At 31.7% G+C, this 61,522-nt stretch overlaps 3 protein-coding genes across 8 annotated transcripts; 2 read left to right on the forward strand and 1 right to left on the reverse strand.

Annotated features, from left to right (window-relative positions):
• The first annotated feature begins 20,561 nt into the window (after positions 1–20,561).
• Positions 20,562–25,138, forward strand: LOC136220343 (uncharacterized). 6 transcript variants are annotated; one of them, XM_066008151.1, is made up of 6 exons: positions 20,568–20,695; positions 21,318–21,438; positions 21,614–21,760; positions 22,228–22,336; positions 22,429–22,577; positions 24,912–25,138. In XM_066008151.1, the coding sequence occupies exons 3-6, from the start codon at positions 21,653–21,655 to the stop codon at positions 24,921–24,923; spliced, it is 378 nt and encodes a 125-aa protein (XP_065864223.1). In that variant the 5' UTR covers positions 20,568–20,695; positions 21,318–21,438; positions 21,614–21,652; the 3' UTR covers positions 24,924–25,138. The 6 variants fall into 6 exon arrangements, 1 of the variants encoding a protein (XP_065864223.1); XR_010684494.1 differs by lacking the exon at positions 24,912–25,138 and adding an exon at positions 20,776–21,061 and having other exon boundaries at positions 20,590–20,695; positions 22,429–23,032; XR_010684495.1 differs by lacking the exon at positions 24,912–25,138 and adding an exon at positions 20,782–21,061 and having other exon boundaries at positions 20,634–20,695; positions 22,429–23,032.
• Positions 25,139–32,356: 7,218 nt separating this feature from the next.
• On the forward strand, positions 32,357–33,011 carry LOC136217646 (calvin cycle protein CP12-2, chloroplastic-like). Its single transcript, XM_066004260.1, has one exon. The coding sequence runs from the start codon at positions 32,436–32,438 to the stop codon at positions 32,814–32,816; it is 381 nt and encodes a 126-aa protein (XP_065860332.1). The 5' UTR covers positions 32,357–32,435; the 3' UTR covers positions 32,817–33,011.
• A 6,679-nt stretch (positions 33,012–39,690) lies between these two features.
• Positions 39,691–40,871, reverse strand: LOC136217647 (bZIP transcription factor 53). Its single transcript, XM_066004261.1, has one exon. It carries the CDS (start codon positions 40,310–40,312, stop codon positions 39,881–39,883), a length of 432 nt encoding a protein of 143 aa, XP_065860333.1. The 5' UTR covers positions 40,313–40,871; the 3' UTR covers positions 39,691–39,880.
• Between the last annotated feature and the right edge of the window lie 20,651 nt (positions 40,872–61,522).

Raw genomic sequence — 61,522 nt, forward strand, 5'->3', positions numbered from 1 at the left:
TTAAGTAGTTAACAACTATGGATGCTAAAAGGGGAAGTTTAGAAAGCCATGGATATAGAGAGAAAGAAAGCTTTTATTGCTCAAAGCAAGTTATATCTCATACATCATATGTCTTCTCCTTATATAGGTAGAAGATCAAAGGTGAAATTACCAAAAAGGAGATATTTACCTTGAATGAAATAGATGCAGGAAGAACCACCGTCGTTTGGTGAAGGATCACCAGCGCGATCTAGAGTAGAGGAAAGAAAAGAGGGAGATCGCAAGAGAAGTGTGGAGAGGAGTGAAAGGAAAAATGAACTAGGGCTTTTTTGTCTTTTTCTTCTTCTTGTTTTTAACTTCTAGGGTTAAGGTGCAAAAATACAGGAGCAATTTTACCCCTAACGTCTAAAATGGTGCAATTTTACCCATAACGTTTGTAGCAAAGAGCAATTTTACCCCTAATGTTGATATATTGGATCAATTTCAGAAATAATTCATCAAAATGTCTTCTTGGTCATGAATCTTATCATCTACACGTCACATGTGCGTCATTTTATCAGTAACAAATCATAAACATATGTTGGGGTGTGAAAAAAATAAAAAAAAATATACTGTCTTTTGTACGAATTAGATAAAAAAATCAAAAAATTCACCGAATTTATAAATATTAATCTCCAATTCTATTATTAAATTACAAAAGATATGAAATCCTTTTTTTTAGAATGAATTGATATACAATTGATGTAAACTAATGAACAAAAATATCTGTGTTTTATAATAGTGTCTGAAACTGACCCAAATTTCCAACGTTAGGGGTAAAATTGCTCTTGGCTACAAACGTTAGGGGCAAAATTGCACCATTTTAGACGTTAGGGGTAAAATTGCTCCTGACCCAAAACGTTAGGGGTATTTTTGCACCTTAACCCTAACTTCTAACTTTTAGTTTTTAGTTTTAAAGGAATTTTATGGGACAGACACGTGGTTTTCTAGAAAAGGACAATGTAAAGTGGGCGGCAATTTTGCCGCCCAGTTTCTACAACTCTCAACGAGTTACAGGGGCGGTATTTTTTCAGTATTTAGCGACTGAAATTTAGTTGGTCGCTAATGCCCTGTTTTCTTGTAGTGATAATAAATTATTGTTTGCCACCAAATAAATTACCCGTAGCATTAGTAAAAAAAATACCGTGGCAAGATACGTGGCACAAGTATATGTTTGCCACGGAATAAACTTAACTGTGGCATAAATACATCAAGTGATCAAAAGTTTATGGTGGAATCCATTTTTCCCGTGGCTAACTAAAAATATGCCACGAATTTTATATTCTCGTGGCATGATTCGTGGCACAAGTGCTCATTTGTTGTAGTGCGAGGTCAATCTAGAGGAAGAAATCAGTGTTACCGTATTTCTTGACAATTGATCCTTAGTTAATAGACGTCAAAAAAGGGGTCGGAGTTCTGACGAACCCTTTCCGATGCTAAAGTGAGTGATATTATGGAATATCGAGCTAACACAATTATAGAAATAGAATTCTGATGACTAAAACTGAGATACCTAGGATCTTGGAATGCCTCTGCTATTTATAAGTAATTTGAGATGCATTTGGACACGTGGTAGCTCATGATAGGCCCTGGGACCCTATCTTTACGTTGGAATCTAGTGCGCTGATTGGTCCACGTGTCTCTAAACACTCCTCAGAAGACAACCTTCAGCCATATTAGGATGCCCAAAGCTTTGACTTTGGTAAAGCTTTGATCAAGACTAAACATCACCATTATCTTGAATAGGCCGAGGCCTATCTGCGGTATTCGGGTCATGATAAGTCTTTCTAATAAAAGCCCAAATGACTTAATACCATATATGTCCCCTTAGTGAAATTATGAAACCCCTTTTGGTTTTCCCTAAATGACACGCGAAGTATTCTTTCTGCACAAATGACGTCATCATCATTATTACAACGCCGTCATATTTAAAGACTCGTAATAATGACTGGCGTATTTGCTTATATTCCCAAGATATAAGTTTGGGCTTCTTATCCTTTTGATTATAAATCATTCCCACTCTCCGAGAGACCGTCTTCTCCGATTTCCTGCCATACCTACTTTTCCTACAACCTGTAAGTTTCTAGGTCTTTTTTCTTGATTTTAATTGTTTTTTCTTTTGAAATGGCTTCCTTATCTAAGCATGGAACCAAGAAGGTTCGTAGATCCCTTCACTGTAGTACCGAGACCCTTCCTAAACCAGTAGAAACTTCCAACGAATCAACTGAATCTCTAGAAAATCCTCTTAGGAATAACGATACTGAAATGACTGTAATTCCAGAAAACTCAGATGAAAACTCCACCAACAAGGAAATAGCCAAACCTAGGAAGATTAATCCAAAGGTTTTCGACCATCCCTCCATAATTTCTGAATATCGTCTGAAACTTCTTCCAGAAATTGTTGGACTTCTTTCTTAGTATCTAATTTTTCTTTAAAATTTTCGATTCTAGTTACGATATGATCTTGTAGTTGTAATCCTTCACTATCTATTATATATCCTAAATATTCTATTTTATTTTTAAAGATTTCTGATTTCTTTTCAGATAAAAGGATTCCATGTTGTCGTACTGTTTTTATAAATGCATCTAGGTGCTGTAAATGGTCTGCTATATTATTGCTATAGATTAATATATCATCGACATAAACTACACAGAAGTCATTTAATTTTCTAAATATCGTATCCATTCGTCGTTGAAATATCTGGGGTGCATTTTTCAAACCAAAAGGTAACACAATCCATTCATAATGTCCTTGTGGTGCACTAAATGCTGTTAAAGGTCTTGATTCTTTAGTAAGCTTAATTTGCCAAAAGCCACTTTTACAATCAAATTTACTAAACCACTTTTTTCCTGATAATCTATTAATTAAATTTCTCTTATAAGGTAAAAAATATCCATCAAAAATCGTTTTCTTATTTAGTTCTCGATAATCTATTACCATTCTTGCTTTGCCTCTCTTTTGTTCGCTATGTTTTCTTACTAAGAATGCCGGGCTACTATGAGGGCTTTTACTTTCTTGAATTAATTTTAAGTCTAATAATTCTTTTATTTGTATTTCAAATTCCTTTTGATCATCAGGACTATATCTTATTGGTCTAGTGCGAACAACATCATTAGGGTTTATGAGTTCTATCTTAGCATATATCTTTTCTTTTTTCCACAACGTTATAGGGTTTTCTCCAAAGTTGATCTTTAAATGGTCTAAATATTTTTGTTTTAAAAGTTCTAAATTAGTATCTCTGTTTGTTTTGATATTATGTATTGTGAGTGGATATAAAGGTAGGACGCGCTTAAGGATAATCCATTTATTACAAGGAGTTAAAAGACTTATGGTTTCAGGTTTGATTAGCTGGACTTTAAAGAAATCAAGAAAATTATTTCCTAATAATATATGTTGTTTCATATTATTTTCTTGATAAATTATGGGTAATCGAAAGATTGTCTTGTTAAGTATTAATCTCATATTTTCGGCTATAATATCTAATTCTTTCATTTGTTCATTAAATCCTGTAACTCTGACCTTATGTCCTTTAGATCTTTTCCATTTATGGGGAACTAGTACATCTTGCTTCGCTAAACATATATCAGCTCCACTATCTATAAATATGCGGCGTTTTATAATCTTATTAGGTTTATATTCTACCGGTGCTTCTACATATATGGCTACCATTAGTTATTAGTTTCACTATCTTCATATTCTATTGGTTCTAATTCTTCTGAGTTCTCACCTTCTGTTTCAGTAATATAAAATTCATCTTCTTTATGCCATTTATCATCGCTGGCTCTTATTTGTTCTAGACTCATTATAAATTCTGTTGTTCCTATATATTTGACACCTTTTTGTTTTAATTTAGGGCATTTATTAGCATAATGTCCTTTCTCATTACAATTCCAACATTTACATTCTGTAAGTTTAGTATTTTTATCCCTTAGTGGTCTTTCTCGTCTTTTCCTAAATTTTCGTTTATATCTAAATCTGTTCCGATTTTCGGGATTATTTTTATATCGTCTAAATCGTTTTCGTCGAAATCGTCCATTATCATACTTGTTAGTATAAGACTTCTTATATGTCCGATTATGTCTATAAGTGCGATTAGGAGTATATCGTCTATATTTTCTCCTAATTTTATCATCACAACCAAAAACTAACCGTTTTTCCGTGAATCCACATATTTCTCGTAACCCGAGTTTCTTATCCTTTTTAACCTTTTGTTGAACTCTATATTCTTCACATTTTCGCATAAGATAAGCTCGTAGTACTCTAATTCTTTCTCCTAATGTATTTTCTTTTGGTTCTAATTGAGTATATTCTTTTGAAACTTCTACGTTGTATGGGTTTGGTAAGTGGTCATAATATAGTTGTTGGTATATCAATTCTTCTTGTGGTAAAAACCTAGCTTCATAAAAGAACTTAGTAAAACTGATAGTATATTCTGGTAATTTACTAATTTTACAACATTTCATGTTATTCAAATTCATTATTATTTCAGCTTTTCTTTCAGCAAATACTGTTTCTCTAGCCACTAACCATCTTTCTCCTAAAAATTCTCTTTTTAATACCATATCGAATAATAATAACATTGATTTCCAATCATGAGCACAAGCTTCTATTTGTGGTCTTAACTGATGAGTTATAGATTCCATCCAAAATCCTACTTTTCCTATCATTGTTTTAGAGATTAGGTCATACATATAATCTAAATTTTCAGTGTGAGATGAATTCATTAAGGCTATGTACATTCCTAAATTCCAATCATTTATTCGTCTACTTATTTCTTGTTCATCATAGACATTATCTAAATCTAAAAAATATCCATTTGGATTTAATCCTTGAGACATAGATCCTATAAATTCTTTAAAGTCTCCTTGTTGGCCTATAGGTATATGTTGTGGAATCGTAGGTACTCTTTTAGTTACTACGTCTAAATTGGGGTCTATCATTTCTTCTTCTGGATAATTACCGGCATCTTCGTTTACTATATTTTCTGATCCTATATCTGATTCTTCATACCTAGTGTATTTGTTGTTGTATTCGTTGTTTTCTATATCACTTTCTGGTTCTTCTTCTATTATTGCATTAATGTTCTTCATTTGTTCTAATGCTTTCATTATTTGATGATTTTCTTCTATTAATTTTGTTTCATCTTTATTTTCTTCTTCTATATACCCAATGATTTTTAGTTTATTTTCACTTTGAATATCTGAACTATCTGAACTATCACTACTACTGTTACTGATGTGAATAGTTTTCCCTTTTACTTCTTTAACCATTGTTCTTAAGACTCTTACTTCTTCCTTTAATTCTTTTAATTCATCTGTAATGTGGATTAGCTCTGTTTTTGTTTGTTTTAATTCTAGCTTTGTTTCTTTTAATTCTTTTTTAGTATTTTTAAATTTGTGTTTATATTTTTTATATTTTTCGACCCATTCTGTACTCGAATTTATGACTAATTTTATGTTTTCTTTTTGTAGGTCTTTGATTTCTTTATGTTGTTTTTCGATTTTTAGTTGAAGGTATTCGGCTTCGGTGCTTACGTCTACATTGGATGGTTTAGCATCATTGTCTTTGAGTTTGCTGTTTTTTAGCGGTTCATATTTGTATTTTTCCTTTTCAATAATTTCTTGGGCGTGATTTTTAAGAAATGTTATTACACCATGTTCTTGTTCGGCCATTAGATTAGAATTGTCCTTTTTTGTGTAAATCGGTTAACAGATCTAAGGTTTTATTTACGGTTGTAGGGATTTTAGGTTTTATTTCACTTATATCCATCATTATTGGGTCCTTGCTTCGTCTCCAAGCATCTATGGGTACTATTTCTGGAGTTTGAGTTTGTGTTATAGTAATGTTTAGATTTTCTCCTGAGGTAATGCTACAGCTTTCTTCTATGGGTCTTTTTCTTTTGTCTATATTAGCTACTAACATGTTTAATTTTTCCAAAATTATCTTAAACGTTGGTATTTCCGATGTATTCCACAGTTTTGTTAATTCATGTGTTATCATTTCTTGGATTTGAATATGGTTTTCTTGTATTAAACTAAGAGTATTCTTTAATTGTTCTTTTGCTACAATCTCTATCCATATTTGGTCCAATTTTTGGTTAGGATCACTCATCTTTGTAGATTCTTTTTATCCATCCGTCTTCAAGTTTGATCCATTCTTTCTTAGGTGGTTCTAATAAAGAGTTTAATTGTTTGATTTCACATTCTAGTCTCTGTTGTTTAGATTCAATTTCTAAATATTTTATTTGAGATTCTATGATTGTCTCTGCCATAATAGTTTTTATTATTTGTAATTTTTTCTCTTTTTTATCAAGTTGTTGTCGTATGTTCATATTTTATTTATATACCGTATTTTGTTTTGGTCCTCTATCGTAATTCCTTCATTATTTATCTTATATTTTATTTTATTTAAAAATTCGTATCCTAATAATAGTGCATATGTACTATCATATTCTGTTACTCCTACAATTATCTCATATTCTAGATCTTGAATTTTAAATCTAATTCTTATGCTTTTAGTTATGATTATTTCTCTTGTACTATTTGGACAGTTATAAGTTTGTGGTTCGATTAGTTCACATTTATTCTCATTTATTTGGCTAATATGTACTAAACTTTTGGTTCCTGTATTAATTTCAGCTATACAGTCAGTTGCTCGTAGCTCATTAAATAATATTACTTTTATTCGTAACTTATCTTCATAATATGTATGTAATAAATCTAATGTTCTCGGTTGTCTTATTATGTCTTTCTTAAAACTTAACCTTCCTCCTTCTATCCTAGGTAATAATTTCTGGATTGGTTGTAGTTTTCTAGAATTAAAATCTATACATATTTCATCTGGTATTGTTATGATGGAATTTTCCTTATGTTCTAGTGGTTCTAATATTTCCTGATATAATTTTGGTACTAATATATCCCTATCATTTTGTTTTCTGATATGATGATTACCTGTAAGGGCATATATCATTTTTGTTTCTATACTAATTACTTTACTTCCTGGGGGCATTCTTATTCCTTCTAATTTATAATAGAGTGTTAAAGCTAGATCTTTATGTTTATCTTCTAATGAGATACTAAAATCTGGTTGAATTGTGAATTTAAGTTTCTGATAAATTAAGTTTCCTCTTACTACTGCTATTAAGGCATCTTGGATATTATCTAATATTCTATCATCTAATACATATATTTGAATAGGAGTATCGATATTTTTCTGAAAATATGCTTTTATAGTGAATTCTATTCCTCCAAAGTAAATATTCCTATATTTCTTTGCTTCTTTATGTGATAATTTGGATAATTCTCTTTTTATTACGTCATTTGTTATTAAATTTATCCTTGCTCTACCATTTATAGTAGTTGTATCTATAATATTCTCATGCTTCTGAACAATATATCGTATATTTTTATTTCTCTCAAACCATTTTGTTTTAAATATCTTATTTACAGATAGCTCTTCAGTTTCATCTTGTATTTTCTGATAAATATCTGGTTTAAAACTTAAAGTTTGAGTTATACCACCTTCATAAGTATCCATTTGATAGTAGATATTAGTATTTTCTGTATGGGTTTGTTCTGTTATTTCTTTATTCTCTTCCATTGATTAAAGCTTGAATATGTCTGTAACTTTCAGTAATTATTTGTTTTTGAATTTCTATTGTCTCTTCTTGCTCTCTATGTTTTTCTTCTAATCGTTTTACTTCATCTTCTAAGTCAAAAACTCTTTTTTGTAATTTTATCTTTTCAATACGCTTAGCATCTAAAGCACCTTGTGCTACTTCTAATTGTCTATCTTTTAATTCCATAATTTGTAATGCTCTTCTACAACTTATAATATGTTGATTGATATCCTGATTATAAATTAATGGTTTTTCAGCAATAATCCTAAGACTTTCAACTGGTATATCCATTATCTAGTGTGTATAATTCTGAAAAATCACGATTGTGAAATTAATTAGGCATTTAATCATTTCTACTTTTCTTATTAACATTATATGCCTATTTAGATCACTAGTTCCTATATTAAGGAGATGTTGGTAATATTCTAATAATATAATTAATTTGCCTAATAGAATAGAAATTTCTAAACTATTGCTTAAATCTAATTCAATTATGCCGCTTGTAATTTTATCAACTGCTTTCCTATGAATATTAAGGCATAATATCATGAAAAATGGATACAAATTTTTGACTGCTACTTAGTATCGGTAATAGGTCCGAAAAGGTATCGAAAAATATCAAATTTAGATTCCTATTTCTCAATGATATCCCACGATCAAGATCAGCACCAAAGAAGACCAGAAAGAGGGTCTGGAGGCCCGTAGGCTCCTCTGGTTCTCAGAACGAACACCAACTGGTTGAGGGGGCTGCTTTGACCATACAACGATTTCTTAAGTTTATAGACTTTTCCAGACTCCCCCTGAGCAACAAACCCGGGTGGTTGCTCCAAATAAACCTCTTCCCCAGGAAGCCAGGGAAATCCCAATTCATTGGGCCTTTCGATACAATCAAATAGAAAACCCCCCAGTTCAAATCCGGGTGTCGCCTCATCAACAAAAGACGCAAAATACCTTATTCCCTGTTTGCTGATATAATTTTCGAATTTGCCCCCAACAGAAGCGATTCGTTGAAACAGAACTTTCTCGCTATTCCTTTCTTTTTGGGAAGAAAGCGAAATGAATTGCATTTTGTACCGGAGAAACCAATGTATGAACAAGGATTAATTTTACTTCCCCACCTAGCTACTGACCTGTAAAAAGTGGGCCTAATCCTTGGGGATGTGGTAATACATCTAAGACGGGAGAGAGAAAAAAGATGCAGGGTCCTTTGTCTGCTTGGCTAGTCAAACATGGACTAGTTCATAGATCTTACCTACCAGAAAGACTAATCCAATCCATAATGATGTACCGGAAAATACAACATTTTTGTTACTCGACCACCCATCAGGAGAAGAAAAAACAACGGGTACTGTTGGATACAAATCACGAGAATGTATATTCTTCCTCATTATTTTCGTATCCGTAATAGTGCGAAAAGAAGGCCCGACTCCAGCAACGGGCTCGATGTGGTAGCATCGTCCTTTATAACGATCAAGACTGGTAAGCCCGTCGGTCCACACAGTTGTCCATGTACCAGTAGAAGATTCAGCAGCTACCGCAGCTCCAGCTTCCTCAGGCGGTGCAAACATACTGGTATATGAAGATGACATAGTGATTTCAAAAAGTTCTAACTATTTGTGAGATCCTTTGAAAGCTCTGATACCATTGATACTAATTTAGAACTTTTAAAACAAAAATATTTAGACCATTTAAAGATCAACTTTGGAGAAAACCCTATAACGTTGTGGGAAAAAGAAAAGATATATGCTAAGATAGAACTCATAAACCCTAATGATGTTGTTCGCACTAGACCAATAAGATATAGTCCTGATGATCAAAAGGAATTTGAAATACAAATAAAAGAATTATTAGACTTAAAATTAATTCAAGAAAGTAAAAGCCCTCATAGTAGCCCGACATTCTTAGTAAGAAAACATAGCGAACAAAAGAGAGACAAAGCAAGAATGGTAATAGATTATCGAGAACTAAATAAGAAAACGATTTTTGATGGATATTTTTTACCTTATAAGAGAAATTTAATTAATAGATTATCAGGAAAAAAGTGGTTTAGTAAATTTGATTGTAAAAGTGGCTTTTGGCAAATTAAGCTTACTAAAGAATCAAGACCTTTAACAGCATTTAGTGCACCACAAGGACATTATGAATGGATTGTGTTACCTTTTGGTTTGAAAAATGCACCCCAGATATTTCAACGACGAATGGATACGATATTTAGAAAATTAAATGACTTCTGTGTAGTTTATGTCGATGATATATTAATCTATAGCAATAATATAGCAGACCATTTACAGCACCTAGATGCATTTATAAAAACAGTACGACAACATGGAATCCTTTTATCTGAAAAGAAATCAGAAATCTTTAAAAATAAAATAGAATATTTAGGATATATAATAGATAGTGAAGGATTACAACTACAAGATCATATCGTAACTAGAATCGAAAATTTTAAAGAAAAATTAGATACTAAGAAAGAAGTCCAACAATTTCTAGGAATAATAAATTATGCATCAGATTATATAAAAGACTTACCAAAATTACGACAACCCTTGCAAGAGCTAATTAAGAAACATAAAGTATTTGAATGGACGACAACTCACACTGATACTATAAGAAAAATAAAAGAAGCAGTAAAAGTTCTCCCAAAATTAAGACTACCTAAAGATAATGATCAATTAGAATTATATACAGATGCTAGTGATATCGGGTGGGGAGCAGTACTCATCGCATATAGAAAAGAAGATATAGACAAAGAAACTCCTTTAATATGTGGCTATAGATCAGGAACTTGGAAACCCTCAGAGAAAAATTATCATATCAATGAAAAAGAATTACTAGCTGTTAAAAATGGAATTAAAGGATTTAGGTATCATTTGTTACCCATAGAATTTATCATAAGAACAGATAATACACAAGTAGGAGCATTTATCAGAAATAAAATAGATCCCCTACCAGAATTGAACAAAAGAAGGCATTGGCAAAGTTTTTTCAATTGCTATAATTTTGTTGTTAAACCTATCTCTGGAAAACGAAATATCTTAGCTGATTTTTTGAGCAGGAATGGAGATAATGATCCAGCGAATATCAGAAATCAGAAATCAGAACCGCCAGATGCTGGCAATGATCAGAAATCATGAGAACTTTCTGGACAACCTTGAGGAAGAACTCAAGAAACTCCAGTCTCAGAACAATCAGAATATACGAACCATGACTCCTAGATCATCTTATGAGTTGTTAGGAGATCTTCATAAGAAGCCAATTGAGCTGCCAACTTCATCTAGTGGACTCTCAGGAGCCACCACCTTGAACCATTCTAAGCTGATTAATCAGAACTCATCAGAAATCACAACCTCCCAGGTTATACAATTCCCTCCAGAAATGACAGAAGCATATAAGAATATCATGAAATTTTTTACATATAAGAAGAGTCAAACCGTATATAGAACCATTAAGATGACCAAATACCCTAGGTATATATGCTCAGAAGACTGCAGTCCAGATGTTGTTCAGAAACTATTTCGATATGGATTTCTGGACAAAGTCATGACTGATGAGAGCCTTAATAGTGTTTCAAAACTCCCATCTATCATACCCAGATCCATTGACGAACTTGGATTAAGATTTGGAAGAGGAATATTTTGTGTTCAAATTTTTGATGCTGCTATGGACTTAGAAGGGAAACCGATAATAATTGCTCAGATTTTTAAGACTGGTAGAAACACTAAGATTGATGTAGATAATTCCGACCATCAATGGGACATTCCATGCAAATTAGAAAATTTTAAATCTTGGTTAGGAGAAAAACGAGCACATGGAATCCATACGATCAAATGTAGACTCGAAGACTATATTAGAAATAAAAAGGTGGCTATAATAGCCAGATCGAATCATGGAGAAGTTGAAGAAATGATAACTATCAACTATTTAATGGAAATGGGTGATGAAACGAGTCAACAAATTTTGATAGAAATGCATACGAAATTGATGGATAAGAAATATAAACATAGTTCAGATACATTAGCCCATTATGAATCTATATATGGCCCAAGAAAATCATGTTTAATTAGAATTGAGCCCATAAGACCTGAGCCCATGAATATTGACTCCATAAGGCCCAAAGAAGAAGCCCATCCAAGAAAAGAGGAGGATCCATTTATTTAGAAAATGAGATAAAAATGGATAAGAAAAATAAGAAATATAAGAACGAGGTGTCAATACCTAAAGAAAAGGTGGCAATAAGATCAACACGTGGCAAGACATGAAGATATGAAGAGACATGTGTCCAAAGAAGAAGCATGAGGTGGAAACATTAGAGATTAGTGGCAAGATGTAAAGCTTGAGGTGGAAGAGCAAAATAAGAAGCATTCGACACGTGTAACCTAAAAGTTTGTACTTTTAACTTTTGTGATGATGTAATCTCCTTTTTGGTAATTTCACCTTTGATCTTCTACCTATATAAGGAGAAGACATATGATGTATGAGATAGAACTTGCTTTGAGCAATAAAAGCTTTCTTTCTCTCTATATCCATGGCTTTCTAAACTTCCCCTTTTAGCATCCATAGTTGTTAACTACTTAAGTTTAACTTCCGTATAGCATATTAGTTTAAAAAGATCCAGAGTTATAAAGCAACAATAGTTAGCCTTCAGACGAATCCAAGAGGTGTGTAGAGATGCTGGAACACAGCCATAACCCATGATGATGATGAGAGGGTGTCAGGCAGAGTTCAGAAGTCTCCACTGAGGATTGCTTTGAAAGGTATACTAGAGTTCCTCTATAACTCTTGTTCTAATTAAATTAATTTGTTATCATTAGTTACACTTAAAGGTTTAATATATTATGGATGTTAAATTTCATTTAACAATGTTTACTTCAGCAGTCGTTTGTCTTCCTACCCTTTTTAGGGTCATAAGAGCGATCCTGCACACATTATACACATCAGAAAAAACGGTCCACATAAAATGGTATCAGAGCTTTCAAAGGATCTCACAAATAGTTAGAACTTTTTGAAATCACTATGTCATCTTCATATACCAGTATGTTTGCATCACAGCTTAATATTCATAGGAAAGCAGTTGATAAAATTACAAGCGGCATAATTGAATTAGATTTAAGCAATAGTTTAGAAATTTCTATTCTATTAGGCAAATTAATTATATTATTAGAATATTACCAACATCTCCTTAATATAGGAACTAGTGATCTAAATAGGCATATAATGTTAATAAGAAAAGTAGAAATGATTAAATGCCTAATTAATTTCACAATCGTGATTTTTCAGAATTATACACACTAGATAATGGATATACCAGTTGAAAGTCTTAGGATTATTGCTGAAAAACCATTAATTTATAATCAGGATATCAATCAACATATTATAAGTTGTAGAAGAGCATTACAAATTATGGAATTAAAAGATAGACAATTAGAAGTAGCACAAGGTGCTTTAGATGCTAAGCGTGTTGAAAAGATAAAATTACAAAAAAGAGTTTTTGACTTAGAAGATGAAGTAAAACGATTAGAAGAAAAACATAGAGAGCAAGAAGAGACAATAGAAATTCAAAAACAAATAATTACTGAAAGTTACAGACATATTCAAGCTTTAATCAATGGAAGAGAATAAAGAAATAACAGAACAAACCCATACAGAAAATACTAATATCTACTATCAAATGGATACTTATGAAGGTGGTATAACTCAAACTTTAAGTTTTAAACCAGATATTTATCAGAAAATACAAGATGAAACTGAAGAGCTATCTGTAAATAAGATATTTAAAACAAAATGGTTTGAGAGAAATAAAAATATACGATATATTGTTCAGAAGCATGAGAATATTATAGATACAACTACTATAAATGGTAGAGCAAGGATAAATTTAATAACAAATGACGTAATAAAAAGAGAATTATCCAAATTATCACATAAAGAAGCAAAGAAATATAGGAATATTTACTTTGGAGGAATAGAATTCACTATAAAAGCATATTTTCAGAAAAATATCGATACTCCTATTCAAATATATGTATTAGATGATAGAATATTAGATAATATCCAAGATGCCTTAATAGCAGTAGTAAGAGGAAACTTAATTTATCAGAAACTTAAATTCACAATTCAACCAGATTTTAGTATCTCATTAGAAGATAAACATAAAGATCTAGCTTTAACACTCTATTATAAATTAGAAGGAATAAGAATGCCCCCAGGAAGTAAAGTAATTAGTATAGAAACAAAAATGATATATGCCCTTACAGGTAATCATCATATCAGAAAACAAAATGATAGGGATATATTAGTACCAAAATTATATCAGGAAATATTAGAACCACTAGAACATAAGGAAAATTCCATCATAACAATACCAGATGAAATATGTATAGATTTTAATTCTAGAAAACTACAACCAATCCAGAAATTATTACCTAGGATAGAAGGAGGAAGGTTAAGTTTTAAGAAAGACATAATAAGACAACCGAGAACATTAGATTTATTACATACATATTATGAAGATAAGTTACGAATAAAAGTAATATTATTTAATGAGCTACGAGCAACTGACTGTATAGCTGAAATTAATACAGGAACCAAAAGTTTAGTACATATTAGCCAAATAAATGAGAATAAATGTGAACTAATCGAACCACAAACTTATAACTGTCCAAGTAGTACAAGAGAAATAATCATAACTAAAAGCATAAGAATTAGATTTAAAATTCAAGATCTAGAATATGAGATAATTGTAGGAGTAACAGAATATGATAGTACATATGCACTATTATTAGGATACGAATTTTTAAATAAAATAAAATATAAGATAAATAATGAAGGAATTACGATAGAGGACCAAAACAAAATACGGTATATAAATAAAATATGAACATACGACAACAACTTGATAAAAAAGAGAAAAAATTACAAATAATAAAAACTATTATGGCAGAGACAATCATAGAATCTCAAATAAAATATTTAGAAATTGAATCTAAACAACAGAGACTAGAATGTGAAATCAAACAATTAAACTCTTTATTAGAACCACCTAAGAAAGAATGGATCAAACTTGAAGACGGATGGATAAAAAGAATCTACAAAGATGAGTGATCCTAACCAAAAATTGGACCAAATATGGATAGAGATTGTAGCAAAAGAACAATTAAAGAATACTCTTAGTTTAATACAAGAAAACCATATTCAAATCCAAGAAATGATAACACATGAATTAACAAAACTGTGGAATACATCGGAAATACCAACGTTTAAGATAATTTTGGAAAAATTAAACATGTTAGTAGCTAATATAGACAAAAGAAAAAGACCCATAGAAGAAAGCTGTAGCATTACCTCAGGAGAAAATCTAAACATTACTATAACACAAACTCAAACTCCAGAAATAGTACCCATAGATGCTTGGAGACGAAGCAAGGACCCAATAATGATGGATATAAGTGAAATAAAACCTAAAATCCCTACAACCGTAAATAAAACCTTAGATCTGTTAACCGATTTACACAAAAAAGGACAATTCTAATCTAATGGCCGAACAAGAACATGGTGTAATAACATTTCTTAAAAATCACGCCCAAGAAATTATTGAAAAGGAAAAATACAAATATGAACCGCTAAAAAACAGCAAACTCAAAGACAATGATGCTAAACCATCCAATGTAGACGTAAGCACCGAAGCCGAATACCTTCAACTAAAAATCGAAAAACAACATAAAGAAATCAAAGACCTACAAAAAGAAAACATAAAATTAGTCATAAATTCGAGTACAGAATGGGTCGAAAAATATAAAAAATATAAACACAAATTTAAAAATACTAAAAAAGAATTAAAAGAAACAAAGCTAGAATTAAAACAAACAAAAACAGAGCTAATCCACATTACAGATGAATTAAAAGAATTAAAGGAAGAAGTAAGAGTCTTAAGAACAATGGTTAAAGAAGTAAAAGGGAAAACTATTCACATCAGTAACAGTAGTAGTGATAGTTCAGATAGTTCAGATATTCAAAGTGAAAATAAACTAAAAATCATTGGGTATATAGAAGAAGAAAATAAAGATGAAACAAAATTAATAGAAGAAAATCATCAAATAATGAAAGCATTAGAACAAATGAAGAACATTAATGCAATAATAGAAGAAGAACCAGAAAGTGATATAGAAAACAACGAATACAACAACAAATACACTAGGTATGAAGAATCAGATATAGGATCAGAAAATATAGTAAACGAAGATGCCGGTAATTATCCAGAAGAAGAAATGATAGACCCCAATTTAGACGTAGTAACTAAAAGAGTACCTACGATTCCACAACATATACCTATAGGCCAACAAGGAGACTTTAAAGAATTTATAGGATCTATGTCTCAAGGATTAAATCCAAATGGATATTTTTTAGATTTAGATAATGTCTATGATGAACAAGAAATAAGTAGACGAATAAATGATTGGAATTTAGGAATGTACATAGCCTTAATGAATTCATCTCACACTGAAAATTTAGATTATATGTATGACCTAATCTCTAAAACAATGATAGGAAAAGTAGGATTTTGGATGGAATCTATAACTCATCAGTTAAGACCACAAATAGAAGCTTGTGCTCATGATTGGAAATCAATGTTATTATTATTCGATATGGTATTAAAAAGAGAATTTTTAGGAGAAAGATGGTTAGTGGCTAGAGAAACAGTATTTGCTGAAAGAAAAGCTGAAATAATAATGAATTTGAATAACATGAAATGTTGTAAAATTAGTAAATTACCAGAATATACTATCAGTTTTACTAAGTTCTTTTATGAAGCTAGGTTTTTACCACAAGAAGAATTGATATACCAACAACTATATTATGACCACTTACCAAACCCATACAACGTAGAAGTTTCAAAAGAATATACTCAATTAGAACCAAAAGAAAATACATTAGGAGAAAGAATTAGAGTACTACGAGCTTATCTTATGCGAAAATGTGAAGAATATAGAGTTCAACAAAAGGTTAAAAAGGATAAGAAACTCGGGTTACGAGAAATATGTGGATTCACGGAAAAACGGTTAGTTTTTGGTTGTGATGATAAAATTAGGAGAAAATATAGACGATATACTCCTAATCGCACTTATAGACATAATCGGACATATAAGAAGTCTTATACTAACAAGTATGATAATGGACGATTTCGACGAAAACGATTTAGACGATATAAAAATAATCCCGAAAATCGGAACAGATTTAGATATAAACGAAAATTTAGGAAAAGACGAGAAAGACCACTAAGGGATAAAAATACTAAACTTACAGAATGTAAATGTTGGAATTGTAATGAGAAAGGACATTATGCTAATAAATGCCCTAAATTAAAACAAAAAGGTGCCAAATATATAGGAACAACAGAATTTATAATGAGTCTAGAACAAATAAGAGCCAGCGATGATAAATGGCATAAAGAAGATGAATTTTATATTACTGAAACAGAAGGTGAGAACTCAGAAGAATTAGAACCAATAGAATATGAAGATAGTGAAACTAATAACTAATGGTAGCCATATATGTAGAAGCACCGGTAGAATATAAACCTAATAAGATTATAAAACGCCGCATATTTATAGATAGTGGAGCTGATATATGTTTAGCGAAGCAAGATGTACTAGTTCCCCATAAATGGAAAAGATCTAAAGGACATAAGGTCAGAGTTACAGGATTTAATGAACAAATGAAAGAATTAGATATTATAGCCGAAAATATGAGATTAATACTTAACAAGACAATCTTTCGATTACCCATAATTTATCAAGAAAATAATATGAAACAACATATATTATTAGGAAATAATTTTCTTGATTTCTTTAAAGTCCAGCTAATCAAACCTGAAACCATAAGTCTTTTAACTCCTTGTAATAAATGGATTATCCTTAAGCGCGTCCTACCTTTATATCCACTCACAATACATAATATCAAAACAAACAGAGATACTAATTTAGAACTTTTAAAACAAAAATATTTAGACCATTTAAAGATCAACTTTGGAGAAAACCCTATAACGTTGTGGGAAAAAGAAAAGATATATGCTAAGATAGAACTCATAAACCCTAATGATGTTGTTCGCACTAGACCAATAAGATATAGTCCTGATGATCAAAAGGAATTTGAAATACAAATAAAAGAATTATTAGACTTAAAATTAATTCAAGAAAGTAAAAGCCCTCATAGTAGCCCGGCATTCTTAGTAAGAAAACATAGCGAACAAAAGAGAGGCAAAGCAAGAATGGTAATAGATTATCGAGAACTAAATAAGAAAACGATTTTTGATGGATATTTTTTACCTTATAAGAGAAATTTAATTAATAGATTATCAGGAAAAAAGTGGTTTAGTAAATTTGATTGTAAAAGTGGCTTTTGGCAAATTAAGCTTACTAAAGAATCAAGACCTTTAACAGCATTTAGTGCACCACAAGGACATTATGAATGGATTGTGTTACCTTTTGGTTTGAAAAATGCACCCCAGATATTTCAACGACGAATGGATACGATATTTAGAAAATTAAATGACTTCTGTGTAGTTTATGTCGATGATATATTAATCTATAGCAATAATATAGCAGACCATTTACAGCACCTAGATGCATTTATAAAAACAGTACGACAACATGGAATCCTTTTATCTGAAAAGAAATCAGAAATCTTTAAAAATAAAATAGAATATTTAGGATATATAATAGATAGTGAAGGATTACAACTACAAGATCATATCGTAACTAGAATCGAAAATTTTAAAGAAAAATTAGATACTAAGAAAGAAGTCCAACAATTTCTGGAAGAAGTTTCAGACGATATTCAGAAATTATGGAGGGATGGTCGAAAACCTTTGGATTAATCTTCCTAGGTTTGGCTATTTCCTTGTTGGTGGAGTTTTCATCTGAGTTTTCTGGAATTACAGTCATTTCAGTATCGTTATTCCTAAGAGGATTTTCTAGAGATTTAGTTGATTCGTTGGAAGTTTCTACTGGTTTAGGAAGGGTCTCGGTACTACAGTGAAGGGATCTACGAACCTTCTTGGTTCCATGCTTAGATAAGGAAGCCATTTCAAAAGAAAAAACAATTAAAATCAAGAAAAAAGACCTAGAAACTTACAGGTTGTAGGAAAAGTAGGTATGGCAGGAAATCGGAGAAGACGGTCTCTCGGAGAGTGGGAATGATTTATAAGATCAAAAGGATAAGAAGCCCAAACTTATATCTTGGGAATATAAGCAAATACGCCAGTCATTATTACGAGTCTTTAAATATGACGGCGTTGTAATAATGATGATGACGTCATTTGTGCAGAAAGAATACTTCGCGTGTCATTTAGGGAAAACCAAAAGGGGTTTCATAATTTCACTAAGGGGACATATATGGTATTAAGTCATTTGGGCTTTTATTAGAAAGACTTATCATGACCCGAATACCGCAGATAGGCCTCGGCCTATTCAAGATAATGGTGATGTTTAGTCTTGATCAAAGCTTTACCAAAGTCAAAGCTTTGGGCATCCTAATATGGCTGAAGGTTGTCTTCTGAGGAGTGTTTAGAGACACGTGGACCAATCAGCGCACTAGATTCCAACGTAAAGATAGGGTCCCAGGGCCTATCATGAGCTACCACGTGTCCAAATGCATCTCAAATTACTTATAAATAGCAGAGGCATTCCAAGATCCTAGGTATCTCAGTTTTAGTCATCAGAATTCTATTTCTATAATTGTGTTAGCTCGATATTCCATAATATCACTCACTTTAGCATCGGAAAGGGTTCGTCAGAACTCCGACCCCTTTTTTGACGTCTATTAACTAAGGATCAATTGTCAAGAAATACGGTAACACTGATTTCTTCCTCTAGATTGACCTCGCACTACAACAAATGAGCACTTGTGCCACGAATCATGCCACGAGAATATAAAATTCGTGGCATATTTTTAGTTAGCCACGGGAAAAATGGATTCCACCATAAACTTTTGATCACTTGATGTATTTATGCCACAGTTAAGTTTATTCCGTGACAAACATATACTTGTGCCACGTATCTTGCCACGGTATTTTTTTTACTAATGCTACGGGTAATTTATTTGGTGGCAAACAATAATTTATTATCACTACAAGAAAACAGGGCATTAGCGACCAACTAAATTTCAGTCGCTAAATACTGAAAAAATACCGCCCCTGTAACTCGTTGAGAGTTGTAGAAACTGGGCGGCAAAATTGCCGCCCACTTTACATTGTCCTTTTCTAGAAAACCACGTGTCTGTCCCATAAAATTCCTTTAAAACTAAAAACTAAAAGTTAGAAGTTAGGGTTAAGGTGCAAAAATACCCCTAACGTTTTGGGTCAGGAGCAATTTTACCCCTAACGTCTAAAATGGTGCAATTTTGCCCCTAACGTTTGTAGCCAAGAGCAATTTTACCCCTAACGTTGGTAATTTGGGTCAGTTTCAGACACTATTATAAAACACAGATATTTTTGTTCATTAGTTTACATCAATTGTATATCAATTCATTCTAAAAAAAGGATTTCATATCTTTTGTAATTTAATAATAGAATTGGAGATTAATATTTATAAATTCGGTGAATTTTTTGATTTTTTTATCTAATTCGTACAAAAGACAGTATATTTTTTTTTATTTTTTTCACACCCCAACATATGTTTATGATTTGTTACTGATAAAATGACGCACATGTGACGTGTAGATGATAAGATTCATGACCAAGAAGACATTTTGATGAATTATTTCTGAAATTGATCCAATATATCAACATTAGGGGTAAAATTGCTCTTTGCTACAAACGTTATGGGTAAAATTGCACCATTTTAGACGTTAGGGGTAAAATTGCTCCTGTATTTTTGCACCTTAACCCTAGAAGTTAAAAACAAGAAGAAGAAAAAGACAAAAAAGCCCTAGTTCATTTTTCCTTTCACTCCTCTCCACACTTCTCTTGCGATCTCCCTCTTTTCTTTCCTCTACTCTAGATCGCGCTGGTGATCCTTCACCAAACGACGGTGGTTCTTCCTGCATCTATTTCATTCAAGGTAAATATCTCTTCCTTTTCTCTATTACCTTTCGCTCCATTTGCTTTACCTAAAAGTCTCGATCTCTCCTTCGTCATCAGTTTTAGTGAGTGAAAGTAGTTTCTAGAGGGAAGGACAGAAAGAGAGAGGAAGAGAGGGAGAGTGTTGTTATTGTTAGGGTTTTGCGTGGACTTTTCAGGCTTGTATTGATGGACGAGAGTCTTCTTTACGATATTATACTGCGACTGGTGGAGTCCAAGAATGGTAGGACGACGAAGCAGGTACACCTACAAGAGACGGAAATCCGTCAGCTTTGTCTCGCATCCAAGGAGGTTTTTCTCAGTCAGCCTAACCTTCTCGAGCTTGAAGCTCCTATAAAGATTTGTGGTAATAGTTGTAATTAGTTGCTAAGAAACTCGATTTGGTTTACTCTATGTTCTCTAGGTGCCCGATTGCGATCAATTATTTTCCTATTTTAGAAGTCTTGGTTTGATTGTGATTGTATTGGCCTCGCTAGAGTCTAGGCTTTGGTTTGATGAGTTTCATAATGAAGTTACATGCATGGTAGCTTATGTGAAGATGGTTGAGCCCTCATCTTCTTCTAACTTTTTTTAATGGCCCTAATTTTTTATTAATTGCCCAGAACTGCAGATAACCCACCCAATACTCCAAATTGCAACTATGAACAATTAAATAAAGAAAATTAAGGGAGAGAGGAAGATGGATGATAGAACGAAGACGCCACTGCTGGTTCTGCTGGCCAGGTAAGTTTCTTGCTGCCTCATTCTTTTCTTTCTAGCAGTTCGAAATCGCCAATTAAATTTTTTACTGTTGATTTTGTTATCCTGGGTTTTGGTTTTCTTCTTATATGTGTAATGGGTTTTGAATTTGAACTAAGATTGTCCAGATCTATCAGTTTACTAACTTTATGGCTTATAGGTCCAATGAGGTGGAGCTAATGTTGTTGCTCATGGCTACATGATGGGTGATAAGCTTGGTGTTGAGATTATTGGCACTTTTATTCTCGTTTACACATTTTTTCCTGCTACTAATGCTAATAGATATGCTAAAGACTCTCATGTCCATGTAAGTATACTTTCTTGGCTTTTTTCAAAACTTAGTTCCTTACAGAAAAGGTTGCTCTTTTTGCTCTCAAATGAACAATAGTTAGATGTTGAAATTCTGAAAACAAAAGGCATGATTGTTAAAAATGTAAATGATAAATCACATTCAGCAGTAGCTTCTTTGCTTCAAAAATTAATAATTTGTGTCATTTTTTAGTTGCTGTAACAGTTTAAGCAATGAGTTTCCCGAGTTTTGATTAAACTTACATGTCATTTAATTAGATTTGGGAAGGGTCTGATTTTCACTTAATTGGTTCTTGGACATGCTAAACACGTATAATTTTATATTAGAAAGATGTGTATTATGGTTCTTGCTGAATATTATTTCATATGCCCATTCTGATTTACATAGCCTTTTTACTTATAACATGATAATTTACTAGATCAATTCAATCTTGGATGTTTTAATTAAGGATTTGAATTTTCAAGCTTGGTAGTCAGAGTAGAGCACGACAAATAGAGCAAGGCGAACAATGTGAGGTTCCAGTGACGCTGGTGAGCCTTCACCAAATGGCGATAATGGTTCCAGTGAATGCAGGTAAATATCTCTTCATTCTCTCTTTTCAAGATGGTTGAGCCCTTATATTCTTCAAACCTTTGTTTAATTGTCCTAATTGGCCAAAAGTGCAGGTAGCACACCAAATACCCCAAATTACAACTCCCAACAATTAAATAAAAAATTTGAGGGAGAGAGGACGGAAGAAACAAAATGTAAAGCTATTGTTTATGCTGAAAAACACAATCATACTCCATCAGATATCCACTCTCCTCTAGAAGAGGTGAGTTGGTTTCAATATATAACAAGACTACTACATTGTATCTCTGCTATTTTCTTTGAGTCATGTTTTTAGAAGAAGATCGTAATGGAGCATGATCTTGTAGTTTTTTATTGATACTGTCAATTTAAAGTTCATGTTTAGGTTTGGACATGGAAATGTCTTACACATAGTTGCAATATGAATACTATACTAAATGAATGTTTAGGTTTATGTGGACTTGTCTTAGGGACTGCCGGCGTTAGCTTTATTTTATTTTATCTTTTCAAAAGAAAAATGAATTAAATCATCTCTTTGACAGATGGTAAACCCTCAATTTCTTGATTAGGTGATATAGTATATTAATTCTTGAAGTGGTACATGTATGAACATGTGTACAAATAGAAACACCCATTGACTTTATTGACATAACTGATATTTGAGGTGATCAATACCAGCAAGAGTAGTTGAAGCCCTTAAACTCCACTATGACATAATGGGTACTGAATCAAGATACATAGGTGCTACTTTCCCCAAACAAAATGTTATTTTACTACATCTCACCATCCTTTTTTTTTTTTTTTCAACTAACTTCTATTTTTAATTAATTTTCTTATTACTGCTAACTAAAACTTTTAGGGCTCGTTTGGTTCGCGGAATAGAGGGGGAATAGAATAGCCTATTCCTAAAGAATAGCTATTCCCACCTTTGGTTGATTTTTTTTATGGAATAGCTATTTCATGGAATCCCTATTCCTTGATTTCATGGAATAGCTATTCTTCAATTTAGGTTAGGAATAGCCTATTCCTAATATTATATTTTTATAATTTACAAAATTATCCTCCATTAAATTCTCAATCTTCTCTCTAATCACTTTCCCAAATCTTATAAATTTTGGTCAATCCATAATTTATATCATATAAAACGTGAAAAATGGAAAAATGACGAAAACGTTAAAAAATGTAAAAATACGAAAAATGTGAAAATGTTACAGACACGAGAATATGCAAAAAAAAAATACGCGAAAAACATGAAAACGTGAACAAATGCGAAAAACACGAAGACGTAAAAAAAAGCAAACACACGAAAAACATAAAATAGGAATAGCGCGAAAAAGTGACAAAACACGAAATATTAAAAAACGTGAAAAATAAAAACACGAAAATGCGAAAAAATACGAAAAATGCTAAAACACAAAAAACGTGACAATATGTGAAAAATATGAAAATGCGAAAAACGCAAACAAAACACAAAAACGTTAAAAACAAAAAATATGAAAAAATACGAAAAACATGAAAAAACGTGAATAACACGAAAAAGTAACAAAATACGAAAAATACAAAAACACGAAAAAAAACAAAAAGGGGAAAAACCGAAAAACTAGAACGTGAAAAATCGAAAAAATGCAAAATAAAACACAATAACATGACAAAACGTGAAAAATAAGAAAACGTGAACAAACGGAAAAAAACAAGAAAACTTGAGAAACACGGAAAAACATAAAAAAAACGTTACAAACGCATTTTTCGTGTTTTTAACACTTTTTCATGTTTTCGTGTTTTTCGATTTTTTCACGTTTTTCATTTTTTTTCACATTTTCGTGTTTTCCACTTTTTTCATGTTTTTTTGTTTTTTACGGTTTGCACATTTTTTTGTGTTTTTTCATATTTTGCGTGTGTGTTTTTTTTTGTGTTAACACGTTTATATGTTTTCGCATTTTCACCCTTTTCCACTTTTATCTCATTTTTTTCTTTTGTTTTTGTTTTTTTACCTCTCTTTTTTCGTGTTTTTAAAATTTTTCCGTTTTCATGTTCTTATTGTTTTTTCGTTTTTAATGTATTTTTCGTGTTTTTTTCTGTCTTTCGTATTTCCCATTTTTCTATTTTTTATATATTTTTTAAAATAATATATATTAAATATTTGAACAATTTATAGTAAAAAATTAAAATTTTAAAATAAATAAGAAATTACATTTGAGGATAATATTGTCTTTTTAATAAAAAAACTATCTATTCCATTCTACCTTATTCCATCAACCAAACATAGGAATAGTAATTCCTAAGAATTTCTATTCCATTCTTTGCTATTCTATTCCTTTGGAATAACCATTCTATTCCATTCCATTCTATTCCGCGAACCAAACGGCACCTTAAGGATTTAAGAGTTTCAATAATAATATCTAACCTTTTAATTTATTTGGAATTAAAATATACTCTAATCTAGTGTAATATATGTGTTTAAATTTAACTAGTCAGCCTGTAAATGATTTGGTGGCATCTGCAAAAAGTTATTGAATTGCGTTCGTAATATTAATGTATATAAATATTGTCTTAACTTTGATTGTTGATTTTGTAACAGTTGGTGAATTAAGCCATTTGGTTTCTTCAACTACGAGTGGGGTAACTCCAATCTTTGGAAGCTTGCTGCGAATCTCATTTTTTCTTATGATTTCTTCTATTATTATTTGTATGGTACTGATGGGGAAAAAATTTATATTGGATACTTTTGATAGATTTCTTTTCTTGTTGGGATTTTTATTGGATGGATGATAGCTAGAAAGATTCATGTTTAATTAATAAATATTATTTTTGAGAAGATTGGTTGAAATGTGATTCTTTGTTCACTTTCATATTGATTTTAATGAGCTTCATCCATTCAGAAGATCATATAATAATAATAATAATAAATTAAAAATAAATTACCATGATGATGCTCGTGGCTAGGAAATCTTTACAGCCACAACAAATCTATTTTTGCCACAATTATGCTTGTGGCTAAACAAAATTTCTAGCTACAGGTTCTATTTTGCCATGGTTATGCTCGTGGCTAAACAAGATTTCTAGCCATAATTATTTTACTTTTGCCACGGTTTTGCTCGTGGCTATGTCGGGTTGATTGCCACAGGTTTCTAGCCAAAATGACGTGATTAGCCACGGACGTTCCCGTGGCATAAGAACTCATTTATGCCACGACCATTATTTTTCCGTGGCAACTAGTTAGCCACGATCACTTGTGCCACGGAAGAATTTCTGTGGCTATGTAGTGTAGCCACGGAAATTTTAAACTTGTGCCACGATTTTAACCGTGGCACAAGTGCCCATTTGTTGTAGTGTCGTGAGTTATTTCATTGAGAATCCAAAGATACGTCTCTCCCATTTGGAAAATTTCCGATGGTATGGTATCTGGTAGAACAAGCAACATAATCTTGCTTGTTTGAGCATTCATTAGCCCTTTTTTATTTTTTGAGTACCTCTCTCACATCCCCAATTTCTATTGCATGTTTAGTTCTGAGCATGTTCATTGATTCCTTGACGGATCACATATTATAGATAACTTGTTTGGTGATTTCATCCCTAAACTTCCTTTGTTCGGGTCTAACCCCGTCTAAACATGCTTTCATACATTGGTCTAATTCCATAGTAACCTACAAAAGTCCAATTAACTTTTCGTTTGCATCCACAAGGGTTTTCGATCCTTGGGGGTTTGATGTTGAAGGGATCAAGACGTTGTTTAGCTGAGTCATGATCATGTTCGCTCCATCCATGCTCATCGCACCAATTTGATGTGGAATATACTAAGATGAGCTTTTTTGGAGCCTTCTAGTGCAGATAGAAAAATAATTTAGGAGGGACCGAGGACCGACAATTCCATTGTGATGCTTAAGTTAGCAAAGTCAAAGGAGAAAAATAAAAAGTATGTAGTGAGATTATGCAAAGAAAATATTACATTTTCTCACATTGCTTATCTTATTATTTTGTAGAGTGACATTACTGCCATATATGAGTTGGATTCCACGTGTCAGCTACTTAATGGAAGAGGTCTACTATCAATTAGAAACGACTCCACCAGTTATAACCATTATCCGCAATTCAAGGGGCAAGACTAATTTTGCATGTGCGCAACCCAACAGTCTTCCTTGACTGGTCCTTATGATACTGATGGTTATTGCTTTGAGAGAGATTATCATTAGACCATTTGTACTCTTGAATAGATATGACTCATTTAAAGATCATGAAGTTATTTTTGAAAAAAAAAATACTATAAAATCGATTCTAGTTGGAATGTGCTTTCCCTCATTGTATAAAAAACAATTTAAAAATAATTTACTATAGTAGCTTCTCTATCATGATCAATGAAATGAAATTGAAGAGGTGGATTGGAATTTCTTTGATATACTTTCCATGAAAAAAATATATAGTATTCAATGCATTCTCATGAACAACAAACAATCATGGTCTAATACATTACCGGCTCCTTGAACTTATCCAAAATAGTAGATTGGCTTCCTAAACTTTACAAGTGTCTCATTAGCTCCCTAAACTTGCTTATTTCGTATCACCAGCTCCCTAAACTTGTCCATCAAAGTAGATTAGCTCCCTGAACTTTGCAAGTGTCTCACCAACTCCCTAAACTTGCTTATTTCGTATCACCAGCTCCCTAAACTTGTCTATCAAAGTAGATTAGCTCCCTGAACTTTGCAAGTGTCTCACCAACTCTCTAAACTTGCTTATTCTGTAATAACTAAATACAAAAACTTATTAAACCTAAATTCTAAAAATACGTCTTCATGTATTCGAGATGTAATTTTTCGTTTCTCTTACCTTTCAACTTATTATAAGAGTTAGTTTTTGCGGGTTTGAGAGATTGAATTGATAAGGATCGAAAGTTAGTATTATGGTTTTTGTATTTAATTGTTACAGAATAAGCAAGTCTGAGGAGTTGGTGAGACACTTGCAAAGTTTATGCAACTAATCTACTTTTATGGACAAGTTTAAAAAATTGGTGATACGAAATAAATAAGTTTAATAAACTGGTAAGATATTTGTAAAGTTCAGAGAGTCAATCTACTATTTTGGACAAGTTCAGAGAGATCTTCAACTATTAGGCCACCAATCATAAACCAAAATCATGCACGCGTACGTATCCTCCGAGAAATGAACACCGAACGGCGAAATCTTCATTCAAGTCGTATCGGCCTTTGTCCCACTTATGTCCATCAGCCCAATCTGATACTAATCACACAATTAGCCATCAAACAAGGCCCAAATCCAACATCTATCTATCTATCTATACTATATCTAATAGCGGAAGCAGAGAGAAATAAGGAGAAGTGTTTTAGAGGCATTTTGATGAGTTGTCAACGTAGTAAAAAATCAAGATTAAAAAGATTTAATTAATAAAAAAATAACAGATTTATATTTATAATAAATTAAATAATTATTAGCCCATTAATTAAAATAATAAAACAAAGTAAGAGTTACGGGAAGATGAAAAAACACAAAGCAAAGGAAATCCAAAAGTCACAAATAAACTTCTATATAAAGCATAATAGATAGTATTCCGCTATTATATTTCTGAAGGTAATTATTCGTTTTTTTTTCATATGTTGTATTTATTTTGTCCTCAATTGTGTTGTTGTTTTATTTTTATTAAACAATAGTTGTTATAATTTCATCTTTCAGATCCATTTCTGCTGTTACCCAGGTTCTATACCTCTCGCTACCTTATCCATGTTTTTCTTTTTTATTTGTCTTTTTTTTCCAAACTCATATCGCCAATTGAAGAAATCCGATAGAAATAGAAGATGCATGGACAACTAAAATCGAGAAATACAAAAGTGTCAAAAATTACAAGAAATTCTTACGTTTCTCAAGGTAATTATTCGATTTTTTCATATGTTGTAGTTATTTTTGTTCGCAATTGTGTTATTGTTTTATTTTTATTAAATAATAGTTGTTATAGTTTCATCTTTCAGAGATGAAATTCCATTCTGTCGTTACCCAGGTTCCATACCTCTCGCTACCTTATCCATGTTTTCTTTTTTATTTGTCTTTTTTTTTCAAAATGACTAAAATAAAGATTTTATATATTTGCATTCTTTTTTAGTATGGCCTTGTTTGGGAATTAGCTGTTAGCAGTTAGCTGTTAGCTGTTTATATTAGCTGATTTGACTAGCTGTTTGGTAAAAATTAGCTGATTGATAATAGCGGTTTGTGCAAAAAGACGAATAAGGGCATTAATTTTGGCGCATGAGAAGAGGGAGTCTATCTATTAGGGTTAAAGAAGTCCATTAATTTTAATATTCCAAAACGCTAATTGAAAAAGCTTCTTTTAAGAGCTTTTTCTAAATTAGCGTTATCATCACAAAACTCTCCCCCAAACCTCTCTCCACCAAACACTCCAATCAGCGGTTTCAGTGGTCAAACCTCTAAAATTGGTCAAAACCGCTCTTTTTATCCCAAAACGCTCTTTACCAAACAGGGCCTATATGTTGCTAGGTGTTATCGTTTCGATTGTTAACTCTAACTAAATTTAGATTTTTGACTTTATGTAAACTCAATTTTTAGCTTTAATTGAAGTTAGATTAATTTTTCTAATCGAAACCTATTGATATTTTTTAGTTTGAGTTTATCTAACTGATGTGGATTGTATTTTTTATTTTTATGTATTTTGGTACAAATAGATATAAAATTTCACACAATAGTTGTTCATTGAAGTTTAAGACATATTGAATAAAATATTGAAGAGGTATTGAAATATTATACTTATGAGGAAGTTTATTTCAATTATAAATTATGTTATATTATTATTATTATTATCAAGAAGTTATTTTTTTCGAGTTCTCTAGACAAAGAGATTGTAAGCGTCTAATGCATTTGATAAGATGTTTTTTTTTTTGACAACCAAATAAGCATATATTAAGAATCAAGAAGAAGCATATTACAAATAAAATCAGGGGGTACAGAAAACCACTCGCCCCGATGTAAAGGTAAAATACTACTTCTAGCTAACAAATGAGCAACAGAGTTTTCAGAACGACAGACAAAACGAATAGAGCAATTAGAAAACTCGTTCAAAGAAAAATGACAATCATTGGCTAAGTCATTAAAAGGAGATGAAACCTCTAACGGGTGGGCCATAGACTGTACCACGATCAAAGAATCTGATTCAATGATTACATCCTTCCATCCGCAGTCTTTGATCCAACTAAGAGCTTCACGGACCGATAGCGCTTCATTGAACGATGCATCTTGATAATTCTGCAAGGATCCATTTTTAGCCGCAACAAAACGGCCCAACTCATCCCGAACAATACAACCAAACCCAGCCACATTCTCGTCTGCAAATGACACACCATCCACATTCAATTTTAGGAAGCCAATTGGAGGACGTTGCCACACCGTCAGGCTTGGCACAGCCGGACTGCCTGAAGGAGAAACCGAGGCCTGCGCTTTCTTCCAGACCTGTAGAAATGAGCCGGCCGAATGGTACAGGATCGAAGCTTGTGAATCCTTCCGATTCCACACAATGTCATTTCTATAACCCCAAATAATCCACCATAAAACCGCTACAAGCTCAACAAGCTCCACCGGTTTAGAGAAGATCCAACCCCAATAATCAAAAATGTTTTGAAATTGGGTTCCCACATCCCCAATAGGCGAAATAGTCCAAATAGCTCGAGCCATAGTAAGATGTTTATTCTTGAAGAATTTGGATTATGCTAGATACAAAGTCAAAATGAAGGTAAACAAAAAATAAATTTTGATGCTCAAAATCCTAAAAATATACATTAATTATGGGATATTGAGATAATTGATTTTGCAATATTATCTTATATAGTTTCTAAATACTATATTATGGTTTGTACAAAATTGTTAGTATTTCAAGAGTTTTTAACATATGAAAATGAAACATGGTCATAGGACAAGTTGTTGAAAAATATTAATTAAAAAAATATTATTATTTGAATCTCTTCAAATTCTCAAATATTGAGCATAATGATTCTAATTAATAGAATTAATTTCACATATTAATTATAAAACGTTTTTTTACTGAGTAGACTTAATACTTCATTAAGAAAAAATAAAATTTTAATTAATAGGCAAAAAATATTTCCACTCTCCTCTTTATATGCTTATATCTTGACATTCTCTTTTATTTTCAAAAACAAAAAACGAGAGGAAGATAGTTCTCTCATAATTATCTTTTTTGTCCATTCATTTTTGTTTTCTATTCTTTTATTTGCTTTTCTTGCTTACAAAATTCAAGAATATATAATTATTAGAAAATATTAATGGAATAAAATAAGTGATATCTGCGAGCGTGACTTATATTCTATATAGTAAAAGAATGAAGAACAAATTGATTGAATATCTTGATGAGATATTACGAGATGAAAATATGAGAAATCATCACCTTAAGCTGATTCAATTGGATATATTGGGTTATTGTAGCAGAATGAATAATTGAATTCGAATATTTGGTGATCATGAAATTCCATCAAGCTAGATGATTATCATCAAGATGAATTTGTGACTAATTCTTATGACTTTCATTTTTTTTATATGTAACATATTGAATTGATAAAGTTTCTTCATGTGCAACATTAGAAAAGTATTGATCGTAATAGTTTGTAGCATAATATATTGATGTTGCTTCAACTTTAACATAGATTGTAATTTTTTTGTAGCGTAGATATAATATTTAATTTTAATTGTATTAATTCAATTTTTGTTTAACATATATTGTAATTCTTTTGTATCGTAAATATAATATTTAATTTTAATTATAGTTTAATTCAATTTTTGGTTTTTTATTATATTCTAATATATTTCTTAATTTTTTTATTATTGTTTCATAAAATTCCAAAATATGAAAATGTATTAAAATTATTAAAAAGTACAAAACATTGAATTAAAAAAAATTAATCATTTATTTTGTGTGTAATCTGGGGATTTGCACAGCATTGTTAGCAGAACTTTGGGGTATATATTATGGGATGGAAATGGCTTGGAAATTGGGTTGGAAGAAAGTTGTTGTTGAATCAGACTCTAATTTAGCGGTCAAGATGATTAATGAGGAGGCTCCAAGCGTACACAGGTACTACTGGTTGGTTGAAGAGTGTCGGAAGAAGTCAGGACACGATTGGGATGTTAGAGTTGTTCATACTCTTCGTGAAGGGAATAGAGCAGCGGATTTTTTGGCAAATTTCACAGGATCTTTGTGATTAGGGCATCACGAGTGTGACGAGCCCCCTGCAGGCCTTAGAGACATCATTCTTTCGGACTCTTCGGGTTCTTGTGTTGTTAGGAGAGCTCGGGGCCCCTCCTGAGTCTTGCTGCTTTGTTTCTCGGGGTCCTGTATCCTTCCTTCTATTCAAAAAAAAAATTTATTTTCAAAATTAATTTAATTTGAATTATCAATAAAAAAATATATATTAATTTCAAATATACATAATATAAAAAAATTCATAGCATGATATAAAATTACTTAAAAGTAAATATATCAATTTATTTATTTATCTAAATTATATAAAAGTTTCGTATCCCGTGCATCGTACGGGTTTTCGACTAGTTTTATTAACTTCTCAATTCATCACCACGATATTCACCATATAATTAATAGAAATCAGCATAATTTTCGCAATCAAGGATCCTAATTTCTAAGGTAGACGCTTCCTGCCTGTGGCTCTAAAATTTTCCACGAAAATCTTCCCATTAATATTTTTTATCTCATAAACACATGCTCAGATAGGAGTTATAAATATTATGAATTTTATTTACAGATATTTTCCTGGCTAAGATACTTGGAGCCTCAAAATCATCGAAGTTATCCTCTCTTTTTTTTCATTGCGACACATATTTGAAAAGAAAACCACTTTTGTAGTTTTGTAGGTGATTTTTTTTATAAAAAATCAGAACTAACTATGACGTGGAAGCATTTGATTGGTTCAAACACGATAAGAAATAAACGTTCAAGAATCATTCCAACCCTCCATAACATAGCTCACCTAAGCATTATCATATCATATTACCCTTGCTGGACCATATCACTATATCACAAAGAGCAAGGAACCCAAAAATCTAAAAACCAGACACAACAATGGCTTCACTAACAACTATTAACCTTTCAACCCCAAGACTCTTAGCCAAGGCTACAGATGCACCAAAGGCTCAACCCATCTTCAATTTAAACCACCCATGGAGAAGGACTAGCCGGTTCGGGTCCGGGCGTATGCAGGTGCAGCCAATAAGAGCTGCCCCGGAGAGCATATCGGATAAGGTGGCGGAAAGCATCAAAGGCGCGGAGGAGACTTGCGCTGATGATCCGGCGAGCGGAGAATGTGTGGCGGCTTGGGATGAAGTGGAAGAGCTGAGTGCAGCTGCTAGTCATGCTCGGGACAAGAAAAAGGATTCGGACCCTTTGGAGACTTATTGCAAGGATAACCCTGAGACAGATGAGTGCCGTACTTATGATAATTAATTGAATTGAAATTATAGGTTTATGTTGTGTTTTAATTAGTTAATCAAGTTTCAGATGTTTACTTGATATCATGTGAAATATACGTTAATTAATTATTGGATTTGGAGTTGGAGTTGGAGTTGGAGTTGGATTTGGATTGTATCATGAATTTTATCTTGTTCTTATCATCAGATATACACCATGGAAGATTACATATGATTGAATCTCGTTTTGGCTATTTTAGACTGCATAAGATTTGGTTTATTATTATTAAATTTAATTAAATAGTTGGAGGTTTTATTTATATAATCCTCTGGTCATTTTCATCTTGTCAGTAACTAACCAAATGAATTTGGCCAGTCATCGATTAAATCTAAGCTCATTAAAATCTTGTAATGGAGATTAGAAGCATCGTAAAGTTTAGATTCACATCTCCTAGATCTCACGGTAACTGACCAAGTGAAAACCACCGATAGACCTTCTTTCAATTAAAATTTACTTCAAAATCTTTTGAACTATTTAATTATTTAAACTAATCTTCTTACTTAATAAAAGAAAATAGTTTACCCTTTAGTGAACGAAGCACACAAGGCAAGAATAGGCAAATTATTAGAAGCAATCGGTTCTCTAGTTAAATGGAACATATTTTGACAAGTGTAATATGGATCCATATATATTATAAGAGGTCCACCATTTTAATTTTTCTGTGGGATTACAATATACGTGTCCAAATGTGAATTAAGGGTCTCCGATTTACATAGAAAACGAGTGTTTAATATAAGAATTCGTGTGAGAGTGAATCTCCTGTGGAGGTAGAGAATTTCTCCCTCGTTGACATCCCTACTCAATATACTCAAAACAAATGGAAATATTGTTGCCCCATATATTTGTGTTTATCTTTTGCTGGGCCGATTCTGACCATTTATAGGCACTAGATGAAACAAGAAATAACGAGCTCTTTAAAAAAATCCACAAAAAATGTTGTTTATCCAAAATCAATATGCTGTTTTTTTATTGTAATTTCACTAATTCTTCTTTGCGGAATCTCTTTTTCTTTTCTCATTTCAAAATAAATATTTTTTAGACAATTTCAATGTCTCCTTAACAAATCTAATACTCAAGTAATATAAAAAAAACAAAACAAAACAATTACGCCTGGAAATTTTCAACTCTAGACACCTACAAAATCAATTAGAATTTATAAGAACTTTACATACTCAATTATAATTTACTCAATCTCTACTAGTTTTTTTTTTTTTTTTTTTTTTTAAGAATCTCTACTAGTTAATAACAGAGAATTAGAAAGCCAATTATCAAGTTAACAAAAATTATTATATTGAAATACAATACAAAAATTGATTATTCTAGTTTCACATGTATATACTCACGCTAATACTTAATAGATTTTCTAATCATTTTCAATATAAATTCTCATCTTTCTTATTCTTATTTGTGTGTCAACAACATATTACTATTGTTGTTGTTTTGGAGTGATTACTTAATTAGGCTACAAATCCTATTAATCAATCTCATCATTCTAGATCTCCGCAAACATTATGTGTACCAAACTTGTCATCTCCATACATCATACTTATTTGGTATAACTGTTATATACTGAGTTACTGTATGTCGAAAACTTGTAAAAGGAATAATCAAGTTTGATTTGATATAAGAAAGACAATGAATTTAATCACAGGTATCATGATATCCATCACTATGCATTACTCACTGGACACAGGTCATAGCTTATTTCATCTAGTGTTTTTTTTCGATTTTTGATGTATGACCTGCATTGAAAAACAATAAATAATATGCTTGTGTTCTCTTCCTTGTCAAACTACTACAAAAATATAGTGCTAGATTAATCGAGAACAGAAAAATACCAAAAACCCTTTAGCTTGTCTGATAGGCTTGAGTTTGTCCCATGATGATACTGCATTAGTAATTTTTAGTATATGTCAGTAATTATAAAGAAAAAAAAAGTAATTATTTATTACAAGATGAATTTGTAAAAGGACGGGACATATTACCTCATTTGTTGCATTGTAACACCAATGTTTCAATTCAGCTTTAACATACTCACTGTTACTAAGGGTTTGTTTGGATGAGGGTGATTTAAGGTAAGGTAAGGTAAAGTAAAGTAGGTGAGGTTTATAAAATAACTTGTTGTGTTTGGATAGGAGGTAAGGTAGGTGATGATTTAATGACATAATTGTGTTTGGTTTAAAGGTAAAGTAAGGTAAAGTTATGTACAAAATTACTCTTATATCCTTACTTTTAAATATAACTTTTATTTCTTCATAAACTAAATAAATTTTAACCAAATTAATTAAATTATTATTATAGGTAAATTTTATTAAATATGGGAATATATTTACTTGTTAACAATCAAAATTTCAAAGCAGAAATAAAATAATCCTATACTAGCATAATATAGGTAGTCAAAATGTAATAGTCTTAAAGTCCGACTGTAATATATTTAAGTGATAATAAAAAAATGTATTGTATCTTCAACTAGTACTTGAGTTGCTCTAATAACCGGAGGTGCTTCTTCAATAGCCTTCATCGCATCCTCTCGTTCCTTTACTATTAATGCATTTGCATCATCTATCTTCTTTCCTTCTAAAGCTTCTGGAGCAAGAAGCCTAAATCCGTTTGTGAATTCAAAGAAAGGTTTGCAAGTAGGGTATGCCAATACAACTGATATTGATGTTCTCTAATATGGCAAGCTTGTTTGGTTTTACACATTTGATATAGTGACGTTGAGTTGAATTTAAAGTTTCCATTAGTAGTTGTAGCTGCATCATTTATTATAACCGATCAATTTCAGATATGGAACTAGAAAAAGTTAATGACGATGTTCATAAAATTGCATTAGTTGTTATTTTGGTGAGAGAAAAACTATTAGCATTCGCAAATATGACAGAAGTAACATTACTTTCAAATGGGAGCTAATGGAAGAGAACTTCGAAGATTTGCTCATCTCCTTTGGAAGTTGAGGGAAAAGGTCTTGCTACAAATGGAAATTTGAAAGCACCCAACAAATCATGGTATTCCCGAAACATGCTAAAAAACAAAGATAAAGGAAGAATTTACTTGCAGCATATATGAGTAAACACAAAACTTCTTATAAGTTCAATTAGTAGAAAAAAAAAAACTATCTATAAGAACCAAGATTTTAAGACGGGAAATAAAATAAAATAGATGTTATATGTGAATAGATGTAAATAATCATTATGTGTAAATTTATTAGCTTTATTTATTTAAATTTTTTTATCTCGTGTATAAATACGTATAAAAAAACTATTTATATGACGCAAGATTTTAAGACGGGAAATAAAATAAAAAAGTTGTTACATATGAACAGATGTAAATAATCAATAGGTGTAAATTTATTAGCTTTTATGAGCTTTATTTATTTAACTTTTTTATCTCGTGTATAAATACATATAGAAAACTATTTATACGATACAAGATTTTAAGACGGGAAATAAAATAAAAGAGTTGTTACATGTGATCGATGTGAATTGTGAATAGTCAATAGTCATAATCAATAGTCAATAGGGGTAAATAGGGGTAAATTTATTAGATTTTATTAGATTTGATTTCTTAACTTTTTCTATCTCGAGTATATCTAATCATTAATGATCAGAACCCTTTGGAATTTTAAGTTTCTTTTATTTCATACTATCGTTAGTTTTAGAAGTCGATAGACACACTCAACCTAATTTCACACTCTGAAAATACTATAATTCTTTGATACTTCCGCATTTTTACCATACAAGCCAAACAAATTCTTTTTTCTTTTGTGACAATATAACTCTTTCGATTCCTATGAAAAACAACAAACTTAAATGAGATTTAACCAAATTACTCAGTGAATTTTATTTATTTTTACGGTATAACCATTAAATTTCAAAACGTAATATAGAAATTGAATGTAAAACTCATTAAACTTGACTTTTTTTTTAACATTAAGGTCGTCAAACTTTAATTAACGTCTCAAAATGACTATTAACAACCTATAATGAAATTTTTCAACAATTAAAATTGTTTAGAATCACATTTGAATCACATTTTTTATTTTCTATAATCAGTTTTCTCTCTCTAAAAATTTACTTTCTTCTTTCTCCTAACCAAACAACACTAAATAACCTCAAAATGAAAAAATTGAAGAATTAAAGTTTTTTAAAATATCATACATTCTAAGAATTTTCTATTTTGATGTTGGCAACAATCTTTAAGACATTAAGGGAGTGTTTGGATCACTAAAAATATACCTTGGAATGGGAATGAAAATAATTGGTTCCCTTTTATAATGTTTGATTCACTAAAGTTGGATTAGGAATGGGAATCTAATTCCCCAAACTATGGGAATCATGATTCCCATCTCTAACCTCATTAATCAAATTTCATTCCTCTTTATTTATTAAATTTAACAAAAAGAAAAATAGATAAAACCGTAAAACCCACCCACTATCTCAAAAACAATCCACTTACAATATTATAATCCATGATTAGTTATATATATATAAAATAATAAAAAAAATAGTAAATAATATATTATATTGTATTTTAGTAAATTATATTTATCAAAATTATTATTAGTCTAATTAATTTAATAAATAAATATTACATTCCGATTACGGATTAAACCAAATAGAATTGTTAAATTATGATTCTGATTCCCTATCATTCCGATTCTGATTCCAATTCCGATTCCAAAGTTTAAACTAAACATCCCCTAATTGAAGTTTGGTAACCGTAATGTTTGACTGGCTTTTATATTACTTTTAAAATTTAATAACAATCAGAATTCTCAATTATCATCTCGAAGTCAAAGGTGGGAAAAATCAAAATAGTGCGATTTACAACATATGTAGATTCTATCGATTGCATAAATCAAATAACCTGGAAACTTCCTCAGGATTTTATGATATGGGAAAGGAAAACATATATTAACTTTGCCAACCAAGAAACTTTTAGTCCAGCATGTACAATTTTTCTTTTCTTTTTCTGTACTTATCCAAACCTGTGGAACTTTCTTCAAATTATCATCACACACAGGGTCAAACTTGAAAATTGAAAATTGAAAATTGAAACCTATCCAATCCAATTAACCATTGAAAAACTTCACAACTAGATTAGATAATTCTTTTTCTTACCCCTTTCTTTTAATTTAACCAATTTGAGTCTAGCAGTGGAGTGGAGGTGTTCTTTCTTTTATAAGTAATTAAATAAAATAATGCTAAAAAATTACTCTTTCTCTCCTTAAATAACTAGTACAAACTTATAGGGTGTTTGGTAGTTATTTTTCATGTTCATATTTGCATTTTCAATTTAAAAAGAAAAGTTTTAAGTGTTTAGCCCCGTGTCTTTTACACCTGAAAAACAGTCTTTTACAAAAGCAAAAAACCTCTGCTTTTTTGAAAAGAAAAACAGTTTTTTCTAACAGCAAATCATTCATAAAACAAATAGACCCTTAAAAAAATACCTATTGCTAAAAATTGATTTTCTTTTTAAAATAGCTACTATAATTTTTTATATTTTAGATACAGTTTAGACTTAGAGTGGAAAGGTAAAATTAAAGCTACTTTCATTCTTGAAACGACTAGAAATTCTAAAATCCGTTATAAAAATTCTAGAATTCTCCTTTCGAAACCAACTAGAAATTCTAAGGTTTAATAAATCATCTCATGAACTTGTTCAAAAAAATTTGATTAGTCCCCTGAACTTTCAAAGTGTCCCGATAACTCTCTCAACTTGCATAAAATGTTCAGTTAACCCCCTAAACTTGCGTAAAATGTAATCAATTGGTCACTCAGTCGCAAAAAAGTAAATTAAACGCGGAAGATGTATTCCACGCATCTTAGAATGTTATTACATAATTAAAAAATGGATTAAAAAATGAAGTTATTACTTACTCAACTATAAAATTTGTCTTCTCTAATATTAGAGCTAGAACCACATACCCCGATTTTGGTTTTACTTTTTTTTTAAGACTCGTGCAATACATTTTCCGCATTTAACTTACTTTTTTGCAACCGAGTGATCAGTTGATTACATGTTATACAATTCAGAGAGCTACCGAACATTTTATACAAGCTGAGGGGACTATCAGAACACTTAAAAAATTCAGAGAGCCAACTAAGGTTTTGGATAAATTCAAGGCCAAATGATGTATTAAGCCAAATTCTAAAATCGTTCTAAAAATTCTAGAATGAATAGAATTTCTCTTGCCTTAGTGATGATAAGGGCTCAGCATGACACATGAGTTATATATATATATATATATATAATTTACCGTTTCCGACCAAAGAAGATTCTTATATAATATAACGAATCGAGTTCTGTCACCGATAATGGATGGAATTCAAGGCTATTCATTAATAATTTAAAATGCTTATTTTGTTTACGTCAATTTTATTAGTTTTGCTAAAATTGAATGATGATTGTTGCAGTTTACCTTTGCCCATATTAAACACACCACCAACCGGGTTACTAACAATTTTACAATCTCCCATTTGAATTCTTGTTGACATGGTTCTCCGTTGAGGCTGAAAAGGGTTTTCTATTTGATGAAGTTGGAATATATAATTTATGTTTTATCCAGGAAAAAAAAAAGTACCTTTTTTGTATTAATCTTTTAATTGAACACATTAGACATGTGGTCATTTATTTTATTTTGTCATTCAAATTGAAGTCTTGCCACCACAATGGAACCTGTTCTGATCAAAACCACAGCAATCCATAAAATTTTATTCCTACTTGCAAAGTTGCAATAAAAAACGATTCTCAACTTATATCAATAATCTGGTGTTGTCCTAATACGGTTATTTTGCAAACAATATACAAAAATCAAGCATACACATTATAAACAGCATAAGGAACATGATAACAAACAAGCTCAAATCCATTTCCAGAATGCATATGAGAGAAACATAATCCCTGATAATATCAGCTAATATTCAAACACATTAACGAATCTAATAAATTAAAAACACTATAGCACATACAGCAGCAAACACATTTGTAGTTATCAAGACTCAAAACCACAACCAACCTCACAAACATCTAATGCAATTTCAATACTCAAACATATCTGCAGATGCCATGATAGGCTGCACTGGGCAAGGAAGTTGCCATGGCCGCAACAAAGGATCAGGTATCTCCGGAATCTCCATCGTCAGTCCACTAACTTCCTCAACGATCTGCAGCACAGAGTTCAACGAACGAAGCCTCTCCGTCAATTCCATCGCCTGAGCCCTTAAAACGTTATTCGCAGACTCCACCTGTGCATAATGTTCGCTACTGATGTTAATGTTCTGTATCAATTTACCATTCTCATTCTGCAATTGACTTGCTTCATTAACCAGATCCTCCATCTGTTTCTGCTTCCGCATCCTTGACCGTCTAGCTGATTCCCGATTCGAGATCATCCTTTTCCTTTTCCTCGCGTCCACATTAGCATAGCGGGGATCGGAATCGGATCCAGAGCTCACTGTCTGCCTTTGCATTGCTTAGTCTTTCAAAAGGTTTATCAGAAGGGATTTCGATACTATCTATGAATTTCAGTCAAATTTAGGCTAAATATTTAAATAGTTAGATTAGGGGTAATAGAGATCGAAATTTACAAGACCGGATCAACAAAGATATAATTCATGAAAACACGTAGAACCAGTAGAGAAACACAACCGAGAAGGAATGAAGAATTCGAACCCGACGCATGAGGATTGCGTAATTCATAGAAAATCTAAAACCATTGGTATCTTTTTTGCTCTGCTCCTCAAAATCAAAGAGGAATTAGACGATTTAAGATTAGAGAAAAAAAAGAAGATCGCAAACCCTAGATCTGGATAAATATCAAGCTATGCACGCAATAACGAATGAAAATTATATGAAGCAAGCAGATCGAGATTGGAGACAGAAATATGAGAGGAAAGGGGAATAGAGCACTTAGCTGAGGACAACGAGGAGACGAAACGCGAAAGAAACGCGGTGAGAAAGAAAAAGCTCAGAAACGCTTTAAGAATTAGGGCGAAACGAAAGAAGGTTAAAGAGGTTGGGGAAAGGAGGTTTTATAAGGAAAAGATGAGCTGGAACGATAAATAAAATGTTGTTTAAATTGATTTTTAATTGGCAAATTGTTGTGAATTAGTGGTGTCGGTGTACATTTGCTGGCGTCCAGAATGACGCTATAGCCTATATAGGCTTTAAAGTCACTCCAAATATTATTTTTAAGGTAAATTACAGTTATAGTCCCTTTATTTTGATCTTACCCACTTCAATAGTATTAAGGAAAAATTTAAAAAAAAAATGCTTGTGATTTTTTCAATTTATAGACACAAAAAGAAAAATTTTAAAAAAGATCTTGTAAAAACAAAGTATTTTAAATTAAATTATTAAGTTTTTATTATAATTAAATATATTTTTATTTTAAAAAAATTATATTTACGTCATTGATAAAAATAGTTTCGTAAAATATAACTTTCTAAATTGAAACCATAAATCTATTATGGACATTTTATATTTTTTACATATTTGAGACTTCATGAAATAAATTGATATTTAAGTTTATTTTATGCAGTTGCAATTTAATTTCAGGGTTTGTCTTCTATGAATATATAATATAATTTTTTAAAAATAAAAGATATTCTTAATTGTCATCGGAACTTAAATATGTAATTTATAATATACATTGTTTTGTAAAAAAATATATCATATATTTCTACTTATAAACTTTTAAAGCATGTGTCTATATTTGTAAATAGGATAAATCACGTGCAGTTTTTTGTATTTTCCCCTAGTATTAATAGGTAAGCCTCTATTTTAGAGTTGACGTATAATGACTAGTGGAGAATTTCCGATTAACTTCCGTCTCTGTAGGGGCGTCGTTGGGTTCGACGGGGTGAAGCTCCGATGCCAAAGTCAGTAAGGAAGAACAAGAGAGCAAACTGAATTGACAAATGGTAAGTGAATGTGTACCTTGATAGCCTGAGACATAGGCTATATATAGTCATGAAGTTGTAACTTTCAGTAACTAGAAAGTCTGCATTAATGTTCCATTAATGGCGGTTACTAGTTACCTTTAAGTTGGCGGTTAACTAATTGATAGCTCATTAATGGTCTTTATTGCCGGATCGGCCCAGCCGTTCTAATGGCGGATTGAGTATTTATGGAGATTCGCCTCACAGGTTCGCCCGCGGGTCTCTTTTGGTGAGCCATTGGTGATCCGCCCGCCGGATCTCTTTGTTTCAATGCGCCGTGGTATTCCCGTATCAGGTGACCAACACGTGGCGTTCTTAGGCGAATTTCTCTTTTGATCCTTGGAATAATATCACAATGTTATCAACGTAGATGATATTCTAAATAACTTTAAAATTTAAAATTTTTGTTGTTTAGTTCGGAGAGATAAATTAAATATTTATGTCCCGTTTATTTGTCGGAAAATATTGTGCAGAAAAATTTCTAATTTTTTGATGTTTTTTGTTTAGGAAAATAAATCAATGAAAAACTTAAGAAGAAAGTGATGAAAATATTTTACCTTTTTTAAAAGAAAGCATTTTTCTAAGGTTTTTCAACTCTATTTCATTCATTCTTATCATAAAATAACAGTTACCACCACCTTTTTTTTTGTGTGTGTTGTAGTTATATATCGAAAAATATTTTATTTTTCAACACAAAATTTTTTTTTATCTAATATTTTCTGATAAATAGATGAGACCTTAGAAAAAAAACTATAAAAATAAAAAACGTAAACTTTAATTCTTAAGATATTCCATTTTGAGGATTAAAAAAAAAATATTCCATTTTGATTATAAAAAGTGTTAATATTTTAATTATTAATGAAATCACTAATATATGTATAAATATGAATTGAGAGTAAATCAGAGTGCTTAATATAACAACACTATTTTAAGATAGTTTATTGCTATGACTATTTTTAATTTAGTAAATGTGAACTTTAGGAACTTGACATCCAATTTTGAAACTATAAAGTAAATAATACAAAAATCGGGGGTTGGTGCATATAATTTACCTATTATTTTTATAACCAACTTCAAAGAATATACCCCAAGGATTCTTGTACCCGGTGTAAGAAAAACATCTATAAATCATAACTTATACTTCGTGAAAATAGGGAAAAATTAGATAAATAGTCCTTTGTATGCCTTCTTATAACTAACTAGTTTTTCATCCATGCTTTTTTTTTCATCAATATTATGTAGATTCTTCATAAATTCAGAAATTAAAATTTAATAAATATATAAATATTACTGTAATCATTTGATAATTTATTATGCAGTAAAATATTAATGAATAACTCTTTAAAAACTACATTTTATATACGGTTACATAGTTTTCCATTTACTTTAATTGCTAAAAGAATTGAGGCTTACACAGGTTGAATCGTGGTCATCCGAGATCAAACTGTTGCATTACTTAGATAAAATGGTATGTTTTAATATGAAAAAAAAATTGTAATAAAAATAATATTTTAATCTATATAAATCATGTTATATTTCTTTGAATTCAACAATCTCAATATAATCACCGTCATGCGATCTTAATATAATCATCGTGATGCAAACTTTGAAAGTGAAAAAAGCATTTGATAGTTGTACAAAAACTTAAAATATAATTTATAAAAGAACAATTCATAATTTTTGAACTCAAAATTTAATAGTTAATATTAGTAATATAATTACAATTTACCATTGAACTTAGAGATGGTAATAGGTACTCTACCCGCGAGTGTCTGACACTATCCGATCTTAATGAGATTATTCGTACCCTGTATAAAAGAGTATGAGACAGATATGGATCAAAAAGTTTACCCGTAAAGGGTATAGGACATATATGAGAATTCTCATCGGATACCTGATACCCACCATATATTTGTACTTTCATCCATTGACTTTAAGTCAATTTATATTTATTGGTTAAGATTGATTTAAAAATTTTGAATTTGGAAATTTTTTTAAATTTATAGATAAATTATGTATGGATGCTTAAATTTATAATATTTTTTAGAGTTAATTTCAAATAAAACCCCATGATTTCACGTTTTTTACAAATGGGTACCTGTGGTCTGTAAAAAGTTATAAACAATATAAAACTGATTATGTAATTCTGTTTTTAAATAGGAAAAGGATCAGTCGAAGGTAATTATAACAAAAGAAAAATGAGTTTTCCTATTTCATGCTAAAAAAAGCAGAGACCACAAAATTGGTGAAATTAACACCAACTCCACCACCTGCATTCTCTGAATTCTCCTTCAAGAAGGTGCAACCCCCATTCTAGATCCATTTGATGCCTTTAAGAGTTGAGTGCTTATGTAGTGCTTCTGCATGTAGTATTACAAACACACATTAAGTTTACTTAGGATATTATATGCAATTCATAAATAAGGACTTGTGAGGCTTTTCTACGGACACTTTCTTTGCAAAGAACTTCTCAAATTCATCAATAAAATACATAAGAAATAGCTAACAAAATTGATCTTCAATCCATTTGACACCAGAAAACCTAAAAATTCATCTAAACTCAAGCAAGATTATCAAAATTTGAGGATTAAAGAAACAAATAAACCATATCAGTAGAAAATAAGCATTTTGAGTTACCCATTACTAATGAAATCGGGTGTCAAACATAATTACTACAAATTAAATATCTCAATGAAGTAGAGAAGAAAAGTAGAAAAACTTGCAGCATTATATTTGTAAAATGAAGACTTAGTGCACCTAATTAAATACTTATACATCCATCTTCATTAAGTATCAAGCAAGTATTTGAACTGAGCATTTAATGCACCATTATATTTCCAATTTTAATGCACCTGATTAAATACTTAATACTTATACATATCAAGCATATAAATGTTTCCTAAACCTAAGTGTTAGGTCCCATTATAAAAAAAACTTCCATTTTAGCAATTTCATTGTGCAAAAATGACTATAGAAATGTTGAAATGTAAGGTTCATTATCTAAAACTTTCATTTTACCAATTTTAAATTCAAAGTTAAAAACAAATAGATTGTCACTCACCTAATGAACAGATAGAAGGCCAGAATCTCGCGCACCTGATGAACAGATCCAATCACACTTCCAATAACTGCATATTTCAATTGACTAGCTTTTTCCATCAATTCTTCTGAATAACACTTAAAAACGGGCCTAGTGGTACTGCAGAATGAAATTAAAGAGAGCTAGAAAAAAACTTAAGAATACGATTGAAACAGGTTAAATTGAAAGATAATTCTCAAACTCATTGTGAGACATTGTGAGATAATTCTAGACCATACTGTTGAAACACCTTTCCACATAATTTTGATTTGACAAAATTATTTAAGTATAATTAAAAACATATTCTAAACACACTAAGTTTAAATGCTTTGATTTATTCTACTAATGAGTGTGTTCAATGTTGAGTTAAATTGTTTATAAGACACAAGATTAAAAGGCCCAAGCCCAATACGGAAGTAAAAGCCCAAGTCAAACAGTTTAAGGCAACTCGGCCCGCGTATGTCAAAACGCTGTCGTTATGTACAAAACGCAGCTCAGCGGAAGAAGGATCTAGAAGACCTTCGTGGAACAACTTCGGGACGAAGCTGCTGAGTTGATTCGACAAACAGTACAACACAGCAGCTGGCTAAGAACAACTTCCAGACAAAGTGTTTCCACTTTGGGTAAAGTTCAGAAGACACAGTATGCTGTCCAGTTGACCTTACCATAAATGGAGAGACATTCTACCGAGCTGACCAAAAGCTGACCGATGACAGAAGATACTCAAATCTGATTGGTCGAGAGCTCTAAGCAAGTCAGGATGACAACGACAGGAAGCCGTTTCCCTCCAACGGTTATTTCGAAATTCGAAATGACCGATGCCTCAGACGTCTCTATAAATAGTGCCATCAGTTGCTTCATTCTACACAGAACTTGATCAAGCCATTACGCTGACCAAATCGCTACGCAAAGTTCTGCAAGAAAAAGCAAAGCAATCTTACACTAAATTTCATATCTTTTGTGTAAAAGTCTATAGTGATTATTCAATCATCTAAAGTGTCTTAGCAATCATTGTTTAGGACAAACACTTATCATTTCTAGAGATTAGAAAGGAGAGGCTGAGTACTCGGTTATAGTACTCAGCGAGAGATTAGGATTGAGTAGAGGTATAGAGGAAGGTACTCTTGTTATACTCAGTTGCTAAGATTGTAAAAGGTTTGATGCTCTACCGTTAAAGAGCTCAGTAGAGAATTCGAAATCTCGGAACGTGTTCCGGGGATAGGACGTAGGCTTGGAGGCCGAACCTGGATAAATCTGCTGAGTAACATATTTCTTACCTTAAACTCCTTTATATATTTTATTGCTTGCTTAACTAAAAACTGACCAAGTAAAGAGGTCAAGCTGAGTTGTGCGCATTGAATATCTGAGCTCAGGAATAGACTCTAAGTGCTATCTCCTGACTCAAGTAAAGAAACTGACCTAGTCACTAGTTGACTAAGCCAGTATCTTGCTATTCACTCAGCGTCGCTGTCCAAACATTTTTCTCACGAAAAAGAAGTCTGCCCTAGCTTAAAATTTTAAAATAGTTCCTAACCCCCCTTGGAACTATACTTGTAACGTTATAAGGGACCAACACATACAATGGCAACTACATGGGAAGCATTTGAAAAAATATCACCAAATTAACATGTCAAAAAAATGAAACTCATGCTTGCACGTTAGAAATATATGGAAATATAGTAACAAACTCGATTTAACCTGAACTATTTTGCTGGCTACATCTGTTGCTGTGTCTACCTTAATATCTAGGAGAAGTGGATATTGCGAATATGACCTGAAAGAAGGTCAATCAGTTATCACTTAATGAATGATTAGTGAGTAACTTGTTAAATAATTGAAAGTTGCAAAGAAAGGGAACATGTAGAATCAGCTATTCTTAATTTTAGAAATATTGTATTTGCATCTTTCCTGTATCCTTCTACCGTAAAGTTCCGGCTTAGCTCAACAAAAGAGTCATTTGTGTCGACAAATAAGGTTTCAAAATACGACACATCAGCAATATTTTCTACAGATTTAGTATATATATAGATATAGATATAGATTTCAAGTTCAAAAACATGCAAAAATTATTAGGAATTTCAATACTCTTAACACCATAGTCGATCAATCAAACCATATGACTTGAGTACCACCACAATGAATCAATACCAATAGATTAAAACAAAATTGAAAACTCTGACCTTACATAGGCTGGCGAAGGAGCAAGATGGTTATATTCCATTAAGGATGCAACCTAATACGGTATATTTGTACCTAATTTCAAAAACATACAATGTTTTATCAATATGTCGAGAACTAAATAAAAAAGGAAATGGATTAGGCCATTTACCTTTCAGATTATAGGTAAATCTTTTTGAAACTCGCTGTTTTTGCTCGTTTGTGAAAGTTGTCCTTACAACTAAAATTCACATCATTATAGAGAATCACGAAAATGTTCAGACTAATTATGATTTCTTCATGAGACTATATATGATAGAGAAGAGATGGATAATTATACTTGCGTAGCTCATCAAATCTTTCACTCCAATAGTCACTGAAATACCTGACATCGTAAAAATCATACATTTAGGAAACAGAAGAGGATATTAAAAATATAGAATGGAAAGAGTACAAAACATGAAAGTAGATGTACATACAACTCGTGCTAACAAAGTTTTGAGAGGGGGAAATGAAAAAAGATTTGTAGTGGTGAATACATCCGTAGACAAAACTGCAAGCATTGAACATTGTGCAAAGAAATATATAGGGGTCAAGTCAGTTAATAAGGTAACTTTCACAGTGTGAAAACAAATTACCTCATTGCCTTTGTTACCGTAACTAATGGAAATCTCTTTCTCAATTTGGAAGGGAGTTTGTTCAGCTTTCCATTTGGTACAAACAAAAAGTCACGAAGAAAACGTAATCAATATGAGCAGTAACTGTTAAAACTAAATGAAGTTAAGAGTTAAGACTATCCAAAACTCATATTTAATACATGTCTGTAAGGTTTGAACATATAGAGAAAACATATGAACATTCAAATCTGAAATATATCTCATATTCTAATCTAGTGATAGAATCAAATAATGTTTATTCCATGAAGTAAGCATTTCCTATAAAATGTTCACATATTTTCCTTTTTACTTTTGATTTTTATACGTTACTATCTATAAGTTAACACCTTCCTCATCTGGTTTTTTATTTTCTATTAAGTTGACTGAACATGTACTTCTAAGTTCTAATGAGCAGAAAACGACTCTAAAGAATGATGGGAGTAGTTTAGTACTGGTGGTCAATATATAACTCTTCTCTAACATTATGCAAAAGGCTAGCATGCAATGCATATTAACGAACTATTAAGAAAACAATAGGAATCTTAGGACATGATTTTTTTATTTCACAACCATGTATGTCAGAACTCTAAAATTCCTGACATTGAACATTCAAATCACGTTTTATAGTGACTATGTAAAGGAAATTCAACTTGCATGGCATTGAACATTCAAATTTGAAATATATCTCATATTCTAATCCAGCAATTAAGAAAAATACAGTTCATATTGATAAACGCCTATCAATAAAAAAACGAATACAGTCTCGGAGGGGAGAAATACCTAGGCGAAATAGCCGTGGAGAAGCTGTAGTGGTTAGAAGAATTAGTAAGAGTCTTAGATGACCAGCTTCTCTGGTTGACCCAATTGTTCCATGGAACTGAGGAATTCCAATCGATCACTACAAGAAATCAGGTTGTTTGTGACAACAAATATTGTCACAAACTCCGGAAAAATTGTCACTTAACAGTATATGTGACGATAAGTAGGTGTCACGAGGGTTGTCACGTAAAACTCCGTTGCTAATACTTTTTGGCAAATGTGACATTAAAATATTGTCACATAAGTTTTTATTTTTTGTGATAATAAGTTTGTTGTCACATTATTTTTAAATGTTACAACTTTTATTGTAACTGAAAAGTAAAATATTGTCACAAACGTAGTATGTTGTCACAAATTAAGTAATAATTAATCCTAAAATCGTGTGACAATCTTACTTAGTTGTCACAAAAAACAAATATTCGTTACAATTAGCATTGTCGTATATATAAACCTGTAACACTATTTTTTTATTGTAACAATTATATATCAGTGATAACTTCTTTTTCTTATCACAAAATATTGAAATACAGTGACAACTTTAACTTGTCATAATTTCATATTTGTTACATTATTTAGTTAACACAAGTATATATTTATGACAAAAAATTATTGTAACTAATATATATGGGTGTTAATTTTATCTTGTTACAATTACGAATTTGTTACAGTTTCTATCATCACAAAAAAATATTTGTAACCATATTGTTTGGTAACATATATAGATCTGTAAAAGAAGTTATTGTAACTAATACATATCAGTGACAATAATAAATTTACAAATAAATTTGTTGAGTGACAATATTTACATATTATTTTATTTGTTGTCACATATGAGAATTATATATATATATATATTATTTTTTATAATAGCTAGTTTAATTATAAATAAAATAAATAAATACATTCATATATATAACTATATATAACTAAACATATAAATGATTAAATTTTTTATATTACAATAATTTCGATAAAGTATCAATTTACATAGCCATTAACGGCTAACCACCCAATTGAGTATCAATTTACATAGTTGCCTAAAAATATGCATTGAACTCTCAACTATCTCACTTACACCATACATATTCCTTACCCAAAATATTGATTCCCACCATATCTAGTTGAACTTGGTAACGTATCTATATCTCCATACACATATATTTCAATGCTGGTATCTAGCAGTAAAAATGATGGTAAGAATTGAGAATCTCATTAACCGAATTGCAAACTTTCCGTAATCAAAATTCTGAACAGAGCATTTATCACTGCCAACATCGTAGACACCGTGAGTAGATTGTAGAAGGTCCACATAAAGATTTTTTTCACCTGAAACAATAAAAGAGAAACTCAATGCACATAGAGAGAAATTGGCTTAAAGTGGCAAATAAGACTTTCGTTAATCCTCTAAGTTGAATTTGGGATCAGACTATCTTATACTTATATGCTTTTTGGTGAATTCGAATGCATAAAGATAAGTGAACAAAGTGGTCCTTGATAAGTGAGCCACTTTAGTCAATGGATTCCAGGAAGAGTGGAAACTGCTTACTCATTACTTAGGAGTGAAATTAGCAGAACGCCCATTCATGCCATGTGTTATCACCTAGGCTAGTTAGCTAATTCCTTCAAAGACAATTGAGTCTGCAATCAAAGAGTTAGATTTAACTGCTTCAGCCTTGAGCTATTGAGCTAACAGTCGACAATATATTTGTTAATAAAATCACTGACTATTGCTAGTGAAAACTGATTAGTTACAATGTATACTTTTCTTTGCTTTGTGATTTAGCAACTAATAATCTAAGGTAAGACTCAAAAGGTAATTGAAATTAAATTGGGTAAGAAAAAGCAAAACTAACTACGATACACATTCTTATATCTTAACTATATTCCTTAAATAACGAGAATAAACATGAGTGTAGTAGTCTCATCATGAAAAGATGGCAAAAATATCTTACTCATTTGAGGCCCTTCTTTCGATTTGGGTAGGGGTCGCCTTTTTCTGGTTGAAGAATAAGCTACGGAGGGCTGCTCTATTCTTACTGAAATCATTATTCTTCATTCTCCCGTGCTAGCAATTGGCACTCCCTAGACTTGCTCGATGCGGACTCCCAATCTCTTAAATTGTGTAATATAATCAATGATTCTCCTCCACCAAATCTCTTACTGGTATTTTCTAATTTGCATATTCTTGGTATTACTATTCCTCCATTCCACCTTAGTATCTAAAAGATAGGGAAGAAACTGCAAAGAAAGCATAAATGTAAATTTAAAAATGAAATCAACAGCTTTAAAGTCACCATGTTACATCATTTAATGAAATCATTCTCATGGAAGTAAATAGAACGGTTACATCTAATTTTTCATCCTTCTGTTAAACAAGCAAATGCACAAAAAGTAGAGAAAGCAACTGAGTAATTAAATTGGTATAAGGTTCAAAAATACCCCTAACACTTGACAGCTGGAAATAATTTTACCTCTAACGTATAAAATGGTGTAATTTTACCCCTAATGATGGTATCAAAGAACAATTTTACTTTTATGGTTGATAAATTAGATCAATTGCTCCTAACTGTATTTTTGAACCTTAGAGCTAAAATTGCACCATTTTAAACGTTAAGGGCAATAAGTCATTGCATAAAATTACATGCTCAGTAGCTCTTGTGGGAATACCTGAGACAAGTAGCCAAGTGAACGGGGTTGTTAGCGAGTTCGTGCTGACTCAAACTCCTAAGCCAACACATTCTGATTGATTGGCTTTCTGGGTCACAGGGTGCTGGCGATTGATGACTTTACTGCAGGTGTGCCCTCCCTTTCACTCCTACAGGACCTTAACTGAATTAAAAGGAAAAAAGTGTTCATAGTTGTTCAGTGATCACAAAACCATCTACAATACAGCGGACATGCTCAAGTTTAAATCCATTAATGTTGTTCATATCATCAAATAAACAGAGTGCTGCAAAAGCATATCATCCAATATAACATAATTTTAGTCCAAATGTCTATGTAAATGGAAAATTTCAAACTAACATATTTCTTAATTTAATCAATTTCCCAAGTTATACAGCTCATAAGAACAAGAATCAGAAGAAGAAAAATAATAAGTTGCACCTTGCAATCCCAATTTAAACAATTTTCTAACACATATAATCAAATTGCATTTTGATTATTCAAACTGATTGAAAAACCAAACCAACTAACCTGGAGATTAAAATATAGAATAACCGATGAATCGTCTAACTTCTATGGGTGAACGGCAGCGGTTGAAAAACCAAACCAACTAACCTGGAGATTGAAATATAGAATAAACGACGAATCGTCTAACCTCTATGGATGAACGGCAGCGGTGAGTAGCATAGGCGGTGACCATCAAAGGCTGACTTCTGGTGGCTACTGTTATCTGCCTGAATCGCTTGGCGGAGTATTGGAATTTCTGAAGTTTTGCTTAACCGTATGAAATTAGGAGGAAAGATGGGATCACAATTTGGGAAAGATAGCATTGTAATTGATTTGCTTAATATATCAGTTGGCCCTGAATATGTCAAAAAAAAATTGAATTGACCCCTAAACTTTTATAGTGTTTTATTAACCTCCGAATTTACTTAAATTAAGTCCCCAAATCTATAAAAAAAATCCCTAAAGGTCTAAAACTAGAAACTGAATTTGTTTTAAAGATTTAAAATCGTGAATTCGCTTTTTATTTTTAAGTTTTGATTTTTTTTTTGAGATTTAGATAAAAAAAATTATATTTTAGGGGGCTAATTTCTATTTAATTGGATTTGTTATTCCAACTCCAATCATTAATCTCATGAGTTGAGCCGTTCAACTCCGCATTCCGCTCGATAAAAGCTCCACATATTCATCTCCATAAATGAATAAGTGCTTTTGGTTATATTTTGTTTCAATTTATCTGATGTGAGTTCTAAATAATATATATACAACTATTTTGTATAAATGAATACCATTTTCTTGTAAGTGCTTGTCCCTGGGATCAACTACATGCCAAAAAAATTAAAAAATATTATCTAATGCTGGTAGCTATTTAATAAGTTGGTCAATTTATTAGATGATAAGTGATCTGACAAAATAGGGAGGACTCTAGCTACTCATTTGACTAATGATTTTGGCACTTTTATTTACAGCAGTGGATTCTATGATGTCCATGTTTGTGGTGCTAATGTGTTATCTCGTGTCTTCTACTACTGTTGAATTTCTTGTTACAAAGACCAGTACAATAAAATATTCAGACTATTCTGTTTTAAGGATTTAGACTATTCAGACTGATGCATTGGCTTATTCAATAAAATGTGAACCAACTCAAGTACATTTCATTCCCAATTTACTGTAATATATTATACAGGTAAAAACATAATAATCAATTGAATAATAATTACTTGTCAAATAGGACACATGTTCATTGCCATTTTTTGACACTTGATAATTTAAACACATCTGTCATTTATGAATAGGATGTGTCCATTTATTATAAAGACATCACAACACTAACTATAGATTACTTAAGAACACATAATAGTGGCAAGATTAAGACCATCTCTATTAAGAACATACCTTATCCCTTTTGAGTTTCAACACCTTTTTCAAATCTAATTTGCTTTTAATTTATTCATTATTCACACTTCTACAAGCTACTGTTTTTCATTGTGTCAAATTTATATATAAAATCAAAATAGAATAACATACTAGAAATGCTATTATATTAAAGATAAATTTTGCATATACTGTATTGACTGTAATTCCATTCCATTTATATAAGATCATGCCTCCACTCTCTTAACACCTACTTGACGACCATCTGGAAGTTCCCCTTTATAAACAGCAACCATGCCTAACTGATGTCCATAAAGTCTACAATATAGCAGACCAAGCGCGAATAGAATTGGCCAGATCGAACAAAATGTGAACCTACTCTAGTACATTTCATTCCCAATTCAGGAGTCTCATCAGTGGCATAACCAAACATATGTCCCTAGTCACCAGCACCACTTTGAGCAATATCAGGGCTCTTTTGCTCAATGTTAACAAGGACCTTGCATTTGTCAGCACCGTGACCAACATCATCATAATCTAATGTTGCAGCATGTGTCACGAACTATCTTCTCATGGTCTACCTTGGCTTTGGTGGTAATCTCAGCAAACACGATGACCATGTTTGTCTTAGTACATGTTAACAGGCAACTTTTCTATTAGAATTATGCTAGTTTGTTGATATGGTTTTTGACAGAGTGTAAGACAAAAGAATAGAACTCCTATATTCCCAACATGTAAATGGAATTCTGGAAAATAACAACTACCTCAAATTAACATGTATCTATAAAACATTTGATCTTAAATGGAAATGTAAGAGAAAACCCCTTATCCATCAATCACTCATCAAAATTAAAAAAAATCTAGAACTCTAGTTTGAAAATAGTTATGTAGCAAATCTTATAAAGAAGTAAAACTAACTGAAAAAATATGGAATGTTAGTATTTACCAAATTTTAATCTACTGTATCCAGCAAGAATCAAATTATAAATTATGCCGGAAAAATAAGAAGTACAACCCCGGATAAAACATGATCAGTCATATGGTCAATTTCACCATCAGATTGTATGACCGAGACATATGTTATTGTTGTATAATTAATCAATGTGGATTAGCAATCATGTTTTATACTAAAAGACAAAAGGAAGTAAATGAGGAAAACGTACCTGAAGCTGTGGAAAATTGGAGGACTATGTTCTACATAAACAATTCAAAGTAAGAAACATGAACCATAAATTATGTAGCAACACAGCTAAACATGGAATATAAACCTGGAAAACAATCCTAGCAGCAAGAGGCTTCCAATTATCATCGTCAAACTGCAAAATGAAACAAAGGGCAACAATATATAGCCTTACAATGAGTAATTGAGCAGTGCATAAGATAAATTACAATGAACTTCTAATAATTCAGTTCGATAGACAAATTAGATAAACAACTGGAAAGAGTTTTCAATTCAACAAGCAAAATAAATATCCTTAAGTTATAAAGACAACATATTAACTAAACTGCAACTAACTCAGCAGCATAACTAATCTTAAAAAACGTATTAATTGAATTCACGCGAATTAAAAGAGTCAAGAGTCTCTGCTGGCAACAGAACTTGAGAAAACTGTGCACGAATCATCATTTGCATTTGCTTTTCCATTTTATCTTTGAATTCCTTCTCCATCTTAGCACGTTCTTCATCTAACTTAGCACGTTCTTCATCCATCTTTTCTTTCACCATCTTTTCAATATCCAATTGCATTTCTTCTCGTATTTCTTCACGCATTTCTTCGCGTATTTGATTGATATTGCAACTTTTATACGCACCTTTTGAACTTGGTGCTTTCACTCCAGCCCCTCTGCCTCGAAAGTATCCGGATGTCTTACCTAGTACTTGAATCAGCATTTCATCATCAGTCATATGGTCAATTTCACCATCAGCTTGCTGTCTAACCAGATCTTTGAGTTTGTACTGAGCCATAGATGAATTAAAAAAAATCAGGCATAATGAGTTAGAAAGTAAGAATGAAATCAAATATCATCAATGAACCTTTGATTAACAATGATTAATATTAAACTTACATAGTTTTCTTCAGATGCAGGATCTGACCATACTTGTTCACCCTTATCATTCTTTTTAGTATGTTGGACAAGCCACAACTCATCAGCTGATAGCTTTTCACCAGTTATGGCATTCTTCTACAAATTACCATTGTAATAAACGTTAGAAACATATTCTCCATATAATTAATGCTCAGACATAATGATTCTTTGATAAAAGTCTTACCATTTTTTCTGCTATTTCAACAAATGCAACAGAACCACAAGTGTGTTTAGTAGTATTCTTCGCACGATTTTCTTTGTTTCTATTACTAATTTTCTGCAAAGTAGCACAAATTTATAAATAAAAGTCTTGTAAAATAACTCATAACTTATAAAACAAGTTAACAGACATGCCAGTTAAATATACACTCTCTATGTTAGTTGAGTACCAATGATCAATGAATTACCTCAAATTCTTCAGACATCCAATATTTGGTTATGGCAGTCCAATCTGAAGCATCAACATCTTTCGGGACATAATTTTCTTTTTTATTCTCATCTAATTTTGACCATGCTCTATGGAGCCGACATTTCCAACATCTATATAGACGTCGCATCGTACCATAAACAAAGGATGAGAATAGTTGATCATCAGCTTCATCCATCTCAAACTTGTCCTGAAATACATTAATAAATGTGCATCAAACTACAAAAGTACTTTAAAACAACTCAACTAAATTTAGTATTTCGATTTCGTATACCTTAACTTTTGCAAGCATTATTTCTCCTACTTCTTTTTTAACTGTAGGCCAATTCTTAAAGCTCAATTTTGCATCATTGCGAACAACCATTCCGCAAAAATTTATGATGTTTCGCGCATGTTTTCCAACTGCTCTACCAATATGCTCAGGAATATGAATCTTAATCTTCTTACCATCTGATGTATGCATATCAACATACATGCATTTTGAACTGCCTCGACCTGTTTTCTTTTTTGGTATATTCTCTATTGCAAACAAGGACTTAGATATAATCATAACTATCAGTGATTAAAAAATAATATAAATCATGAAATCAAAAAAATTAGCAATGACCTGAGTTTTCATTTGCTAAATTATGGCTCGCTTCGTCTGACATGAACTGTGAATCCGGAGAGGGAGGCTGAGTTTCATCTGAATCAACTAAATGGTGTGACTCTGGTGTTAGTTGTTGTTGGTTGCCTAGACATTCATAATCCTGAACGTTATTTGCTCGTTTTTGAACTTCAATACTATCATTTTTTTGTTTCTTTTTTCTCCTGCTGCCTTTTAGTGCCATATTCTGCCAAATTGTAGTTTAAAATATATCATATGTAGTGAAATTAAAGTGCATCAGCAATGAAATTAATGTGCAGCAGGAAAAATGAAGTGCAACAGCCAAATTAAAGTGCAACAGTTAAAGTAGAGTCCAACAGTGAAACCATTTAGATATAACAAACAATTGAATTAAAATGATACTATAAATATATAAAGCAGGTGAGCTGATTATCAGAAAAATTAAAGAATGAACTTAAAAAAGTATGTACCTTGAAGAAGTAGCTAATCCACGTGAAATGGGAAACGAACGAATGTAGAACAACTAGATCATTTAAACAGAAAGCCATTAGAAAACGAAGCAAACAGTAAAACTTTGAAAATGAACTTAGATGGTCTTGTTAGAGAAGAAAACTAGCTTACAACTAATTAGACATGCAAAATGTTTATTTAAAATAAATTAAAGATTATTTTAAATATAAAATAATAACAAAATAAACATCCTAATCATCATCATCATCCCCCACGATGAAATCTAGATTTACTGCATCATCATCATCACTAGGTAAAGGAAAAGTATTTCCATTTTCATGGACTTGCTCAATAAAAACATCTTCAACTCTATCATTCACAATCTCAGCTTCGAAATCATTTCTGTGGAGTTCTTGGTCCATATAGTCCTCAACCATGTCATCTTCAGTGATATGATTTGTGACTGTGGCATATTGGTATGCTTCTCCATCATTAGGTCCTAGATCATCTATTAAATCATCATCCACTAATGACAATGGATTGAAATAAGTGTCTCGAGGAGAATGTTTATTAACAGCCAACCACTGAGGATTGTTCATATCTTTCACATAGTATACTTGTTCGGCTTGAATAGCTAGCACAAAATTCTCATTTGTTTTCAAAGAACGACTTGCATTGACATAAGTATTGCCCCATTTGTCAATTTTATAACCTACTCCATTACTACAAACATCCCACCAATGACATTTGAACACAAAGACTTCATTACCACCGATAAAAGAGAACTTGTAAATATCTGTCAATACACCATAGTACTCTTGTAATCGAATAGAAACATCTCCTTTCACTAGAACACCACTATTTTGACATTTCAAACGACTTTCACGTGCATTTGTGTGAAATCTGAATCCATTGACAATGTAAGAATCATATCGATGAACTAATTTATGCGGACCAATAGACAAATTGAGAAGATCAACATCTGCTAGTCCTTCTTTATATAATTTTGAAACCTAATTATTAAACAAAAGCAAAAAGAAAGCAAACTCAATACACTAAACTATAAACCATAATAAAAAAAAAACCCACAATTACCCTAATGTCTTTCAACTTACTTGGGAATAAAACCATTGGGGAAATTCAACTTTGTGCTTTGCTGTAATATCTTTTTCATTCCGACCGTCTAATTGTGATTTATGTTGTCTGCTCAATGAAGATATGTATTGTCATATGCAATCTTAGTTTTAATCAAAATTAAGAAAAACATTGTTTTATACGTACACAATTAATGGCAACACTTCGTCACAATTTTGGAGTATATACATCCATGCTTCATTAAATTCTTCCATACTCAACTTTAACGAAGTTGCAGATCCTTTTGGTTTTCCATTCCTCTTGAAAATTGATAAATTACTATCCATAACATCAACAAAATCGTCATTCCTAGGAATCTTATTGAACTTGGTATCCATGGTGTTGATATACCGAGAGCAGAAGGTCAAACATTCATCCACGATATATCCCTCCGCTATCGAGCCTTCTGGACGAGCATTATTACGAACATATGACTTTAATGTCCGTAAATATCTACATAATAAATTCACGAAATGATTACAAAAAATATGTTAAAGTTCGACTATTTGAAAATATCTAAATTGGGTGTTTGAGAATAACCTTTCAATTGGATACATCCATCGAAACTGAACAGGTCCACCAATTTTCGCTTATCTAGCCAAGTGTATTGGCAAATGGATCATAACATCAAAAAAGGCAGGTGGAAAAACTTTCTCCAACTTACAAAGAGTAATCGTTATTTTAGTCTCTAACTCATCTAATTTAGATGGGTTTAGGACCTTACAACACAACTCAGTAAAGAAAATAGATAATTCAATCAATGGCTCGCAAATCTCTTTTTTCAACAACCCCTTGGCTATAAAAGGAAGAATACGCTGCAAAAATATATGGTGGTCATGACACTTCATACCAAAAACCTTTCTTTCTTTAACATTCACACACCGAATATTTGATGCGAATCCATCCGGGACTTTCAAATCTCTCAAAAAATCACACAATTTACTCTTTTCCATAGGAGACAAATTATAAATAGCATTTGGCTTTCTCAATTGTCCCCTTTCCTCAAAAGGATGTAATTCCTTCCTTATACCCATGTCCATCAAATCATAACGTGCCTTTAATGTGTCTTTTGTTTTCCCATTTGTACCCATCAATGTACTTAGGATACTATCACTAACATTTCGTTCAATATGCATAACATCTAGATTGTGTCTCAATAATAGAGTCCTCCAATATGGCAAATCAAAAAATATACTCTTCTTACTCCAATTAGACATGTCTTTCTTTCTTTTTGATTTTTTGCCAAACTGAACAGGTGCTAGTTTTTGTAATTGCAGTAACACATCATCCCCACTTAGTGGGGTCGGAGCAAATCTACGTTCTTTATACCCATCAAAAGATCTGGTTTCATTTCGCCATCTATGATTAGTTGGTAAAAATCTACGATGACCCATATACCCGCCTTTACTTCGTAATGAATAATAGCAAGTCTCAATATGACAACAAGGACAAGCTGATTTACCCTTAGTCACCCAACCAGACAAATTTCCATATGCAGGAAAATCATTGATAGTCCATAGAACAGCTGCACGCAAATTAAAATTCTGACCTGAATAAGCATCATATGCACCAATACCAACTTCCCATAAATTTTTAAGCTCTTCGATTAATGGCTGTAAATACACATCAATGTCATTTCCTGGGCTATTTCTTCCTGGAATGAGCAATGTCATCATGAAATACGGTTGCTTCATACATAACCATGGTGGCAAATTATAAGGCACCAAAACGACAGGCCAAACACTATAAGAAGTGCTCATATTACCAAACGGGTTAAATCCATCACTTGCTAATCCAAACCGAACACTTCTAAGATCTGAAGCAAATGTTGGATAATTCTCATCAAAAGACTTCCAAGCCAATGAATCTGCAGGATGTTTCATTAATCCATTATTAACATTCACCTCCTTATGCCACCTCATTTCTTTTGCAGTCTTCCTAGACAAATATAGACGTTGAAGTCTTGGAGAAATTGGAAAGTAGCGTAATATTTTATGAGGTACCTTTTTATGTCTTTTATGGGTTGTGCTAGCCTCATTGTCTTGATCGACATCTAATTTCCATCTAGATTGACCACAAGTAGGACATAGTTCGGCATTTTCATTCTCTTTCCAGTACAAGACACAATCATTAATGCAAGCATCTATTTTGATATAGTCCAATCCTAATTCTTTCACAATTTTTTTTGCATCATAATATGAATCGGGAACTAATGAACCTTTAGGTAACACTTCCTTTTGGTATTTCAACAATGTATCCATAGATTTGTCTGTCCATTTGCTAAGGCATTTTTGGTGAAGTAGCTTAACAAGAAAAGATAACTTAGTTAGTTGGTCATCACATCCCACATAAAGTTTTTGCTTAGCATCTTCGATGAGATTATAGAATTTACTTGCATCAGCATTAGGTTCTTCGTGAACATCCTGTGAATCTACACTAGTTGATCCTATTATATCTCTAATAGGAGCATCTGTATGACCACAAAGATCTTGAATCAATTCATGAAACTCATCACGACATTCATTTTGCCTATCCTCACTCTCAGCTTCAGTTACTGCCTCTTTCTCTTCACCATGGTACGTCCAACACTTATAACTATCATAGAACCCCTTATTAAACAAATGAAATCGCACCTCACTTCGACTGTAGAATTCAGTGTTTCTACACCTATTACATGGACAACGAATTCTTTTTCTTGTGTCAGGACGATTAAATGCCCACTCTAGAAATTTGTCAACACCTTCTATGTATTCCTTGTTTGCTCTATTCTTAATTTTCATCCATTCTTTGTCTAGTGTCATTCCTAATGTAAAATATAAGGTAATATAAGAATATGATCTTAATATAACAAGCTTTAAAACAATGTAATAAGGTAAGAGTTAATTAGTTAAAGTTTCCTAAGTTCATTGACTATTTCTGAACTTTTTCTCAGCTTTTACAAGGTTGTAATTAAGTTATGCAGTTAGAATTCTATTATATAATGGTTAGAAAAATAGCATTTTGCACCTAGTTCCTAATAAAAGAAAAAATTGCTAGAAAAGTATCAAGCTGAAATTCTAAATACTATAGATGAAAGTCGGACAGAAAAAAAAAAATGCAAGTGAATTGGTTAACTGAAATGACAATGTTTGTCTAAATGTATAGAAATATGCATGTGCTTATATTAGCCCATATGTTGATTAATCAATATTGATTGGAATGAAAACCATCATTCACTGAGAGAAAAAATGTAAAAGTCATGTATGTATCATGTACCTTCAGTTTTCTTGTCCCTATGGAATTCACCCAAATTTTAAAGACTAAACTAATGACAAAGACCAAAACATATGGTATTTTTTGATGATCTTATCCATCTACTGCCATATTAGTAATTTCAATATGATTTTGAATTCATCTTGCTTTATAACATGATAACGGTCTATTTGGAATTATATTAAGGATATTTATAACTTGGTTCACCAAAGTTGTTTTTGCTAGCTGGGGAATATTTCTAATCTGAAATTTTGGACTTACGAATGGATTTCTCCTACAGTTGGTGATCAAGTTGGTTTAAGTGAATATGAACAACAGAAAATCAATTCAGTCAGCTTTATCTCTTCTTTTGCATTGAGTGACTTTGCAATCATGTCAATGCATCTCATATCCCATCTGACAGTTCAAAGAAAGTTTGCAAAAGCCACAAATTATCAATTGTGTTCTGGCTCTGTCCTCTTCATGCCTTTTTTCTACCTTATGAAAAGTAGATTTAGATGTGAAGTGGCTTGAGGTTCTAAATTTTTTA

This window comes from Euphorbia lathyris, chromosome 2 (genome assembly GCF_963576675.1).
Source record: "Euphorbia lathyris chromosome 2, ddEupLath1.1, whole genome shotgun sequence".
Taxonomy (NCBI): domain Eukaryota; kingdom Viridiplantae; phylum Streptophyta; class Magnoliopsida; order Malpighiales; family Euphorbiaceae; genus Euphorbia; species Euphorbia lathyris.

What these genes read in the sequence shown, in the direction of transcription:
- LOC136220343 (XM_066008151.1), top strand. Translation starts at nt 21,653, where the DNA reads ATGATGGGTGATAAGCTTGGTGTTGAGATTATTGGCACTTTTATTCTC. An exon ending in CTAAAGACTCTCATGTCCAT is followed by an intron (nt 21,761 to 22,227) that starts GTAAGTATACTT and finishes TGAATTTTCAAG; the next exon opens with CTTGGTAGTCAGAGTAGAGC. An exon ending in AATGGTTCCAGTGAATGCAG is followed by an intron (nt 22,337 to 22,428) that starts GTAAATATCTCT and finishes CCAAAAGTGCAG; the next exon opens with GTAGCACACCAAATACCCCA.
- LOC136217646 (XM_066004260.1), top strand. Translation starts at nt 32,436, where the DNA reads ATGGCTTCACTAACAACTATTAACCTTTCAACCCCAAGACTCTTAGCC.
- LOC136217647 (XM_066004261.1), bottom strand. Translation starts at nt 40,312, where the DNA reads ATGCAAAGGCAGACAGTGAGCTCTGGATCCGATTCCGATCCCCGCTAT.